Source organism: Papio anubis, chromosome 19 (genome assembly GCF_008728515.1).
Source record: "Papio anubis isolate 15944 chromosome 19, Panubis1.0, whole genome shotgun sequence".
Taxonomy (NCBI): Eukaryota; Metazoa; Chordata; class Mammalia; order Primates; family Cercopithecidae; genus Papio; species Papio anubis.
Genome location: NC_044994.1, coordinates 22,436,138 through 22,508,226, shown reverse-complemented (window position 1 = coordinate 22,508,226; position 72,089 = coordinate 22,436,138).

Below are 72,089 nucleotides of genomic sequence, written 5' to 3'. Positions count from 1 at the left end.
GATAAAAACACATTTTATTTTATTTTCCTTAACATTTCCAGAAAACTAATTAATTACATTGCTCTCTCTCTATATATAGCAATTAATTAGTCATTATTACATTTTTGGTTATATTGTCCCAAATTGGGGATAACAAAAATATCCTCAAACTGATCCTTTTATCCTTTTGATAGGCCTCTATTAGACTTTGAGTACGTTTTTGCTTCTGGCAAAAGCTATCACAACACTAGAATCAGCTATGTTGGAATCAAGGAGACTTGGCCTATTGGTTGAAAATATTATTTTAAAATATAGATTTGGGCCCTTGCAGTTTTTGTTGTACTGAGCTGTCATTGTCCGCAGAGCTGTTTAATGGACAAAGCTAAAAAAGACAAAGGGAAGCCATTTATGTTTTAGAAGAATTATTTGTTTTACATGTGCGAAGTAGATTGGAGCAAAAGAGACAGAACAGGAAACTGAGAGGTAACAAAAGTTGTAAAAACTTATGACCAGTGAAGATGTTAAGAAATACATTTGAAAGATGTGGAGAAAGGAGGTTTAGTAGTTCTTTGTGCTTCACTGGTTATAGACAGTGAAGTTCTGGGATAGTTAAGAATTCTTTCTAAGCTTCTAGCTTGTGAAACCAGGTAAATGGTGTTGTCATTAGTTCAGCATTTTAAGGAAAATGCAAATTGAATTCAAATTAGCTTGGCAGTTCTATGGAGGTAAACACACAAAAAAATTAAATTTCCTAATTAAATTTAGGAAATGTTGTGCCTCAAAAGTCTATTATTATTGAGTCTCACAAATCCTATATTAATGGTTCCCAACTTGCCAGAATAATAGTTTATATAACATAAGTATATTTGTTTACATTGTAGCATTAAAGACTATGCTCATACTTAGTAGGGGTCTATACAAACTTGCTTACTTAGATGGAGAGTGAATAAGCTTTGGTTTTTGGTTTTGGTGTTATAATTTGCATATAAATACTTGGAAAATTTATACTTTTTTTTTTTTTTTTTTTGACGGAGTCTAGCTCTGTTGCCCACCCTGGAATGCAGTGAGTGGCGTGATCTTGACTCACTACAAACTCTGCCTCTGGGTTCAAGCCATTCTCTGCCTCAGCCTCCCGTGTAGCTGGGATTACAGGTGCCCGCCACCACACCCGGCTAATTTTTGCATTTTTAGTAGAGATGGGGTTTCACCATGTCGGTTAGGCTTGTCTCGAACTCCTGACCTTGTGATCCACCCTCCTTGGCCTCCCAAAGTGCTGGTATTACAGGCGTGAGCCGCCGCGCCCAGCACTGTTTTTTCCTAATCAGATATTTCACTGTCAAGAGAAAATTGTTGTTCAGACATACATGATAAAAATCCTTTGTAGAAAAGCTTCGGAAACATGAAGTTTATTTCCAACTATATTCAGTTTACCTTTCTCAGTATTATTATGGTCTTGATATATTTTATTTATAGAAATGATTACTAGTTGATGAAGTAAGATAAACTATATAAATTTTAAAGACTATGAATATTTGTAAGTCACACTGCTACATATGAATTAAAGTGTTGCTACATTATAAAATTTACACAAACACATTTAAAGAAACAAAATAAAATTGTGATTATATCCAAATGCACATGTGCACCTTTCAGATGTGCTCTACTAATGTGAGAAAATGTGAGAAAAGTGTCAAAATAAGTCATTCAAAAAACCCAGAGAAATATCTATTTGAATTAGATTGAGTCATTAGATAAAAACACATTTTAATTTATTTTCCTCAACATTGCCATACAACTGATTAAATCATTTTCTATTATTTACAAACAGGTCAGTGGTTCCCTTGTATTTACCTCACTGACTTAACAGATCTTCTAAAATATCCATTCATTTATCCCTTTATCCCTCAAAAAACCAGAGACACTGAATAACAAGGTGTATAGGACACAGGGAGGACACTTCAAGACATTCATTCTGAAAGAGGAAGACAGATCTTTATAGACCAATCATAACAGTGCTGTGGGGGCACAGAAAGAGGAGCAAGCGGTAGCTTGGTAGAGTCATAAAATACCTATATGTTAGTTATTTAATGATGGATGAAGGTTGGGTGGCTGTGACAGAGATGGATAGTTCTCTCAAGTTCTCAATATCTGTTCTCTCCTTATTTTTCTGTAATACAAGCTTAAGTTTATCACATGGCTGCTCACATAAAGATTAAATATCCAAGAGTTTTGTGCAGCCTTGTGTAATCATATCTTTAGGTTCCGAACAGTAGATATGAGAGAGTTGTTGTGTGCAACCACCAGGCTATGGTCTTACCAGAATTGCTTGTGCCTTCTGTGTCTTTTATCTCTCATCTGTGTGCTGTGATGGTAGAAGCTGGAGAAGCCACTGTGAATTAACTTGTGGAAATCATGAGCTGAAGGTGGTAGAACTTACAGAATAAGTCTGGGTCCCTCACAACATCTAGCTATCACACCAAGGCAAATACAGTATTTGTGTGTGTGAAATAACTGTGTCTCCTTCTTTGGCCCATGATATTTTTAATTCTCTTTCTTATAGGAACCTGCTATGTATGGTAACTCACACAATGGTGGAAAAATACTTTGAAATTGAAAGAAAGATAACAAATTTGGAAGTTATAGTAAATAAAGCTAGTAACTTTACAGTAGCTTAAATCTGTAATATATTAGAAAAGTACCAAATAGAATACAAAAATAAATGCACATAATTGTAATAAAATTTGTGGTTTAACTTACTGAAATTACATTAAAATTCCCAAGAAATAAATATAAAGAAATTCTTAAAAATAATAATCTGGGTAATGACTAGCAGGGGCTCATTAGTTCCTACAGATTATTTCTTAGAACTTGGAAAATAGATGCCATAGGCAAAATTTTAGGACACCGTAGACTGCTTTCAAGACATATGTTAAAAATAGGCTAAAGCATAAAGATTTCAAGCATTACTTCATTCTCTGAAAAACATACGACTTTTAAAAAGTGTTTATGAATCAAGAACACAAAATTTTCTTCCAAAGCCACTTGGTATTCTCTGTGAAATTTGTATTAACATATACAATCTGAATTTGTAGATACAATATATGTAGCTCATGTAAATCAACAATTACTAAAAACAAATCTCATTTGGCTTCTTGTATTTCTCTATAGGACTGAAGTATTTTTTTATAACCCTAATCCGTTGTATTTAATGGTCCTTGAATGATTCACTTTTGTGTGATCAGTCATTCTAGAGCCAACATGTGGTTAATCAATAATAGGAGTTTCCCTTTAAAAATTAAGAATTAATTTCCATGATAAGTAAGCAAGTAGAAAACATCAATATCAATTTTTTTAAAAGGAGCAATAAAAATGATTTCACCACAGATCATGACACCATTCTATTAGAAAGTATAAACTACTGGAGAAAATCTGATGTAGGTTTTCATCAATATTTTACATCAGGTTTGGCCTATACTATTAACATTGTATCAAAGATTCATAGGGCTAGAAGTGATAAAGACATCAATATAAAATCCTTCCCTTTAGATCAGGAATCACGATCCTGAAAGGATAACTGATTAGGCTGAGATCATAGTACTAAAGTACTGAGATTAGAGGGGGCTTTTGAAGTCATTTTGTGTAAATTAACATCCAGGGAGAAAATCCTCTTTCCAACATTTCAGAAGATGCTTGAACACTTTCAGCTATTAGAATTTTAAAGTACTTGGGCGCAGAATAGATTGTTCCATAATACATTATTTTCACAAATATTTAACACTTACCATGTACTAGGAACTATGCTAGGCTCTGGCGATATAGAAGCAGTATAAACAATACAGAAGCTAGTCTCTGTTCTTGGAGATTGTAGTCTAGTGCAGAAAACAGATGTAAAGCAATCATATAAACAAATAATTAAAAACCGCCATGAATGTTATAAAGGACAAGTGTAGGATTATAGGAGAGCACGTAACACCATGACCTGATCTTGTGTGACTAATCCCGGGAGACTACCTTGTAGAGGTGTCATGCAATTTGAGATCAGAAGATGAATGGGTGCAAAGCACACTTAAGAGCACTGAAATTAAAGAAATCAATATTTGAAAAGCATTGAGCCAAACAAGAAAATGATCTAAAAAATAGCTAAAATAGGGGAGTTGCTGTGTTGCTTAAGGGCAGAGAGAAGGTAAACGGCTGGTAAAGAAGCTAGAAATCATATAGGGTTGTAGGCCAAGTTAAATATTTCAGTCCTAGTGCTGGCTCCACCACTTGTTAACCAGTATACTAACAAGGAAATAGATTTTTTATACTTCTCATTTCCCAAATTATATAAAAAGAATTCTATGAGTTCATTTTTAAACATTCAGAAGGTTGGTAGTTCAATAGAAACATCCATTCCTGTATTTGCTCAACAGCTGTTTAGTATCCACAGGGCCAGTCACTTCTGTGTTGCAAATATGTGATGGACTAAATGTTATTATCCTGACAGAAATAAAGGTGAGTGCCAGAAAGATCTATAGTGTTTGAAACTCGAAGAGATCGGTTCTTCCAAGAACTCTTGGGGGAAACGGAGATAAATTGTATCCTCAGAAGACTAAATTTGCTTAGAACAGTGAATATACTTTCAGATAAACTCTGAGCCAGGTATTCTAGCATTCAGCATAGTTGCAATGGGTAGTCAAATGATATATGTTTTAGAATCATGAACTTCAAGTGAGCCCTTAATACCTTCTAGAATTCATAAACTCTTCAATTCTTAACTATTAAATAGGTTCCCTTTTCTCACTGTACACCCCAAACCTTCTGTCCCATTCTCATCCTTGGTTGATGACTTAGCTTCCTGTTTTACTCTGAAAATTGAAGCAATCAGAATAGAACTTTGAGATGGACCCCCATTATCACAGCAACCCACCTACCAGCATCTGACTCACATGTTGTATGTATCCACCTAAATGACACATTCACTTTTCATGCTGCTATCTGAAGTCATTCATTTTTTTTTTTTCACTACAAACCACCCTTTTCAGCTCGTTCAAAAGACTTTGACTCATATACAAACTCTCCACTAGTGGCTCTACTCCCTCATAATTTTTCAGTTTTTATTGGGTCATTACCATTAGCACATTAAGAAGTAGTTATGACTTCATATTAACCAACAACAACCACAATCTCAAGATCCCACTGCCTTCACTAAATATTGCTCCATTTATTTGTTCTCTTTTTAATATTTAAACTCTACAGGAAAGCGGTCTACAAGCACTATATCCAGCTTCTCTCCTTTTCTCTCTAAAATTTAATTCAACCAGAATCTCACCATCATTCCCCACCCAAAGTGCCCTAGTTAAGATCATCAATTATTTCTCTGTTCTCAAATTCAGTCCTCAAGGAGCATTCTCAGTCCTCAGTGGCTTTATTAACAGCATTTGGCACAGTTCATCACTCCCTCCTCCTTGGAATTCTTCCTTCACTAGGCTTCCACCAAACTCCCTTGGTTTTTTGTTTTGTTTTTTTTTTTTCCTACTTCATTGGCTGTTTTTGTTCTGTTTTATTTAATGATTTAGTCTTATTTTCTCAAGCACTTAAAGAAAGTATGCCTCCAGGCAAGTCCTAAATTCTTTATTTTCTTTGCTTTAAAACCTAAAATGCTTTCCAGTGATATCATATAGCCTCACATATACAAATATCATTTATATCTCAGCTACTCACACATTTATATCTTCAATCCAAGCCCCTTCACTGGATGTCAGACTCATATATCCATCTGCTTACTTTCTACGTGTGTATGTGTGTGTGGGTGTGTATGTACCTTTTAACTTCCTTTTCTTTTAATTTCCTTTTCATTTATACCTAATATATGACTATATCAGGAAATTCTGTAAGTTCTACTCTCAAATTCATGCAGAATGCAATTATTTATCTCTATATTCACTAATACCAAACCTCCACCATCTCTTCTAGTCCTGCTGCTAAGTCCCCATCATCTTTTCCAGGACTCTAACATTTCTCTCCTAAGTTACTAATCTAACTTTCTACTAGTTCTGTTCCACACACAGTCTATTCTCATCAAAGTCAGAAATAAGTTTTTAAAATAAGGCAAGTCATTTTCCACCTCTGCATAATACTGTTCAACAGTTCTTCATTTCACTTGACATAAAATCTGAAGTTCATTCAACAGTCAAAATGGTTCTGCATAATTGATACTACCTTCCTAATTTGGCCTTCCTCACTCTACTCCAGTCACACTGGCCTTCTTGCTGTTTTCCAAATTCATGGAGCACAATTGTGCTTCAGGGCTTTTCTGTTGCTGATCACTCTTCTCATAGTGAAGGGCTCAGTTCCTCACATGTGTCATGAATTTGCTCTATTATACTTTCTTAATTATGTCTTCTTTCATACTTTTATTAAAAATTGCATTTGAATTGTTCTGGCCCTTTTCCTGCTTTAATTTTCTTCATAATGCTCTTACACTCTAAAACACTGCATTGTTTCACCATGTTAGCCAGGATGATCTCGATCTCCTGACCTCGTGATCCACCCAACTCGGCCTCCCAAAGTTCTGGGATTATAGGCGTGAGCCACTGCGCCTGACAAATCTTTTGTATTTCTGTGATTGGTTGTAATATCTTCTGTTTCATTTCTAATTGAGCTTATGAAAATGTAAACTAGCACAACCGCTATGAAAAACAGCATGGAGATTCCTTAAAGAAATAAAAGTGGAACTACCATTTGATCCAGCAATCCCATTACTGGGTATCTACCCAGAGGAAAAGAAGTAATTACACAAAAAAGATACTTGTATACACATGGTTGTAACAGCACAATTTGCAATTGCAAGAATATGGAACCAGACCAAATGTCTGTCAATCAATAAGTGGATAAAGAAATTTATATATATATATGTGTGTGTGTGTGTGTGTGTGTGTGTGTGTGTATGTATGTGTGTATATATATATACACACACACACACACATATATATACCATGAAATACTATTCAACCATAAAAAGGAACAAAATAATGGCATCTGTAGAAACCTGGATGGAATTGGAGACCGTTATTCTAAGTGAAGTAACTCAGAAATAGAAAACCTAACATCATATGTTCTCACTCATAAGTGGGAGCTAAGTTACTCCCAGTGAGCTAAGTTACTCTTATGCAAAGGCGTAAGAGTGATAAAATGGACTCTGGGGACTTGGGGGAAAACAGTGGGAAGGGATGAGAGATAAAAGACTATAAATGTGATACAGTGTATACTGCTTGGGTGATGGGTGCACCAAAATCTCACAAATCACCACTGAAGAACTTACTCATATAACTAAACACCACCTGTCTCCCAAAAACCTATGGAAATAAAACGTAAAATAAAGTATAAAGAATTACATATTTAAGGTCCAGAAAGTCCATTCTCTAGTCCACAAAACCTAACCAAACATAGAGAGACAAGACAAGAAGTTAAAGGCTTCCTCTTAAATACTAATGGATAATCAAAGATAAAATAACAGTTGAGGAAAGCATACAGAATGCTAAATCAAAACAAACAGAATCATAAGCACAGAGGAAACAGAAATAAAGAAAGGATTTTTAAAATTTCCAAAATTACAATTGTTATTTTTTTTGAAAATTAGAGCATTTTTCCATGGGATAAAATCAATTGGAAAGGAAAAATTGATAGAACAAGAATGATCGCTAGAAATAAAAAAATACAATAGTCACCATATCAGTAAAAATACTGGCATATAAAATTGAGAAAGTATATTAGAGGGGAAAAGGGACAAAGACTACATAAACTGAAGAAAAAATAATTTAAGCTAACTAGTATAATTTCAGAAAAAGTTAAGAAAATAAACAGAGGTTAAAATATCATAAACATAACTACAAACATACCTTATTTTATTGTGTTTCACTTTATTGCACTTCACAAATATTGCATTTTTCACAAATTAAAGGTTTGTAGCAACCCTGCATCAAGCAAGTCTATTATTTCTACTTTCTCAACAATACGTGCTCACTTCGTGTCTCTGGTAATTTTGGAAATTCTCACAATATTTCAAACCTTTTCATTATTGTTATATTTGTAATGGTGATCTGTGATCAGTGGTCTCTGATGTGACTATTGGAATCGTTTCAGGGCCCCACAAACCACACTCTCACAGGATGTCAAGCTTAATTGATCAGCGTTGTGTGTGTTCTAACTGCTGAATTGACTGGCTGTTTCCCCATCTTTGTCCTTCTTATTAGTCCTCTCTGTTGCTGAGACACAGCAATATTGAAATTCTGCCAATCAGTAACTCTAAAATGCCTCTGTGTGTCCAAGTGAAAGGAAGAGTTTCATTTCTTTCATTTAAAGTTGAAAACTAGAAGTTGTTCAGCTTAGGAAGGCATGCCAAAAGCTGACATGGGCCGAAAACTAGGCCTTTGGAGCCAAAGTTAGCCAAGTTGTGAACGCAAAGTAAAAATTCTTGAAGGAAATTAAAAGTGCTACTCCAGTGAATACACAAATGATAAGAAAGAGAAACAGCCTTGTTGCTGCTATAAAAATTTTTTTTACTGATCTGGATAGAACATCAAACCAGCCACAACATTCCTTTAAGCCAAAACCTAATCCATAGTAAGGCCCTAACTCTCTTTTGTTCTATGAAGGCTGAGAAAATACTGATGCTTCAGAAGAAATGTTTGAAGATAGCAAAGGTTGGCCCATGAGGCTTAAGAAAAGAAGCTGTCTCCATAATATCTGTTTGTTGACAATGCACCTAGTTATGCAAGTGCTCTAATGGACGAGTACAAGAAGATGATTGTTGGTTTCATGCCTGCTAACACAACCTCCATTCTGCAGTCCATGGGTCAAAAAATGTTTTTGACTTTCAGTACTTATTATTTAAGAAATACCTTTTGTAAGGCCATACCTGTTGTGGATAGTGAGTAATTCCTCTAATGTGTCTAGGGAAAGTAAATTGAAAACCTCCTGGAAAATATTCACCATTATAAATGTTAAGAACATTTGAGATTCATGGTAGGAGATTAAAATGCCAACATTAAAAATAGTATGGAAGAAGTTTATTCCAACTTCTGTGGATTACTTTGAGGACTTCAGTGGAGGAAATAACTGCAGAATTGCAAGAAAACTAGAATGAGAAGTGGGTGATCCTGAAGATGTGATTGATTTGTTGCAGGCTTATGATAAAAAATTTTAATGAATAAGGAGTTTCTTCTTATAGATGGGCAAAAACGTGGTTTATTGTGACTGAATCTACTGCTGGTGAAGAGTTTGTGCACATTGTTGAAGTTACAACAAAGGATTTAGAATATTGCATAAACTTTGTTGATAAAGCAATAGCAGGGTTTAAGATAATTGGCTCCAATTTTGAAATTTTTACAGTGAATAAAACGCTAACAAACAGCTTCACATGATATTGATAATCTTTAGTGAAAGGAAGAGTCAATTGCAGCAAACTTCATTGTCTTCCTATTTGGAGAAATTGCCACAGCCACCCAAGCATTCAGCAAACATCACCTTGATTAGTTAGCAGCCATCAATATTGAGGCAAGACCCTCCAACTGCAAAAAGATCATGATTCATGGAAGGCTCAGATGATCTTTAACATTTTTTAGCAATAAAGTATTTTTAAGTTAAGATATATACATTGCTTTTTAGAAATAATGCTATTACATACTTAACAGACTACAGTATAGTGTAAACATAACTTTTATGTGCACTGGCAAATGAAAAAAAAATGTTTCTCATCTTATTGCTTATTGCTTTATCGTAGTGGTAGTGGTCTGGAACCAAACCCACAATATCTCCTAGATATGCCACTATTAGAAAATTCCCTAGAACTATAGAATAAGGATCTCTAAATTAATAAGGTACAACCTCTGACCACATCAAAGTACGTATTACAATTTCAGGTGTTAGGAAATAAGTAAGATTTTAAAAATCTTCAAAAGAAAAAACTACAAGGTATTGTATATGTAAGTGGAATGTGAATATTATTTGACTTTTCAAGAATATTGAAAGAAAATGTAAAAGTGCTCCAAAATTTCAGAAGGAAAATGAACCTTGACCTATATTTCTTTATTTGTCAAAAGTATAAACAATAGGAGGGTCAAGATATTTTCAGATGCATGGAGTCTCAATATTTTGCATTCCATATCCCCTTTCTTAGAAACGTGCTTGATAAATCTGCTATCAAAATAAAAGCATAAAGCAATCTAGAAGAAGACATAAGATCCATATGACAAGTGATTCAACTAAGGAAAGAGGTTAAGGGAATCCCCTAAAGAATAGTGGAAGGATGTCGTAGAACATTTGAAATGGTTTTGATCGGCTGTTAGGGCACTTAGGGAAAAAAATCATAGTATTCTATTGGTTTGGCAAAGTATTATTCATAATAATGCGAACAGTGTATGTTATTAATTATTTATAATAAATAAAATTCTGAATATTTACTTAACTAAAAATATATATAAATATATTGAGAAGCTGGTAAGGGGAATTTTGTATGACAATTTTTTTTTTTACCTATAGTAACTGAAAGTCAATAGGTAACACATAAAGTTGACAAGCCAAGAAATGTAATCAGAAGCATATTAGGATATTTTAATCAATCTCAGATGTCACTGATTATAAGATGTACCACATTCTATATTCATACTTTATAAAGAAAAAATGACAATACTTTGTATTATTTTATAATTTTATTTGATGCTTATTTAAAAATCCCTTTTAGACTTATTTAAAAAGAAATATTTTTCATATAGACATTGTAAGTGTATCCTTCAAACTTCTTTATATTCAAAGTCAATTCTGTAAAAACACCTTTTATCTTAGAGTTATTGATTTCTGTATTTATTTTTCACACAATATAAAACTCCATATTATCAAGAACATTAGTGATATAACATTTCTAGAAAAGCACACTCTATTATTGTCTTGGATTTTCTTCCAAGCCATTGAAACTCCTTTCCGCAAATTTCAAAGCTCCTGAATTTAACAAAAGATGTCAACAGAAAACTTTCAAACAACAGTCAGGCTCATCTCTTGTTCAAGTTGTCCTTTAAGTAGTTTTTTTTGCTAAAGCACTCATTGTCTGCAGGTTGTATATTATGCAAACAGCCACAACAATATTCTGATCATCAGATGTAAAGCTAACTTAATTTCAAAGATGTTAAAATATAAAAACAAAACATATATTAGAGTTAGAATAGTATATGAAGTAGAGATATGGTGAAGACATTGCTGAAATAATTGAAAGAGATTGATTCTGGGGAACAGAAACGGGGGTTCATAAGAGAATGAATCAGATTCCTTAGAAGATTCTATAGAAGCAGAGCCCTGGAGGGAGATTCTTGTGTAAGTGACATATTGAGGGAGTGATCACAGAAGAAAGTGGGAGAAAGAGAATAGTGCAGGGGAAGAAATTTAAGTAAAGAGACCAGCTGCAGCCTAATCCCAGGGAGCTCTGGAACAAGAGTTGTAGCCGAATACAGTCTGAGACAGCGACATGACTCTCCATATCAGTGGGTTTTTAGGTGAGGACATAATCTTCAAGGCAGGGCTGTTTTCTTTAGGTTAAGGGCCATTCCACCCATAGCACCTGGAAATGTGTGACCAGTTCAAGTGAAGAGAATATGGGCAGGGCAACAAGAGTTTTTAGGTTGTTTGATGTTTTTACAAAATAACATTTCAATCCATTTTTGCCATTTTGAGCTCTGTACTTAAAATGGTCAAACAAATATTTTTTATATACTATGGGAGTACAGAGGAGGAAATCTGTGAATTTTAGAAGGTTAGAGAAGACTTCATCAACAAGATATTTGAGCTAGGACCAGCAAGCTGTGTCAGCATAATAATTTCCTACATATAGCATATAGTTGTAAGTAGCAAGTGAAATCATGCATAATAAAGTGTTTTATAAATGATAAGAAATAGCTATACTTTGCTATAATGAAGATAACTTCAGAAGAAGTTAGGGAAAAAAAAAATCTTGCTTGTGAAGAATTACATCTTACAGTTAGCCAAGATAACTGCCTTCTGAATTTTCAGATGGATTCTAAGCTAAAGACATTAAGTTTATTATTACTATTATTACCTAAATTTTTATGTCTTTCCTCTGTGTGGAGACAAAGACAGATAGCTGGACAATATAAATTGACAGAGAAACTCAAAAACGCTGAGAAAAAAATTACTGACTTTAAAGAATATTTTCTTTTTTAATCATATAGAGGTATTTTACAAATCTTAAACATATGAGCCTTTTATTTTCAGTGTAAAATGAAGTATAATATTTCAGAAAACATAAGTGTAGCCAAATACCACTGTGCAAAACAATATTTTTAAAAGGTCCTGGCATCATTTTTTCCTTTAAAAATATGAACAATAAAACAAAGCTTTTTTGAGAAAACATTTTTGAATACTATATTGTCTTATCTGGAGTAGAAATTCTCTTTAGTTTGAACCTTCTAGAGTTTGAGTGGTTTCTCTCATGGCTTGCTTTCAAAAATGATTTTAATTCGCACTCATCAATGTAGTAAATAGCGGTGTACTTAACACATCTTCCTTTTGAAATCAAAATACTCCTTTTAGAAAAGTCTTGATCATTTGTAGTTTATTAAAAATTGCCAAAACTGTGAATATTTTGCAAACATTTGAGAGAAAAAATAATATATCACAAAATGCACATTTTTAATTTTTCCTGACAACTATTATTCAATTTTAATGATTTATGATTGCATTTTAAATCACATTGCTAAATGAGCTGTTACATTTATGTTTAGAAATGTAGAAACTCTCCATGATATCTGAACTCATTAGTGCTTACTGTTACTACAATCAAAGAAAGTAACATTTTTAAGACTGTCATTATTTTCAAATAAATATAAAACTATTCAGCAAAACTATAATCTAGACTATGTGAGAAGATGGATTAAAAAGTGCACAACTGTCCACAAAGCTTGATTCATCTGGATTCATTCAAAACCTGAAGATAACTTTCCTTCACTTAAGAATCAGCTGAATATCCACCTCAAGGTCCCTCCTTGACATGTTACAGTTTATATTACCAATGCTTTGACTGGCAACTGTGCATGCTAAAATATTAAAGCCGTCTATCTATAAAAATGACAAATACACAATAAACCGGAAAATATGCTTTTAGATACATACTTTTTTCATATAAAATAAAAGCAGTATTATAAAGTATAAGGAAATAATTAAAACTTAGAGGGCCATGCAGCAAATAGTTAAACCGGCACTGTGGCTACCCCAGGGAGGGTGCAAGTTTCATTCAGTGGCTTTATCCAATCCATAGTCGGAAAAATATATGGGACGCTGTGTTTCACACTGTGGGAATTGGGACTAGGGCAACACGTAAAGTTTTGATCATGAAACTACTACACCATCAATACAAACGAGAGGATCAAAACCTTCTTCCTTTGGCCCAGTGTGTTAAAATTCTATTCAGACCACTTACACGATTTCTGAGTGGAAGAAGAAAGAAGCCTCCAGGATTCCTAACCAGCAGCTTCTCTTCACATTAACCTGAAGTTCAGCTTTCGATTACCCACGTCATCTAGCAACCAACCAACAGGAACGTAGTCCCCACATTTTCATTTCAGAGCTGTTATTATCCCTGACATACCCCCCTAAAAAAATCTTTGGGGCAATACACTGTGAACTCAGACTCTACAGTATTTCAGTTTATCAATGCCCTGCTGTAGGTACGCTCTCTAGTTAATAATACATAAGCTATAAGAAAGCAGTCCACAAGGCTGAGAATCAACAGACACTACCAACACAGAATTATATGCCCAGGAGCCTCAGGTAACAGAACTCTCTCTGATACTGGGTATGAGGCTAAATAAGCAAAACTGTGAGAAAATAACAAGACATTATTAGCCAAATGTGTGGTTTCAAAAAATAACACAATAGATATTCTTGAAATAAAAATGGCATGATTGAAATTAAAATTCTGTGGGAAATTTCAACAGCATATTTGACACAGATAAATAGAGAATTGATGAGCTGGAAAATAGAAAAGCCTATTTAACAAAAATCCACACAGAAAAATAAAGATACAAAGGATTTAGTGTACAACATGGTAACTATACTTAATGATAGTGTATTGTATACTTAAAATTTGCTGAGAGAGTAGGTGTCAAGTGTTCTCAGTACACATACAAACACACACACACACACACGTGTAACTATGTCTGGTGATGCCTATGTTAATTAGCTCAATTGTGGTAATCATTTCACAATGTACATGTAGATCAGAACATCACATTGTACATCTACAATATAAACAATTTTTATTTGTCAATCATATCCCAAAATTGGAAAAAAATCAGATGACAAGGTTCAACAAATAATAACTTTTACAAAAACAGAACACAGAAAATGAAAGAGATAAAATACTCAAAGGTATTATAAATGAGGATTTTTCATATTCATGAATTTCGTAAATAATAGTAAAGCCACACCCAGGCTAGGTATTGAAACTATACAACTACAAAGTTGAAACTATACAACTACAAAGAGACAAAGTTTCTTTAAAATAGCTCTCAAATATAGAAAAATTAAACTGGTTGCAGACTCTGCAATAAGAAAAAATATCATCAAAACATAGAAAAAATATTTTTTATGTAGAACCCTATATTTAAATGATCATTCAAAACTGAAGGTGAAAGAAACACATTTTCAGGGAAACAAATACAATTGTTATTGAAACAATGACCAAAGGAGGTACTTGAGAAAGAAGGAATTGACCTCAGAAGAAAGACGTGAGGTGACAGAACAAATGGTGAGGAAAGACTTTAGCAGACAAGAGAGTGAATTTTGCCATTTAAAAATAAAATTACTTCTTTGAGAATAAATGATTATTTAACTGACAAGCATGTAATCATAATGATTATTTGGTAGAATTAAGTTTAAATAAAAAGTTTTAGGAAAAACTAAAATACTAAAGAAAAACTGTATGTGAGAGAGGGGAAGAAATCAGTTGGCATTAGAGTGTTGTAAATGTCTTAGTCTTGTGAGAATGAAGTGCCAGATATAGTGTGGATTTATTAAATCAAATATGCACATACTCATTAAAATAATTAAAATGTTATGTGTGATAGAAGAAAAATAAATTAGAATGACTACTTCACAAATTTGAGTGATATACTGTTAAGAAGACAAAAGAAGCAAAAATATAAAGAAAACACAAAATTAATTGGTATTCAAACACATCATAAATTTGAAAGCTAAAGCATTTCAGATTGATCAAACATAAAATTTGTTGCCATATTCTGTTTACAGAAGATAAAAGTAAAATTTAATGGCAAAGAAAATTTGACACTAAAGGAATAGAAAACAGATATATTTTTTAAAAAGTGAAAGCTAGTGTGCATGAATTTCAGAAAAATAGACATGAAAGCAGAAAGATAATTAAGAATAAAGGCAAAACATGAGCATAAGTATTTTGAAATCTGCATGCAGTGAAAAAAATGATAGAATTACAGTGAAGAAACACATCCAAGATCACAATGGTAGATTTTAATAACCTCTCACAGTAGTTGATACTTTAGGAAAAAGCAAAAATTACTAAGAACATTGTTGCTGACACTATATTTTGACCATCCCAACCCCTGCCTCTATTCCCCACTATTCGTAATTCCCTTTCACCTATCTTTTTTTAAAAACAGGAGTGGCTGAGTTCTGGTCTCTGAGAAAGTGAAGTTTTGGAGTGGGGCTCTGGGCTCCAGATACACATTCTAAATTACAAGTCTAAGCAAATAGAGCCAATGAATTCTACTGGGACTTTTGGATTATGACTCATTAATTAACCATCAGGGTAGAAAAGAATGTGGACTATATAAGAACAGTGTATGTGGACAAGTTACAGTGGGACTGAGTTTATCAAGAATGGTCACAATAGTGCCAAAGTCTCTAACTTTGATACTGTACTTAGTTCTTCAGTTGTTTTCAAAGCATGAAAGCTATTGTAAAACAGTAGGAATGATGGAGACTACATTTCCTCTAGAGTACATAACATACTGTTAGTTGCAGGAATAAAAAGATGATTTTTTATCACACTGAAGAAACATCCGCCTGTCGTTGGTTAGCTCTTTACTGCCACAGAAGAAAAAATATGGAATAACAAGGTTTCAAGTTGTGTTTGGACACTAATCCATGAAGGGTAATTTTTCTGACTTGTATTTTTCAAATTTACAAAATGGGAAGTGCTCCCAGAATTTAGAACTTTCTAAGTGGTATGGGGGCAAAAAAAATCCACCCAACATGTATCCATAACAAGCAAAAACAAGGCTCATGTAATAATTTTTCAACTTACATAAACATATTTAATATGCTAAGAAGTATATCATTTTAATAGATAAATATAATTTCCTGTGAACAACATGACTTACACATTTAAATGGTTATATTTGTATATTTACCAGTCTTATCTATTTCCATTAATGAGTAAAAGTTAGGAGAACATTTTGTATCTATGATAGAAAAATGCAAAGTTTAATCTTAGAAGAATTTCACTTCATTTATTAGTTTTTTTCTGAGGTAACTGAAATAGAAAATTTCTCTGATCATTTTTTTTTCTCATTTTGATAAGGTAGCCAAGGGTTTGGATTACACAAGACTTTTTTTGTAACTGGCGCTTATAATCCTATATCTCTGAATATTATTTTTAAAATAGATTTTCTGTTATTTTCAAAAAAGCAAATTAACAAACACTTTTTATCCCTGTTTCCCCTCAACACCTCCCACATTCCAAATTGATTCTCACGAATACTGTGCAAATGGATGGCTTTAAAAACAATTTGTCTTACTCTTTCAGTGGCCTGTTCAATGAAAGCAATCCAGAAATTTAAAAGAAAGTATTAAGAAAGTTTCTTTTCAAAAATGAATCACTATCAATACCTAACAAATGCCAGCATTTCTAATCATAAATTTAAATGTCAGACAGGGAAATACTTACACTATTAAAACAAAACAAAAAATTTTTAAATGATTGATAAAATGTGTGACATGACACAATGTATTAAACCATCACTCATTATTAGAACAGCTTCTGTGCCATGCCAGGCTCGTAAACAGGTCACATGCTCCTGACCCCTGCTGTTAGTTTATGGCGATGAATGTTGTAGCTGTGTACTGGCTTAAAAGATCTTATAAGAATCAAAATACAAAGACCACAATAAAAATAAAGGTTTTACTAATTAGTGACACATTTAATAAGAAATCTTTTAACAGAGGAAACATATTTCATATCCTTAAGCAAAAATAATTCTCATAACGTGTGTGTGTGTGTGTGTGTATAATTTGTTTAATAGTACACTTGAGGGAATTGCACAATATGGTTAAGAGATCTAACATCGGACCCCAGCACTTTGGGAGGCCGAGGCAGGCAGATCATTAGAGGTCAGGAGTTGGAGACCAGCCTGTCCAACATGGTGAAACCCTGTCTCTACTAAAAATACAAAAAAATAGCTGGATATGGTGGCGGGTGCCTATAATCCCAGCTACTCAGGGAGCTGAGGAAGGAAAATCACTTGAACCCGGGAGTTTGAGGTTGCAGCAAGCCCAGATCATGCCATTGCACTCCAGCCTGGGTGACAAGAGCGAGACTGTTTCAAGAAAAAAAAAAGAGAGAGAGAAAGAGAGATCTACCATCAAACAAACTGAAACTTAAGTATAGTTTAGTTCCTCACTATATAATATTGAGCAAGTTATTTGAACTCAGTGAGCCTCAGTTTCCTTCCTGTAAACTGAGGAAGTTTATTATATTCTATGTGGGGTTTATATAAGAACAAAATGAGTTAATGCAAGTAATTTTTCTCAGCATAATATCTGCTCCTAGTTAGAGCTTAGTAACTGCAACTCTAATGAGTTCTGTGTTTTAGCTTAAAATATATTTACAAAAGACAATTAAATATTTAAAATGCTAAATTTTTCAAGTGTCTGGGTTCTATGGCATAGTTTGAAAGCCTTTTTTTTTGTTTTTCTACATAAGCCCATTTTCTAATGTGGTTAAGGTTTAAGATTGAATGTTAACTGTCAATCATAGTAGGCCATGTTTTTGTAGAGGGAACTTAATGACTTAATGCTTTCATCTTGATTGCTTATCCAGCAGACATCCTTGTCACTTTCTTTGTAGCAGAACCTTGTTGCCTTCATTTTAGGTTATAATGACCAGCCCATCTCTGTGCCTGGGGGATTAAACATAATTGTCTAAATCAATCCAGATAATTTTGATTTCATTTTCAGTGATTGGCTTAGTGCTGTAAGGTTATTGAGAGGAAGAGTACTGTGGGTAAGTGGAGAGGGTCTCTCAATGAAAGAAGTTTACATGAGAAGTCCTGTGACTTCCTGTCTGTAGTTGGGGTTATATGTGAGCCTTATGCTTAAAGATGCAAATATAAGGAGAGGCCAAGAGGGACTGACACCATCTAGCTGGTACATTAGCCAGCCTAGAGCCCTCAGTTCTAGACTTGTCCTGTGATACAACGAATTCTTTCACTGTTTAGTAGTAGGCCATTATTAGTTGTGTTTTCTATAACTTGCATTCAAAAGCATTCTAAAAAATATAGCACAATTTCTGAAAGAAATACGTATGTATTTTTGTTTAACCAAACACTTTACCAGTGTTCTATGATAGAAAGAAAGCCAAAAGATGCTACCAGGCTGTGTTAGATACTTTGTCTATGTGTTTACAAACAAGCTATACAGCTTCTCTAGGTTTGGTTTACTAATTCTTCAGAAAGTAGTAACTCCTTCCCTGAATTCCTGTGCCTGGTGATACAAGACCGAATAGTGATATTTGATTTACATATAAAGTTTTAAATGAATTTTAATAAGTTTATTATTAATAAGCTTATATTTACATTAAATTTTTAATAAGCTATCCCATGCTATAGGATAGTAAAGGAAATGTGAATGATTAGATATGAACACATTAGAAAAATAAATAATGCCCAGGAATGGTTTGTTTTCTGTACTCCTGCTACAGTAGAAGTTTGTCATATTGGGAATAAAGCATCCAAACACCTTTCAATTGAAAAAGAATAATAACCTACCGATGAGGTAAAACCTTGGCTCCCTCTACGTTGGACCAAAAGGGTCATCTACTTCCTCTTCCATTTCTTGATATCTTACATGCTTGGGTAGAACAGAGCTTGTATAATTGTATCTATTCATTGGGGCTTAGATTGTTTAAGAGTGAGGCAAGTCGTCGCGGATAGTCAGAGATGACCAGACACAACTGCGGAGCCGGCAAGGTCTGGTGCGCGTGTGGGGAGTGGCGGCAGCAGTCTTGTCCACAGCCAACTGGTCAGGAGCCTCCATCTTGTTTGCAGTTCATAGCTCTAAAAGCTGTGGGATATTCTTCTCATATGCTTCCATTTGCTAAAGTTAACCAAAGGGTTTCTGTCACCTGCAGTCAAGAAGCCTGCCAAGTACATCTACATTAATGCATAATTAATTTAAAAAGTAAGGCAAATTAGAGATTTTATTTGTAAAACCTTCTCCTAGACTATTAACTCTGTGACATCTTTCTATGTCTATTGTTCATAGAAATCATTATGATTATCAAAAAACTGACAATGCGATTCAGGAGAAAATTTTAAAATACGTCTATGAGCATAGTTTCATTAAATTTACATTTAATTTCTCTCATTTAAATAAACCTTTACTAAGGAAATTGGCTACTTTACTAATAATGATGTTACTATTGTAGAAGCTTAGTAAAACTTGTTAGATTAGAAAACAGATTGGAGTTTTTATCAGTTTGGATGAATTTTTCTAAGCTTTTGTGTAAATCTCAAGAAGGAAGGCAGGACATATGAAAAGTTTTCTATAGACCATCCCAACTGGTATTAAAATTTCATGTTCTTTAACATCTTTAAAAAAGAAAAAAAAATAGGAAGAGAAGTAAAAGATTAAAAGTTAAATTTTAAGAATACTTTATAGATAGTTTGGGTGTCGTTGCATTATACAATATTTAATGTATTATTTACTGAGAATGGATGTATTAAGACTCAGTCCCTAGTTCCCAAAGTGTAATCCCAGAGCAGCATCAACAGCATCATGTCAAAACTTGCAACAAATGCAAACTCAGAGCTCAACTCAAACTTACTGGATCAAAAACTCTGACGGCAGTCCCCGGTGACCTCTAACAAAGCAGATACTCCATGGTGTTTTGTTGCATGTTAAAGCTGGAAAGCCACTAGACCAAACAGGCAGAAGAAAACCAAAGTAATGCAAGTAAATCATTCAACTCTACTTCTAATGCTGCCCTTCACTGTCTGTTGTAATTTATTTGATAACAGATCCATCTTCCCTAATTGATTATATTTACATCAGCAGATTCTGTGAATCTGTATCACGTGCTAAAATATATCCACTGATAACAGATGTCAAACTAAACATTTCACATAAAGTGCAAAAAAGAAAATAAACATTGATAGTTGAAGATAAATTTTACATGAGTTGTCCAGGAGATACTGTCATATTTTCCTTCTCACAGTACTTATATTAAGTGAAAAATAAGTTTACCCTTGATCACCTCTCTTTGGATGTGCTGTGTGCCAATACCAGCAGTGCGACTTTAACACTTTATAAAACAAAACTGGCATTATTCACCCATTCACATTTTATGGTAAAGATGTTCTTATCTTTACCTGATTTTGTTTTGTAAAATAAAAAAAAATTACAGCACTATCTCAATCTAACCTTAAATAAGAGTGATGCACTTTCACTAAAATAATTATAAAAAACATTATTCTGTTTTTCTGAAACAACTTGAATTCATACAGAAAAAGTGTATCTGAGTAAGAATGGCAGTGGTGTTTTTACTCTTTCACTTTGTTGTTCATTGTTTGGTTTTATTCTGAGCTAATATTGAACCAAGAGATGGTCATAGCACTGTTACGTATAATAAAGTATTTTTACCCCAAACTTTCAAATTTTTATTATGATAATTAATGGAAAACTAAAAGATATTGACTCTTTCAAGGCACCTGTTTTAGATATAACTTTAAAACACCTCAAATATACCATTTCATATATACATTAAATCACTGTCAATGCATTTTGAAGTCAAATTTAACTGTAGGAAATTTTGAGCATTAATAGTTATGCATGAAAAATTAGGCATGATGTTGTGAGAAACAACATCACATTGAACAAGTAGGATTGTGTTTTGTATCTTATCATAGTATTCCCCTTTCCACAGTTTCAGTTACCAGAGGTCAACCATAGTCCAAAAGTATTAAATGGAAAATTCTAGAAATAAACAGTAAGTGCTAAATTGTGCACTGTTCTGAGCAGTGTGATGAAATTTTGTGCTGTCTGCTCTGTCTTGGTCTGGATGTGAATTGACCCTTTGTCCAGCATCTCCGTCCTGTCTATGGTCCTTGCCACTGAGTCACTTAGCAGCTGTCTCACTTATCACATGGACTGTTGTGGCATCAAACTGCTTGTGTTCAAGTCCCTTTTCTTTGACTTTATGATGGCCCCCAAAAGCAAGAGTAGTGATGCTGGTATATTGACACAATTGTTCTGTTGTATTATTACTCATTGTTGTTAATCTCTCACGGTGTCTCATTTATAAATTGAACTTCTTCTTAGGTATGTATGTATAGGATAAAAACATAGTGTATGTAGGGCTCAGAGCTCTCCAACATTTCAGGCAACTACTGAAGTTCTTGGAACATATTCCCTTTGGATAACAGGAGGCTACTATAATTTGTAACAAAAAGTAATGTACCTGCCATTTTAGTAAATGTGTTGTACATTTATAAATTTTATTAGTAAAATGTAGAGATTAAAGTTAATCATTAGAAACTATTACTTTGAGGGACAGACTCCCAGGCATAGTTTGCGATCAAGGCCAATGCCTCTGATTATAATCATGACGTTTATATTTGGTTGAAGTTCAAAATAATAAATAGCTATGGGGACCTCATATATAAGGTAAGCATAAATTATTAAGCTTTACCAATAGTCTTTAAAATAATTTATTTTTGCTAAATGTGGGTCCATATATTCTTCAAAAAACACTTTTACCGAATTACACTATGAATAATTGTTTTAAAGAAAAATCGAAACACATTATAATGCACAAAAATACAAAATAAATCTGTATCTTATGTCTTGCTGTATAAATTCTAATTTTATCTGTACATATATGTTTGTACATATTTTTCAGAAAACATTTAACCAATATAAATTTGCAACAACTCTTCTCTGGGAAAAATGTGACAGTAACATTGTTCCTTGTGTTATAATCACACATCTACATCATTTTAATTATTATGGATACATGTTGTACATATTCATGAGCTATATGTACTGTTTTGACACAGGCATGCTATGTCAGGGTAATTTGGGTATCCATTACCTCAAGCATTGACCATTTCTTTGTGTTAGGACCATTCTAATTCCATTCATTTAGTTACATATAAAAATATTACAGTGGCTCATGCCTGTAATCCTAGCACTTTGGGAAGCCAAGATAGGAGGATCACTTGGACCAGGAGTATACCAGCGTGGGCAACATAGTGAGACCCTATCTCTACAAAACAGAAAACAGAAAATTAGCTGGGCACAGTGGGGCACACCTGTAATCCCAGTTACTCAGGAGGCTGAGGCAGAAGGATTGCTTTAACCCAAGAGTTGGAAGCTTCTGTGAGCTATGATTATACCACTGCACTCCAGCCTGAGTGATGCCATGAGACTTTGTCTCAGAATAAAATAAATAAGATAAAATAAAAATTATTGTTAACTGTAGTAGTTATCCTATTATACATCATTATTTTAATGGCTGGATCGTGTTTCATCAAGGTGTTATATAATAATTTGCTTAATAAATTTTAAGCTGATAAATAGTAAGTGGCGTCTTTTCTAATTTTTGCTATTTTAAATTATGCTTCCACATACATTTTTATACATATAGCTATGCGAACTTATTTCCTTATTATACATTCCTATATGTGTAATATAAGAATGGAAAGAGAAATGTTTGCATTCCTTAAATAGAATTTTAAGTGTTATTTTTAAATATCTCTAGAAATCTTACATCAATTTGCATTCTAGCCAATAGTGTATGCCAATTGTCCTACAATTGCCAACAGAGAATATTTTAAGTCTTTCTCATCTTTTTCCAGTAAGATATGCTGTAGAAAAACTGTCTGGTTGGATTTCATCTTTCTGTCTGGAGAGGCTGAACAATTTTCAGTTCTTTCTTGCATTCATTATCCATTTTTATTTTCACTTTTTTGGCTCAAAACTTTGTATCTTTTTGGTTATTGTCATCTTTCCTTATTTGTTTTTCAAAGCCATCAATATTTACCATATTAACTCTTTGTAATGTTGAAAATTCTTAGCTTGTCTTTTATTATTGTCACAGGTTTTAATATCAGAAAGTTTGACTTTGCTTCTTATGTAGTCATATGTATCAAATTTTTATATAGTTTTTCCCCTGGAGTCATATTTAATTTTTTATTTGCAACTTTAATGTTTTATATTTTTTTCTATATTTTCTTCAAGACATTATATAATTTATCTTGTATTGTTTCACCTTTAATCCATCTAGAGTTTATTTTGGTGTTATTTCAAGGTAAGAACTAAACTTATTTTGTTCCCTTCACTTCCTGGTAATGATCATAACAGTATATATAAATCTGTTCACACATGCTCATATTTATTTAGATATTTATAACCACAGACATGCATTCAAAGTTAAACAAGTATTGGAAGTCTTACAAAAGAGACACAGCTCAATAAGTTAAAGCTTATATTTACTCAGAGAAGCTTTACTTTAATTTTAGTTAATCTGAAACATTTGATGCAAATTGAAGGAAAAGAACAATCACTGGCAAAATGTAACAAGAACACAACAAGTTTGAGTTCTGCTTAGGAACATGAAGTGACTGATGAAGGAGGATAACTTTGGTTTATTTACTATTACAGGACAGGTTTTGCACTGAGTACTTCTCATTTGCTACTTAATCTTCAAAATAATGAAATAGGGATTTTTATTCCCACTGTACACATCAGGAAGACTCATCTTGTATAAAGACACCCAATAGAATTAATAGGCTAAAACACACTCTGAGGAAGCCCCAGAATTCCTCAGCAAGCTACAGCTGATTGCAATTAGCTGGTATCTTTATCCTACCTATGATCAAATCACATGGAATGTCATCTCCAGTGCACAGAGTGTGTTTCAGTTTCCTTATTTAAACACTAGACAGAAACACATCCTTATGAATCTCTTGTTTGTTTTTGTTATGTTCTTACTGCATGCTCCCATTGTCCCCAAGAAAAATAGTCCTTTTATTAAAAAAATGCTATATTTTGAGAAATAAATCCAATGTATACAATGTAGGTGATTGAAAAATGAATTGGAATTTTAGATGATACATATAATATAGAAAGTGGCTATAGCTGCACTGTTAGAAACTTTAACATCATTTAGCAAGAAAATCCTTCCACTCCATTTCTTATGTTATTTGTAAATATATACAACATAAGAAAATCACAGTGTGGTGAGGATGACTTCTGTTAATAACTTGGAAGTGATTTCAGAAGCAGGGAGCTGAGTTTTCTTAAGCAGCAATCAAATGGCAAATAAAATCTAATGTCTTGGGGAACTAGTGATTATTGTGAGATTCCCAATGAATAAAAGAAGTATTTCTAAAATCATTGCTTACTATCACAGTGCAAGATAAAATACATTGATACTTAGGAAAGGAAATATTCATGTGCAAAATTTTCAATACACAATTGGAATTATTTCATGACAGTAGCTGATTTCCCATGATTGAAAAACCTTATTTCATTGACCTATAAGATCGAGAATTATTCTGAGTCATCATGAGATAAAATTTCTTCAATATTCCCAAAAATTTAATACAAAACTATCAATATTTACTAATTTAGGAGTTTAAACTCTCCTTTAAAAAATGAGCGTAAACTATAGAAACATAGTTTCCTATGATCCTCTTATATCAAGAAAGTTTTAAGGGACAAGGGTGTGGAGAATGAGTAGATCAGGATTGAATATGGAAAATTGCTTTTTAGAGGCAAAGAAAGTTTCCCCTTTGCTTGGGGATAAAATACTGAACATCATAATCTGGAAGGTATCCTGAGGTAATAACTAGGAAAGTAATAACCTGTGGTTCTTCAAGAACAATATTAAACACCCGAAATGAGGAAGGTAAATATGTCTAGACAGTCATATTTAAAGAGAAGCAAAATGAGCTTGCTATAGGATATGGTTACATTCCAGACCTGTGAGAAGACCTGTGACAGCTTTTTAAAAATGTATTGTATGAAAAATTTGTGAAGATTGAACAAGCATATTTAAAAGAGCTAGCATGCGATAAAGCTGTAGCACATATATTTTCATTTCAAAAGTTCTATTTTCGATAGGTATCTTAGGATTACTCTATCAGCTATTTACTGATTTATTGACAACATATAGCAAATGACAACAATGAAAACAGTCAAGCAAATTAGAAATTAAGGATTAACCGATGAACCTCTGTTCAAAAATGAACTTTATAATTAGCTGGTTGTGTGATCTTTACTACTATACTGTATTTTATCACTAATTTTTCTCATCTGTAAAATAAAAATGATCAGAGCAGGTATATCACTGAGTTGGTATAAGGATTAAATGAGATAATGTGTCCAGGAAAAGGACTAAGCAATACTAGGATTTGAAACAGAAATTCGTAGAATAGAACAAGTCCTCTTGGCATCCTTTGGAGATGTGTGTATGGTCTAGGACACAGCTAGCCACACAGTGAAACAGATTTTTCCAGAATGATTCCAGCAGAGAAAAGTCACTCCTCATTGTTGATTTGTTTGGTTTTTAATAAAGAAAGTACAGGAGTGAACTTGTGGGACTCAGGGGCAAGCAGACTGCTATGGCAACAAAAAAATTGGAGACAAACTGTTCAGGACAGGCTAGGGGAGCTGACTGAAATACCTGGAAATTTTGAAGAACTGAGACATTTTTTCCTTCCAAGCTGAGGTCAGGAAAGCTTCTCTTCCTGGAAAGGGGAGTTCTATTTTTCCCACTCAGCAAGTTCATGCCAGGCAACCCAGACAGTGCTCCTGAGGTCATTACTAGACAACACTGCTTGTATACAAAATTCACAGGGTGCCGTTTGTAATGGGATATGGACTTAACAAATGACAACTCTTTTAACTATAAGCAGCACATTGATGTGAGGCTCCTCAGTGAAGCAAAATGGGATAAATCCCTTCTAGGAACTCATGTCTGGGTTTGTGGCTCATTTATAAATGGCTGAAGTAGCTACAAATCTGATTATTATCTTTAGTACAATAATTTTGTCTGTTATTAGGCAAATAGAAAATGTGGTTTATAGATTTGAATATTAATGATGCCAAACCTAACTGGCCTGAAAAACGTAATATTGCTTTAAGAGCTCAACAACTGTCTCACAGCTTCAAATTACCCCTATAATAATAATAATTATTATTCACGTACCTAAGAATGTCAATACTGAATAAAGCATAGGTGAGAGAAATAAATGAAAATGATCCTAATCCATAAGTGGCCCCATGAGAAGAATGAAAGGTACTACCAAACTGTGGAGTTTCTGCACCAATATTATTTTTATTTCATTTTTGAATATCATATGAAAGGTATATAGTGCAGTTTCTCTCATTCTGTTTCCAATCCCACCACTTACCTTCTCCAGAAGCAACAACTTTTAGTGGGCCTTTCTGTATTCAGTTTAAGGGATATTCTATAAAAATACAAGCATATTTATAAATATATTTCCCTTTTAAAAAAAATAGTACAATAATATACATGGTGTTCTATATATAACTTTTTATTAACAATAATGAAATTTTCTCCTTAAAAGTCATAAATGCATTTTTTTTTGGTAAAGGTGAATCACTTAAGTATGGCAGGTTGTGTAATTTGATTATTATATTGCCTGTTTGTCTCTCTCTTTATCAACAGTGTTTTATCAAACTTTTAATAATCTGATATTTTGGTATAATTTTAAATTATAAGTGAGTTTGAACATTGTGTACATACTTAAGAGAAACGTTACTGGTGGAAGGTAACCAGGTTCTTGTCATTTTGAACAAATAATTGTACAAAATGCACAAACAAAGCAATGAAAGAAAAGCACAGATTTATTAAAATAAAAGCCCATTCCACAGAGTGTGAGCTGGCTCAAGAAAGCGGCCCAAGAGCACAGGTTACAGAATTGTCTGGGGTTTAAATACCTTCTAAAGGTTTCCCATTGGTTACTTGGTGTAAACTCTGTTTAAATGAAGAGGTTGAAGTGAAGCTACAAAGTTATTTACTTAGTGTACACCCTATGCAAATGAAGAGGATGTTTCTTGGCATAGCTGAAGTGAAGTTATAAAGTTATTTGCTTGGGGTTAGAAGGTTGGGATTTTTCCATTTGATTTAGTTCTAGGAAGTCTTTAGGGTCCCTGCCTCCAGACCCTACTTGCCTGCCTCAGAAATAAGCATTTCCTCTTTTGTGAAGTGCCAGTTCAGATAATGTGTCCACATTCTCAAAATGAGCCTTTTTTCATGTAGATTCGTACAAGCTATTTATATTTTAAGGCAATTAGTTATTTGAGATGTTTGTTGTAACTATTTTTATTTGAAAAAAGTTATCATTTTAATTTGATTTTATTTATATTGATTATTGCATTTACATATTATTAGTATATGAATGTGTATGTGATTTTATGGCTTCTGAGTTTTAATTTCTTAATTATGGATACAAGATAATTATCTTATTTTTTATCTAATTTTTAAAGTATTTCTTTATCTAATTTCTTAACTATGGATACAATATAATTATCTTATTTTTTCTGATACTTACATAGTTTCTTTTTTTCTTTATTTTGGGGGCAGGTGATTCTCGTTGAAGTATTATATTTTACCAGTTCTTCAGCTACTTCCTTTTTGCTTTAAACTCATTATTTTGTACTATGATTAGGGATGCTTTGCCAGCAAATGAAACATGGAGTTTTATTGGAGCTTACGTATAGGGGAGGGAGTCCAGTGGCAGTGGGCTGAACAGGAAGACTGCAACCACTTAAAAAAGGCATGCTGTTTATACAGAACTTTCTTTTAGCACCCTTTTTCCTCCACTCGGCCACCTTCATTCAACTTAAAACACTGGGGAGCTATAAGGCCCATGTTCCACTGCTTGGGCTGGAGGCTCAGATGTCCCTCATAGACAAGGATTGAATCTCTGGATTGGCCATTCCAGAATTCCCCATCTAGAAACACCCATTCAGGTGCCTGTGCCTTATGGGGTCATTCTCAGGGTATGCTGAAGTTATTGCTATCAAGTGTGTTTACTGTACAGCAACATATGAACATTTCTAATAAAAATTGACAAACATGAAAGGAAACTATAAAACTCTTAGACTAGAAGGAAATAAAGTGATTCAGAAAGGCATAACATGGGTTCAACTCTATTAATAATGTTTCACTTAAAAAATACAAAATGATTAACTCTGCATGGTAGCTTTTTTCTCTTTGTGTATACAAAAAAACCCATCACATCAAAGAGTTTTAACAAAATGCTTGGCTACTTTTGCCTAGCCTTTGCATAATCCACTAGCACACTTTGTGGCCTTGCATCAGAAACAGCTATAGAAAAAGTTTTGAAACAACAATTAAAAAATTCATTTCACACGTGAAAAAATATTTCCTTCCTGTTAAGGTCTGATAAGGTGATCAGTTTACAAAATAGTATGTTCTCTAGTGAACAAAAATTGGGTAGCAGAAGATAGATATATTTTCTAGTGTTACTCTACAATACTGGTTTCTTCATGAATTGGCCTTTTCCACTCTGGGGATATTTGTATTTAAGGAACTGGGGTAGTCATCTGAAATCACTTGGTCTCTTTGACATTTTAGTAGAAAGGTGATGAATTATTTTTTCATTTTTTTTCCAGAATTGTGGCTATTTAAATCCCTTTATATTATTACTGATAAACTTCTAAGGATAATAATTAATTATGCTTTTGTACTCTTCTGCCTTTCCCAACAAAACCTTCATAATACCAGGAAGAAATAGGAGAATCAAATATTGTATTCAATGATCAAGCTATCAACCTAATTAATGGTAAGGCTGGACTAAAAAGTATGGGTAGGATAGAAAGTCATCATCAAGCTTCCTCATTTTTACCCAGGCCTAGGCCTTATGATAGCACATATAATGTCAAGTTGGATCTACAGAATGGAGACATTGTGCACTCACTCTGTCACACTGATTGGTGCTTAGAGAACTCAGAGAAAAAGGTGCCCAAACCCCGGACAAGAAGACAGACTTGGACCTGACTCAGGTGACTTTTGCAAGGGGGAGAAAGACCAGGACATAACATACACTTTCTTTAGGAAGAAAAAACCTGAAAGAGAAAAGAATGTGTTAACCACAAATGCTCATCCTTCACCCCAAGCCTATCAATCAGCTGCTCACTCTTCCTTCTGAAACTCTAAAACATCAGTTTGATGGGAAAAGGTAGAAACAACAGAGAGGGAGAAAAGTGTTCATCTTCCACTTATCTTTTTGATGAAAATCTCACTTATGTCATCAAAGCATGGCTAACTGTTTTAAGTTTTCTAGTACTTAACACAGACTGTATGTTGAAATGACTGCTTTCTTTTTTTTTTTTTTTTTTTTTTGAGACGGAGTCTCGCTCTGCCACCCAGGCTGGAGTGCAGTGACCGGATCTCAGCCCACTGCAAGCTCCGCCTCCCGGGTTTCTCCGCCTCACTGCAAGCTCCGCCTCCCTCCGCCCCTCAGCTCACTGCCTCTCCGCCATTCTCCTGCCTCAGCCCTCGGAGTAGCTGGGACTACAGGCGCCCGCCACCTCGCCCGGCTAGTTTTTTGTATTTTTTAGTAGAGACAGCGTTTCACCGTGTTAGCCAGGATGGTCTCGGTCTCCTGACCTCGTGATCTGCCCGTCTCGGCCTCCCAAAGTGCTGGGACTACAGGCTTGAGCCACCGCACCCCGCCTGCTTGCTTGTCACATCTTTGAGGACTAAAAGCTTCATAACTTTTTTGTCATGGAACGTTTCATTGACTGTTTTCCCTTGCAGACTGCGTTTACCAAAGGTATGTACTAAATCTGTTCTCCACTAAACTCCACTACACAAAAATAGTACCTGGATAGAGTAAGTCTTCAGGAAATATTCACTGAATGAATGGTTTTAATCAGTGCGCTTTCTTCCAACGCTATTGTTGAGTGGGCTACTTTGAGTAAGGATCCACGTAAACAGTTTACCACCTATTTATGATATGCAAGCTTTTTAACTAAAATGAAGAGAGAAAAGCTGACTCTCATAAACTCCAAGATTTTGCTTACTATGCCTAAACTGTCTCCTGTCCCAGATCAGTGTACCTCTACTGTGGATGCACGTTGGAATTAACTAGGAAGCTTTTGAAAATTACCCATGCCTGGACCTACCCCAAATTCTGATTTAATTAGTCTGAGATGAGTCCTGGGCATTAGTATTTTTAAGAAACACCCTAGGTAATAGTAGTGTGAAGTCAGAGCTAAAAACTTCTAAGTGTGGGGAAGGTTCTACAAATGTACACGTGGCTTTACTATAATGACAGATGATTTTGTTCTTACATTTTTTATTAAGGGATCTGATGTAGTTACCAGAAAAGTAGTTCTTTTTAGAGCTTTCTAGGATGACTCCAATGTTGTTTTTTTCTCCTTTAGGAAAAACAGAATTAATTTTGAATTAATTTTTTAAATCAATAACCACTTTATTTCCCTTGGACTTAGAAGATTGAATTCATAATTTAATTTTCCTTATTAGACTTAGATTTGCAATTAGTTTCTATACCTTAAACAGTAAATCAGTAAACCATCTTAAATATATTTGTGGCAAATAATAAGATAGAAAAGTTTTTGCATTTTGTGTTTAAGCACTAATTTAATATCAAATATCATGGTACTTGAAATTTTCTGGATATTGTATTCACCATTCCTTACAATTTTAGTTTTGTTGTTATACTTATAAACAATACCCGTGCTTTATGGTATCGATTGGAGTTTTTAACTTGGTAAGATGATAATATCTAAAATATCTAGAAAGTATTTTTAGTATATATTTCAACATCTATATTCATTTGCTATACACACAGGCACAACACACACACAGATTTTTAGAAGTTTCAACTCCAATTGTCGATGTTAAATTTTTTGATTTTTGCTGACCTTCCTAAGTAATTCAAAACGGTTTTCCAACATCTGTTTTGGCATCTTGGTTCAACTTTCAGATTAGGCTACTTTTTTTTGTCTGTGTCCGAAATATTATTTTTTTATTCCTACATCTTTTAATTGACTTCTCTCTTGAATCGTATATTGCACATTTCCATCCGTCATCTTTTTAATAAAGTGTGAATAACAACTCAACTCAGAGCTTGTTTCAACCGGAACAAAAACGTCTTTGGGATTTTCCTATCATAGTAAACAGATATTAGCTACTTTCAACCCTTCTCTTAAAAAATGGAGAAAGTTTGCCTTTGGTGTTACTTAGATGTGCTGTTCAACTTTACCTTTTACATCCAGGCCTTATCTGCCTTTGCAATAGAATGCATGGTTTGAACTATGAGCTCTCTACTCTCTTTCATAAGTTGTCACATGGACATTCATTTATAATATTTATTTAGTAAAAAGCCCATGACTAGGCACTAGTTCCTGGACTCCTTCGGTTTAGTAGAAGCTCAGTTAGTATTCACTATTAACAACTATTTCTTTAAATGAATGGATGATGGGAATGACCCGCAAGATTGAGAAAACTGGGGAAAAAATAGTAGAAACTTAGCAACTGCATCAGAGCCCTATATAAGAAAAAAATGACTGAAAACTTTTCAGGAAGCTACCAAGTAACAAATAGTACTTTATAATATTTTTAAGGACTAAATAATAGTTTATAAATATGAAGTTTCAATATTGTAAAGCCATTAATTGCTCCCAAAGTAAGAAATATTTTTAAAGCATTTATAATGAAAATCCTAAATATTCTTGTTAGAATTAGAGTTTTTAAAAAGTCCATTTAGGCTGGACTATGATGATTCATGCCTGTAAACTCAGAACTTTGTGAGGCTAAGGGCGAAGGATCACTTGAGCCCAGGAGTTTGAGACCAACCTCACAAACTGGTGAGACCTCCATCTCTGCAAAAAATAAAAATAAGTTAGCTAAGCGTAATGTTGTGCACATGCAGTCCTAGGTACCCAACAGGCTGAGATGGGAGGATCCCTTGAGGTCAGGAGTTCCAGGCAGCAGTTAGCTGTGATTCAGTCACTGCACTGTGGCCTATGCAACAAAGTGAGACCTAGTCTGTAAATTAGAGAATAAAATAAATACTTTTTTTAACTCCAGTTGAAAGTGTAAGTTTATGAAAGTAGCCAAACATTTTTGAACACAAAGATCAGAGCCCAGATTAGAGGTTATCAATGCGTACTTTAACAGCAATTAAAACAGAGAGGTATTCTTTTAAAAACTGATAAATATACTTATAAAACAGAATATAGGACTGAATAATAGAACTATATAAACGACATTTTAAATGCAGAGGGAAGGTTTACCCAATATATAATGTTGTTAATACTGGCAAAATGTCTACAAATAAACACATAAATTACCAACTGCAGGAGTTTCCACCTACGTCAAACTTGTCCAATTCATGGCCCTCAGGCCGCATGCAGCCCAGGACAGCTTTGAATGTGACCCAACATGAATCCATAAACTTTCTTAAAACATTATGGGATTTTCATCACATAAACAGAACCAAAGACAAAAACCACATGATTATCTCAATAGATGCAGAAAAGGCCTTTGATAAAATTCAGCATTACTTTATGTTTAAAACTCTCAATAAACTAGGTGTTGATGGAAAATATCTCAAAATAATAAGAGCTATTTATGACAAACCCACAGCCAATATCAAATTGAATGGGCACTAGCTGGAAACATTCTCTTTGAAAGCTGGTAGAAGACAAGGATGCCCTCTCTCACCACTTCTATTCAACATGGTATTGGAAGTTCTTGCCAGGGTAATCAGGCAAGAGAAAGAAGTAAAGGGTATTGAAATAGGAGAAAAGGAAGTCAAATTGTCTCTATTTGTAGATGATATGATTTTATATTTAGAAAACCCCATCATCTCAGCCCAGAAACTCCTTAAACTGATAAGCAACTTCAACAAAGTCTTAAGATATAAAATCAGTGTGAAAAAATCACAAGCATTACTTTATACCAACAATGGACAAGCAGAGTGCCAAATTATGAATGAACTCTCATTTACAATCTCTACAAAGGCAATAAAATACCTAAGAATACAGCTAACAAGAGATGCAAAGGACCTCTTCAAGGAGAACTACAAACCACTGCTCAAGAAAATAAGAGAGGACACAAACAAACAAAAATTCCATCCTCATGGATAGGAAGAACCAATATCGCAAAAATGGCCATACTGCCCAAAGTATAGATTCAATGCTATTCCCATCAAACTGCCATTGACATTATTCACAGAATTATAAAAACAATTAAATAGTTTTTTATGGAATTAAAGAAGACCCCATATAGCCAAGATACTCCAAAGCAGAAAGAACAAACCTAGAGGCATCATGCTACTTGACTTCAAACTATACTACAAGGCTACAGTAACCAAAACAGCATGAAACTGGTACCAAAACAGACATATTGACCAATGGAGTGGAACAGATACATCAGAAATAACACCACACATCTACAATCATGTGATCTTTGACAAACCATACAAAAAAAGCAGTAGGGAAAGGATCTCCTATTCAATAAATGGTGCTGGGAAAACAGGCTAGCCATATGCAGAAAACTGAGACTGAATCCCTTCCTTACACCTTATACAAAAATTAACTCAAGACGGATTAAAGACTTAAATGTAAAAGCCCAAACCATAAAAATTCTAGCAGAAAACTTAGGCAATACCATTCAGGACATACGCATGGTCAAAGACTTCATGAAAAAAATGTCAAAACCAATTGCAACGAAAGTCAAAATTGAAAAATGGGATCTAATTAAACTAAAGAGCTTCTGCCCAGCAAAAGAAACTATCATCAGAGTGAACAGGTAATCTATAGAATGCAAGAAAAGTTTTGCAATCTATTCATCTGACAAAGGTCTAACATCCCAAATTTACAAGGAGCTTAAACAAATTTACAATAAACAAACAACCCCATTAAAAAGTGGGCAAAGGATATGAACAGACTTCTCAAAAGAAGACATTTATATGGCCAACAAACATATGAAAAAAAGCTCATCACTGATCATCAGAGAAATGCAAATCAATATCACAATGAGATACCATCACACACCACTCAGAATGGCGATTATTAAAAAGTCAGGAAACAATAGATGCTGGCAAAACTGTGGAGAAATAGAAATGCTTTTACACTGTTGGTGGGAATATAAATTAGTTCAACCATTGTGGAAGACAGTATGGTGATTTCCCAAGGATCTAGAACCAGAAATACCATTTGACCCACCAATCCCATTACTTAGTATATACCCAAAGAAATGTAAATCATTCTACTATAAAGACACATGCACACATATGTTTACTCCAGCACTATTTACAATAGCAAAGGCATGGAACCAACCCAAATGTCCATCAGTGATAGACTGGATAAAGAAAATGTGTTACATATACACCATGGAATGCTATGCAGCCATAAAAAGAAATGATATCGTGTCCTTTGCAGGGAGATAGATGAAGCTAGAAGACATCATCCACATAAAACTAGCACAGGAACAGAAAATCAAACACTGCATGTTCTTACTCATAAGCAGGAGTTGAACAATGAGAACACATGAACACAGAGAAGGGAACAACACACACCAGGGTTTGTTGGCGGGTTGGGGGCAAGGGGAGGGAACTTAGAGGATGGGTCAATAGTGCAGCAGCACATGTTTATCTGTGTAATAAACATGCATGTTTTGCACATGTATCCAGGTTTTTATATTTTTTTTTTCTTTTTTTTTCTTTTTTTTTTTTTGCTCATCAGCTATGGTTAGTGTTAGCGCATTTTATGTGTGGTCCAAGACAATTCTTCTTCTTCCATTCTGGCCCAGGGAAGCCAAAAGAATGGACACCCCTATGTGATGAAGTGTCAATTTACTCCTCCTCCAAAACATATCTATTGAAAATTATTTTTAAAATAGAGCATTTAAAGAAGGCTCTAAATTATACGAAGGTGGCATATGAAAATATGCTTAATCCTACTATTGATTCAATTAACTCAAACTACTATCTATATATGTCAATAAAATGATAAGCAAAATAAATGTTTTACAGATATATATGTATATGCACATTTTTATTTATTGAAAAAAGACATTTTCATCATTATTATTCACAAGGATCTGGCTCATAACGGAGGAAACATTTGTCAGTGAGTATATTTGTAAATGTTAATAATATGGGAAAGAATGTCCTTAAAAGCCATCTTTCTTTTCAGTTTTTGAGTAATTAGGGAATGTCAACTATGATCTTAGTAATCTCTGGCCACTGAAATAAATAAAATAAAGCTCGCTTTCTTAGTAATACAGTATTCATTGTATGTCATTTATTCAATCAAAAATAGTTGGTAAACACCAGGCACTCCCTACCCTCATAGGCTTTTCAGTTCTCAGGGGAAAAAGATGACAAAGGAAGAGAACTCAGTGTATGGGAGGTTACTGAAAACCTCCCCAAGAAAGGAAAGTGTGAACAAAGACAACCGGTGGATCCTTGACCACCTGAACCTCTGAAGTGAGAGTGTTCTAGGTGGGAGGGAGACCAGTGCGGGACCCGGAGGACAGAGCAGGCCTAGTGCACATGTCTAGAGCAAAGGGAGGAAGGGAGGAACAGATGGAATGAGGTCAGAGATAATTTTAGGGCCCTGGGGGTTACCTGCAAGAACTTTGGCTGTTAGCTGTGTGTGATAAGAAACCACTGGAGAGTTTTAATCTGCCAGAATTTAAAAGGATCAATTTGACTGCTTTGTTGAGAGTTATACTGTAGTGATGAAAGGGTGGAAGCAGGAGTCCAGTTAGGAGGGAACTGCTGGGTGAGTAATTACTTACAGGTAAGTAATCATGCTGCTTGGATTAAAGATGTTGGCAGTAGAGGTGGTGAGAAATATGGTTTGGAATAAATTTGAAGATAGGTCTAGTAGATTTGTTGATGCATTCAATGTAAGCTGTAAGAAAAAGATAATTACAGACACTTCAAAAACGCACCCATAGTAAGATAAATGAAAATTAAAAGTATACCGATATACCATCTCTCACTCGTCCGATGGAAAGTGCAGTGTATGGGCAAGGCTGTGGGTAGACAGGGTTACACAGTTAGTAGGCAAACAAAATAGTTTAATATATGTGGAGGTGGATTTGGAAACATCTAGGAAAACTGCATAGACACACTCAGCAAACTCAATTCTAAGAATTTTCTCATGAAGAAATATCTTCTACAGTACAAAATACATATGTATAAGTTTATTGGTTGTGGAATTATTTTTTATTGCTAAACATTGTAAATAACCTGAATGTAAAACCTAAAATATTGGCAAAGGATGAAGCAATTCAAAAAACAGACTGGCATGTATAAATTGTTATATAATGATTTGTGATTTCCAAAATGTATTGTTAAACTTAAAAAAGGTAGCATGCTGTTATGTATCTATACGTGCATGTGTTTATACATATGTATTCTTCATTTTTGCAACTAAAACATAGAAAGGCAACAAGAAACTATGAAATTTGTTACCAACAGAGGATGATTTTAAATAAGGGAAAAGGAATGGAGAACCATGTAACATTTCTTTGCATGTGCTTGTTTGCAAAGCTTTGACTTGGAAACTTGGCCATTTACATGTTTATAAATAAAATTAAATCAACAAAAATGTAGAAAAAATTAAAATTGAATACAAATAGAAAGCAATAAATCAAACTGTGTTGCCAGTTAGCAACACATCACAAAGAAGTAAAAATGGATAAACACAAGTAACTTTTGAAAACAGTACTTAGACTGTATTCCCTCCCTCTACATGTAAAAAGACCTTTAAGAATATTGATTGCTAATTAGTGTGTTTGTTGTTCACAGTGATAAGGGCGTAGCAATTTTGAAACTGCATTGTGTGGTTTGTGGGATTGAACAAATGAGGAAACGTATTGATGCTGGGAGTCAGAGTTCCCATGTAGCTACTTAGCTGTAGTTACAGAGTGCTCACATAGAAGAAAAAGGTTGATATGGCATGGGAGAAGGCATGAAATAATTCTGCAGTATTGAACTGAAAATAGAACTATCAGTATGAAGGTATGACTTATTTGTGTGTATGTAAAATTTATACATGTATAAATATAGCTAACACATACACCTTAGTTTCTAAATAACTGTCCTCATTAGAAGTAATGACAGCTCCATGCATGTGGAGGCAAAAGTAATTCCATCCTGGGTGCTAATCCACCATTTTGACTTCTGATTAACCTTAGTTCTGGGAATGCTTCTAAAATTTCTATTTTCATGTACTTACAATAAATCCTGCCCTTAGGCAAATTCCTATGTTGTATAAGCCCTGGGTCTGAAGTTAGGATGTAGGGATCCGCTGCCTAATCTCTGGGCTGCCTGAGACATGAATTTGGTTTGTAAGTGCGTATTAAATGTTTCTTTCTGAGAAATTAGATTTGTCAGACTCCTTCTTCAGCCCCTCAGCTTCCTTGGCCTTTTTTATGTAGGTTTACATAAAGCTGCACACCACGGAACAATGGAGAAATGTTTAATTCCAAAGCTGGATTAAGGGAAGTAGAAAGTGAGCGTGAAATATCTTGGGATGTCAGAAAGTAGAGAATTAAAAACTGATGAGTGCATAACAAAAGACCATAAGACCCATTGAAGCAGCTTCCACTAGCCAAATCTGAGATTATTTGAGCACCAAAATAAACACTGACAGTAGTGAAAACTCAAGGAAAAAAAATAAGCATCCATGAGGCCAAGGTTATGATATAAATAAATACAGAAATAAATGAACTGGCTAACCTAGAGGAATTAAGGGAGAGCTCTTCCTTAGAACGGAATGTTAATGAATAAATGTAGAAAAAATGAAATAGTAAGAACACCCTCTTTTGAATAATAATAATTATAATTAATTTATCCAGGAATGATCAATAGATGCTGAAAATATTGGGTGAGAATTTGGACATTCACTAAGTCATTTTTTCTCATATTGCAAATGCAGAATGGTAATGCAGTGATTGAGAAAGCTGCCAAATGCCATCTTGCCAAGCGAGCAAAGTTCACATCTCCAATATTGGATCAAACTGACATGATGTGTCTCCTAACGTGCTAACACCACTCACGTAATGTTCCTGCCGTGAATAACCTGAAAGTAATCAGGAACAAACTCCAGACAACCCCAGTCTATAGAAGAACAAGTCTAATGATCCAAAATAAAAATGTCAAGAAACATAAAGACTTTCCAGATTAAAGGAGACCAAGTATGATAGGTAAATGCAGAGGGGGATTTTGGTTTGAATTCTGGTTTGGAGAAAGAAAACACATAGAGGAAATTATTGAATAATTAGAACAATTTTAATATGGGCTGTCTCTTAGGTAACAAAATGTACACATTTAAAATTTCATTAATTTGATCATCATGTGCCCATAAGTGAATGTTCTTATTTTTAAGAGGTATATACTCCAGTTACTCTCAAATAGTTTAGCCAATACAATAGCACCAATAATAATAATTTATAGATAGAGAAAAAGTGAATGTGGCAAAATGCTAAAAATCCGTGAATATAGATGAAGGGTTTAAAGCAGGTTTTTGTATGATGTTTGGCACTGTCCCATAAATTTGAAATTACTTTGTAATAAACAATGAAAAGTTTAATGAAATAATTGAAACGGTTCTGCACTGTAAGATTCAAGGATCTTGTCACCTAAATATCTGTAGAAACTTGTTAGAATTACATCAGATCTCTTATAACATGACATCCCCTCTAAGTCACTTCAGCATTTGTATTGCTATCTGCAATGCTAATTGACATTTTGCCTTATACTTTGGGTAACTGCATAGGACAATGTTCCCCAAAATGGGGCCAGGGATGATAATTGAAAAAAATATATTAATACCGTATTATCTTGGCTTGAGTAATTTAACATCTTGTTGGGGATACTAACATAAAAACAGATTTGTTTAGTTTATGAAAACTTTAGGAGTCATGGCCAGGTTCAATGGCTCATGTATGCAATCACAGCACTTTGGGATGCCGAGGCAAGAGGACCACTTGAGCCTAGGAATTTGAGACCACCCTGGGCAACGTGTCAAAATCCTGTCTCTACAAAAAAATACAAAAATTAACCAGGCATGGTGGTGTGCACCTGTAGTCCCAGTTACTCAGGAGGCTGAGGTGGTAGAATCACCTGAGCCTGAGAGATCAAGGTTGTTGTGAGCGAAGTTTGCTCCACTGCACTCCAGCCTGAGCAGTGGGAATGAATGAGACTCTATAAAACAAACAAACAAAACAAAGGAATCATACAAAGTATACTATAGGGCACCAAAGAGGAATGTCTAATTTAACTGGATAAAGTTGGAAAGGAGCAAGAAAGGCTTCCAGCAGGAGATGGCCCTGGTGCTGAATCTGAAGGAGGTAGATAGCAAGTAGGTGAAAGTGTGTATTCCTCCACGTGTGAGCGTAAAAACTAAAAATAACCGTGTAGTATGTTGGAAAAACTACAGACAAAAGCACAAACTATAGAAGGAGCAGAGTTGATGGCTCGGTGTACGAGTTCAGGTTTGTGATGAAAGAGGGTCCATTTCAATGTTCAAATGTTTTAATGACCTTTAAATTATGCTCATGGAGATATATTAAATTTTATTCTCTCATTAACATTCAGAAAGACAACTGCTACTTGTATCTTTATCTACAAACAGCATTTTTTCCTACTCAAGGGAAGTGTCATGAATTATTTAAGATCGATCTCCCTGCTAGATTGTAAGCTCAGTGAAGAAGGGGTCAGAGTTTACATGGTCAGTGCTCTTTAGATTTGCCCTCAGATTTAAAATTCTTGTGCACTATTCCTAATTGCAAGCTCTTCCTTCCTTATATCTTCAATTTCCTTCTTTCTTAAATGCATTCTTCAGTATTTCTTCAACAAGGATTTGTTAGTGATAAACCCTATGGGTTATTGTGGGTTCACAATAATAACTATTAAACTTCATTCTTTGTGAGTGTAGTTGACTGTCACTTTCTACTTTTGTTATATTTGTATATTTTTTAGTGTGAAATAAGTTTCTCTCGGCACCTTAAAAATACTCCATTATCATTTGGCTCTTACTGTCATTAGTGAGAAATATGCTGATAGACATTATTTTTCCCAATAAACAGATTAGACAACTGAAGTTCAGGAAGGTTACATATCCCAGAGCTAATAACCAAATGCTCTTTTTAAAGCCAGGATCTTTGTCTTTGGTATTGTTACACAGCCACTCCTCTTGCAAATTCTGCCTCTTTCCCTTATATCACATGTAGGAGAAAGAAAAGGTTTAGGCCAGTGAATCGATCCAGTGGCCCTCACAAAGTTCTAATGTTTCCATTCTTCCTTCTCCCACATAGATAGCACCTCGGAATGATTATACCACAGGCCCTGAAATCATTCCATTCTGTTTGTCTTCCAGTTGCAACTCAACACATTTTACTCCCCGAAAAAAAAAAAAAAAAGAAAGAAAGAAAGAAAGAAAAACCTCTGTCACTCACTTTCCTTATCTATAAAGTGGTGGTAAATGATATTATCCACCTAAGAGATATATGAGTATTAAATAAATTATGAATTAAAACAATTAGCACAAAGTCTGGCACTTAGAGAGTGCTCAAATGTTAGAAATCATTATTTTGAATATAACTTTCTATGTTCCAATTCCTTCTAGGACTGGCTGAATACTCAAATGACCAAACCAAATCTTCCACTCATTTTGATAAACTCTTATGAGTTTGTTTATGCATGTTTAAAACAAAACTCTGTAAGATATATATCACGATAACATAGATGGGCAAAAATTAATTCAACATGTTAAATATAAAATAAATATTTTGACATTCATAGATGAGCATGATGCATAATAATTTTTAATTTCTACATTATTTAGAGAGAAAAATTGAATGCAATTTGTTTGTATTGCTTTTGGCTCAATAAATTCAAAGATATAATCCCTGAGTTAAAAGCATCCAAGAAATACTCATGTGGCAAAGATGGGATCATGAGTGTCCATATATTTTTCTTGTTAAATACATGGAAATATTAGATACAGCCACAATTCACAGCAAAGGTTTGTAAAAGCAAGGCCAATTCTTCAGGTGAAAGTACGTGGTTCCCAGGGACCATTGCTTACAGCATCCATAATTTTTGGTACTCTCTAAATACAGACTTATAAAGTATAACTAATGTCCCACATGTCAGGCTTTCATCACCATGTTTAAAATTTTAAGGGTATTTGATTTGTGATACCTTTATTAGAAATACACCAAGAAGAATAAAGCAGAAATGCATACAACATGGAATATGTTTGCCTTGACAATTTTTGCCTTCAGAAATGTTCAGCCTAGATGTTTTTATTTACTAATGAGATTATATCTTAGTGGCAAATTCTAGTAACTACTGAAAATATAAAAAATGAAGATATTTATTTTAGACTGAACACATATTTTTGACCTTCATAAAACAGACTTATACTTGAAAAATTGTTTAATTATATTAACTTTCACATGCTGTCCATATCTCAGTTCAAGAAGACTTGCCAAATGGTAACAAATTAATGCTCTTGCAAATGAGATCTGTTTCTTTAAAGCCACCACTTAAACAGAGGAAACAAATGCAGGATTATATTGTTTTGTTTTTACTTAGTGTTTTGCCTGTCATCATAAGCAAATTTAATCTGCATTATTAGTAACTGTCAACTGCATACTTTGAACATAAGGCAAATACAGCAGGTGGCTTAAAAAATGGCTGAAAGCAAAAAATGCAAAACAAATGATTGCTAGAAAATGCTAATCTATTTTTGCATAAATTTAAAATAAATTAAAAAGCCTGCAAAGCTCCCAGTGAAGGTTAACACTGGAAAGAAAAGGAAATAAATTAGCCAATTTTTGTTGTTGGATCATTTGTCTACAAGCTAAAGTGTTAAATATTTCACTATACACTAATTGCTTTGATTTTAAAAATATGGTTTACTTACATTTATAAAATATGAGAAAATATAAGTTCAAATTTAAATAACATTTATAACAAATTTGGAAGTTGCGTTTGTCACAACATATTTTTATGACGTGTTTATTTTTAAAGTAACAGCAATTTTAACTAAAAAGTAATTGCAGCACATTTAAATAGGAAATGTGTAATACAATTTTTTTTATTCTGATATAATTATTTATTGAGCCCATTTAAGGTTGTCTTCCTGGTTTAGAGCAAGACCAGGTAAAACACATTATACCAGGTATTCTGCATTTATTAAAATCCTGACGTATAATTATACTGGCAGATAAATAACAATTTAAAAGAGAATTAACTTTGTTTCTCCACCTCGTTTTTTCCCCCCTCATAGGCTGGGGAATCACTGGAGAATATCTTCTGTGCTTGCTCTAGATATCATAGAAACTGTCATTTGGAATCATGCTACCAGATATCTAACAGGTGCTTAGATGATAGAAGCAATTTCATCACTAAGAGAGAATGTCACTCCAGAGAAACATTTACCCACCTGCCAACCTAGATATAGGAATCTCAAAGGGGCTTTTGTTATTTTAATCTTTGGAAAAATTAAAAGGTACGATAAAACAATTGAAACCAGGGACTTTGAAATGGCTAACTTGAAAGTCTTTCAGAGTGGGCCAAGGAAAGAAAATGAAAATACAAATGAAATGTGCTTATAATCATCAATTAAAGTTTAAGTACCCACAGAGTACAGCTCCGAGTGCTGAGAAGTCCTTGAGAGAAAATTGCTGGTTATGCAGCACGGATAGAATTTTCACATTTGTAAGACATTTTATGTCAGATGTATCTATCTCAATTTTCATATGAAATATATGTTTATTTTGAAAGAAATCTCAAAGTTAAAAAAATGACATTTATCAGTTAATTCCTTTAAAAAATTCTATGAAAGTCATTTTTCCCCAAATGCGATGTAAGTTAACATGATAATTATTTTGACCTAATAGCTATCAATGCTGATTTAAACCAACAGCAAACCTATAATGGTCTCTCAATAATGATCAGTGCAAGGATGGGAGATATATTAAAATATACTTCAAGATGTCTTATCCACCTTTCTTTATCCCCAGTCGTCTTTCTCCTTAAACAGAAGCTCCTTAAATAGATGTCATTTTCTACAGAAATGACATCTTACTCCCCCAAATCTCTCCACTCCCAAACAAAACTCTGTTTATCACAGTATGTATGCATTTCTTTCTCTCCTCTCAACTTTTCCTGAAAGCACCATTTTTGCTTCTGTCACCTAATTCAGGCTATTTTAACAGTAAGTCCCTACATGTGCTTTCATCATCTGTGCTTTTCTCTACCGCTTACCCTAATTTTTCATTGCAAAATCTCAGAATTCAAGCAAGAATACAAACAATTCTTATTTTCTTGGTGATATTAGCAGGGAGTGCTATAGTACGAAAAGTTGTGATAATACAATCGTCTCTGATTTTCACTGCTTTCATAATTACGTGCATATTTCAGGAAGAACCAAATGTTCGATGACAGTTTCACCAAATTAAATATGCTACTACTCACTCTCTGGGCATATTTTGGTTATTGTCAAAAATGACCAATCAATGAGCTAGGCACTGAGCTAGATACTAAGAAATTAATGATTATCTGAATAGAAATTATCCCTGCCCTCATGTGGTTTATTGCCTAATAGAAAACAGAGAAAAGGCAACCCCAAATTATTTGGGGATTGTCATATGGGATAAGTACATATGATAGAGTTCACAAAAATTAAAGAAAAAAACTGAACCTATAACATATATATACACATTTATCATTGCTCAGTAAGAATCCAGGACTACAGAGGAAGGGGGAAGGGAATGATGGTGGAAGTGAAGATCTGAGTTGGGAGGCGGTGAAGGGCATTTGAGCTGAAAGTGGTGCTGCAAGTCAATTCTAATCCCAACAAAGATTTTTTTTTTTTTTTTTTTTTTTGTCTGGACAACTCGTGCTAAGTTCTGGAAGTTTGTTTGTTCACTTTAAACTGGGGCCCAGAACACTCTTGGTGTTCTGAGAAACAAGAAGCTAGTTTTTTTTTTTCCCTTCAGTTTTGAAATATAGAACTTTTCAAAGTTAATGTAATTATAAAATAGCTTCTGTTTGAGAACTATGCTAGAAAAAAAATCAACAAAAAATAGAATATTTGAACATTAGCTTTACATTCACTATGAAACCAATTTATGTAAAATAAATATATGTATGACGTGACCCCAAAGAAAGATCTAGCCTGTTATGAGCACTTTGAGAGCAGAAAAATGTAAGATATAGAATATGGGATGTATCCTAATCCGGACTGAAGAGGGGTTAGACTGCACACTGAACACTGAGTTTATGAAGGTTGTTTATAAGAATTTTAATAGACTAGGGCCTGAAGGATAAATAGGTATTAGTTATTCAGAGATACTGTGGGAAAATAACAAGATGGTTTCAGCTAGTAGGAATCACAGATGAGAGGACTCAGTTGAGATCCAGCAAGGTATAGTTAGGAATTAGAAAACGTTTAGAAGGAAAGGCACGTCACATCATATAGTTTGGCCATCATAACAAGAGTAATAGGAAGACAAGGGTAATAGGAAGCCAGTAAAGGGGTTTAGCAGCAGTGTGATGTAATCAGAACTGTATTCAAAAAACATGCATGGAAAAATGGAGAGAAGTAATAAAATTGTGAGACCGTAGAAAGCTTTGGAGTTATAGTTAAAGTCAGTTACTAAATGTGGGGCATTAAATAAGTCACTTGTCTCTTCCATATCTGTTGAATCATCGGTAAAACAAGGATGATATAATTACTACTACATAGTAATCTGCTGTAATTATTAAACAACATTATTCTTATAAACCAACTTTAACGCCCAGCAGTATATGGTAAGCTTTCCATAAGTTTTAGCTATTACTATGACTCCAACTACCACTACTGAATACCTATTGTAACAATTACCTAGGTGCCTGGCAGTGATCCATGTGAGAAAGTTGTTTCTTAAAATACATATATGTATTTTAAGTATTTTAAGTAAAATGTATATTTTAAGTAAAATGATGATCATAAAATATTAATTGAATATATATTTTAAATGTGTCCTTATAAACAGCATATTATTGTTATATAATGCTTATTTTCCCCCAGTCTCCAATCTCTACATTCATACTTTTAATTTATTTATACTGGGTTGGTGCAAAAATAATTGCAGTTTGAATTGCAAAAACCGTGATTACTTTTGCATCTACCTAATATTTACTGTAGTTATTGATATGCTGGGTTTAAATCAACCGTTTTGTTACTTGTTTTCTGGTTGAACCCTCTCGTCTTTTTTCCTTCCCTGCCTTTATTAATTAAATATTTTATATATTTATTCTGTCTTCTTTATTTCCATTTTACTCATAAGTTTTGAAACATATTTTATTGGCTGTTCTAGAGACTATAACATTCATCTTTAATTTATCGCAATCCATCTTGAATTAATATTATAGCACTTCAATTATAATGAATACTAATCAAATCAATACCCTTTGCATCTATTTCTACACTTTGTGCTATTGTCATATATTTTATTTCTGCTTATGGTATTAGCCCCAAGAAGTATTGCTACTATTTTTTTTCTTTAAAAATTTAATTAATTTTCCATGCATTAAAAAAATAAAATATATTTTATAATTACTCACCTGCTTACCATTTATAATTTCTTCTTGTAGATCAAATCTGGTATTATTTTCCTTCTTTCCTTCTTTCTGAAGACATGTGCATTCTCTGAAATTCATAGAAATTTTTGTATATGTCAAAGTGTTCATTTTGTTTTATCAAATTCATAGTATTCATTTGTGTCTTCAAATGGCATATTGGAGAAACATATTCAAACTTTTCAAATATTCTAAACCACTGATCCAGTGTTTAACCTTCTAAAATGAAAATACCAGATACTATCTACAAGAAGAAATTGTATACATGTATATGTATATATAATATATACACACACATATGTGTGTAGTCATATATGTATATATGCTCTTTTTTAGTGAATATTTATTCTTGAAAAATTACAAAATTCGGCCAGACATTTTTTCTATGATGTGTTTATTTTACTTGATACAGTTTTTTGGTGAATATACAATAAGACTAAGAGTGTTTATTTATTTATTTTTTTTTAATTTCACAGTTATTTGGGCTGCTTTTTAAAGCAAATTTGGGTCTGGGCATGGTGGCTCACGCCTGTAATCCCCACATTTTGGGAGGCCGAGGCGTGTGAATTATTTGAGATCAGGAATTCGAGACCAGCCTGGGCAATATGGTGAAACCCCATCTCTACTAAAAAGAAAAAAATTAGCCGGGCGTGGTGGTGGGTGCCTGTAGTCCCAGCTACTCTGCTCGGGAGGCTGAGGCAGGAAAATTGCTTGAACCCAGGAGGTGGAGGTTGCAGTAAGCTGAGATCAAGCCACTGCACTCCAGGCTGGGCGACAGAGAGAGACTCTGAATCAAAAACAAACAAACAAACAAACAAACAAACAACAGCAATAACAAAATAAAGCAAATTTGGAAAATTGTGAAATTACTGAATTATATTCTGTTTTAATGATTTTTATGGACTTCTTTTTAAGTTCCCCAATCTCATATTCTCTTGTGTTCAATCTTTTATTCATCTTATGCAACACATACTTTTTAAAATATTGGTTAATATTTTCTTCTGGCATGCCATTCCATTTCTTTCATTTCTTTTCTTTTCTTTTCATTCCTCTTTGTCCTTCCTTCCATTCCACCTCCTTCAGGATTCCTTCCTTCCTTCCTTCCTTCCCTTCCTTCCTTCCTTCCTTCCTTCCTTCCTTCCTTCCTTCCTCCTCCTTCCTTCCTCCTTCTTTCCTTCCTTCCTTTCCTCCTCCTTCCTTCCTTCCTTCCTTCTTTCCTCCTCCTTCCCTCCCTCCCTCCTCCTTCCTTCCTTCCTTCCTTCCTTCTTCCTTCCTTCCTTCCTCCTCCCTCCCTCCCTCCCTCCCTTCCTTCCCTCCTTCCTTCCTTCCTTCCTTTCTTTCCTCCTCCCTCCCTCCCTCTCCTTCCTTCCTTCCTTCCTTCCTTCCTTCCTTCCTTCCCCTTCCTTCCTTCCTTCCTTCTTTCTTTCTTATTTTTCATGAGAATAAGATTTCCACCACTTTGAGTGGTCTACAACTCTTGACTTCACATGATCAGCCCGCCTCAGCCTCCCAAATGCTGGGGATAACCCAGGCACAGGCTGTCCTTTACAGCCCACCCCCTTTTTTTTTTCACCCAATTTTCATGTCTCTGTTGATATTCTCCTTTACCCAGTATGCTTATTACTTCCTGCATTTCCTTAACATACAGACTGCAGTTCTTTATCTATGTTGTACTGTGAATTTCAACATCCAGGTTATCTGAGTGTCAGTGTCTATTGAATGATTTTTCTTTTGACTGTCATCATGTTTTCTATTTCTTCGCATACCTGGTAAGTTTTTAAACTGTATAATGGACATTATAAATGATAAATTATAGAGACCCTGTTATCTTTCTCTAGAGAGTGTTGTGTTTTGTCGTAGCAAGCAGATAAATTACTGGAATATTGCCTTGATCTTGCAAAGGCTCACTTTTGAATTTCTCTCTCTCTCTCTCTCTCTCTGTATGTGTGTGTGTGTGTGTACATGTGTGTGTGTGTGTGTGAGAGAGAGAGAGAGTCTCCACCATGCACAGAAGACAGAAAACCTGTGCAATAGACTTCAGAAACTAAAATTATTTCTTACTTGCTCAGAACATTTTCAGGAGGATCGCAGGATGAAAACCTCAAAGGCAGGAGGAAAAGCCTGAATGTAGTCAATTGAGGAGTGAATAGTCTTTAGCAAAGTATGTACATGTAGTATAAAAGTCTGTCAAGAGTTTTGGCAGTACATGAGTAGGGACAAGATTATACATTGGATGAGAGCTGAAAGACAAAAGAAGTTCTGTTTGCTTGTCCAATAAAAATATTCAAGAATAAATTTGTATTAATGTAAAAGTAAAACATGTTCTTTATGAGATGCTCAAACAAAACAATAAAGCATTACATTTCTCTCTATCCATGACCTCTTCCAAATCCTAAGTAACTCTTTACAATAGATCTGCTTCAATATTTGTATGAATATATTTTTATAGAAATGGGATCATAATATACCATGATTGCCTTTAACGTAAGCTAAATAATTCCCTGGATGAATGTCTATGAGTGAATTTTCTGAAGAGATAAGCATTCTCTGAAATTGATAGAAGTTTTTGTATATGTGCAAGTGTTCATTTTTCTTTGTCGAATTCACAGTTTTCATTTGTGTCTTCAAATGTCATATTGGAGAAACATATTTAAACTTTTCAAATTTTGTAAACCATTGATCCAGTGTTTAACTTTCTAGCAATTCATTATAATAAGATATATCAGAAATACACATAAAATGTATGTTCAAAACTATTTATTGCAGCAATGTTTAAAATGGCAAGATATTGATACTATAAATGTCAAAATAGTTTATTGCTTTATAAGAAGAGCTATATATTATATTACTATGCTTCTAGAAAGATAATATAGACTATGTTTATTGGTATAGAAAGATTTTTTGGTAAATCAATATATTTTATCTGAAAACAACAATTGTAAAATAGAGTATGTTATAAACAGACATCAATTATATAAATGATATATATTTATATGGTCCTAATAAGTATGTTGGATTGTGTGATTTGGAACTCTAGATATTTTCTTATTATCTTGTTTCTTTTATCCTACAGTAAATATGAATTCTTACAACAAAATTAGAGAAAAAAATCACTAGAAGCATACCTCAGAGATATTGCAAGTTTGTTTCCAAAACACTGCAATGAAGTAAATATTGCAATAAAGGGAGTCACACAAACATTTTTGGTTTCCCAGTGAATATAAAAGTTATGTGTATGCTATACTATAGTCTATTAAGTGTGTAATGGCACCATGTCTAAAAAATGTACATACCATAATTTAAAATACCTACTTGCTAAAAAAAAAAATGCTAACAATCATCTGAGCCTTCAGTGAGTCATAATCTTTTTGTTGTCGAAAGGTTTTGATGACTGCTGATGGATCAGAGTGGTGGTTAACTACTTATTGTGTACTATGTTCACTACCTGATTTCAATATACCCATGCAGCATACTTGTACATGTAGTCTCTGTATCACAAAGAAAAGTTGAGAAAAAAAAATTGAAAGCAGTGCTCTCAAAGGCTGCCACTGCTTTATCAACACAATTTAAGCAACAGTCTACATCCGTTGTTGTCTTCAACAAGGTGCACAGCATCTTCACCAGGAGTAGATTCCATCTCAAGAAACCATTTTATTTGCTCACTTACAAGGAGCAACTCCTCATCCATTAAAGTTTTATCTTGAGATTAAAACAATTCAGTCATATCTTCATGTTTCACTTCTAATTCTAGTTCTCTTGCTGTTTCTACCACTTTTCCAGCTGCTTGCTTTAGTAAAGTCTTGGACTCCTCAGAGTCACACATGAAGGTTGGAATCAGCTTCTTCCAAACCCCTGTTGGTTTTGATGATTTGACTTCCTTCCCTGAACTAACAATGTTCTTGATAGTATCTATAATGGTCAGTCTTTCACAGGTTTTCAATTTACTTTGCCCAGATGCCTCAGGGCAATTACTATTTATGGGAGCTATAATTAGACTTATTAAATATGTTTCTTAAATAATAATGCTTAAAAGTCTTATTATTCTGTGATCTATGGGATATAGAATGGACGTTGTTGTGTTAGCAGGCATGCAAACAACATTAATCTCCATGTACATCTCCATCAGAGCTTTTGGATGACTAGATGCATTGTCAATGAGCAGTAATACTTTGAAAGAAATCTTTATTTTTCTTTTTTCAGAGCAGTAGTCCTCAAAAGTGGGCTGAAAATATTTAGTAAACCATGCTGTAAACAGATATGCTGAAACCCAGGCTTTATTTTTCCATAGAGCACAGGCAGAGTATATTTAGTGTAATTATTAAGGACCCCAGAATTTTAGAAATGGTAAGTGAACACTGGATTTAACTTCAAGTCATCAACTGTATTAGCCCCTAACAAGAGAGTCATGTCCTTTGAAGCCAGGCATTGACTTCTCCTGGGGAGCTATAAAAGTCCTAGACAGTATTTTTTGTTTTTTCAATAAAGGACTGTTTGTCTACATTGGAAATCTGTTGTTTAGTGTTAGCTACCTTCATCCATTATCTTAACTGGATCTTCTCGATAACTTACTGCAGCTTCTATATCAGAACTTGCTACTTTACCTTGTACATTTCTGTTATGAATATCTCTTCTTTCTTTAAACCACATGAACCAGCTTCTGCTAGTAAGCTATACAGAAAAAGTCTTCAGCCTTTTTTTCTGTGCTTCCTCGTCTCTCTTAGTCTTCATAGAATTAAAGAGAATCAGCTCGTTGGTGTGGATTAGGCTAAGGTTTAAGGGAATATTGTGGCTGGTTTGATCTTCTATCTAGACTAATAAAACTTTCTCTTTATTAGCAATAAGGATGTTTCCATCTCCAATAATTTATGTGTTTACTGAAGTTGAATTTTTCATTTTTTTTCAAAAACTTTTCCTTTCAACTCACAACTTCACAAATTATATGGCACAAGAATCCTAGCTTTCATCCTGTATTGGCTTTCAACATATCTTCCCTCGCTAAGCTTAATCATTTCTAGCTTTTAATTTAAAGTGATAGAAATGTTACTGTTCCCTCCATTTGAACACTTAGAGACCATTATAGGGTTATTCATTAGCCCAATTTTAATATTGTTGTGTCTCAGGAAATAAGAAGGCCCAAGGGAAAGGGGAGAGATGGGGAAAGGCTGGTTGGTGGAGCAATCAGAGCATATAGAACATTTTTTTATTAAGTTCGCCATCTTACATAAGTGCAGTTTGTAGAACCCCAAAACAATTACAATAGTAACATCAAATCATTACAACAGACATATTAATAATTAAGAATTTTAAAGTATTGCAAGAATTACCAAAATGTCACCCAGAGACACAAAATGAGCACATGCTCTTGGAAAAATGACTCTCATAGACTTTCTAAATGCAGTGTTGTCACCAGCCTTTCAATTGTAAAAATACAGTATCTGCAAAGTGCAATAAAGCAAAGCTTAATAAACTAACATATACCTGTATAGTTTCTAGGGGTTCTACACATTGTATGCCAAAAGTAGAATGAGGAACATGGAGCTGTTGGAAATGTTGACCATTCTGAAACAGCCTAATGCAGCTTGTGAGGAAAATGGAAGAATCAAAATGGGAAATAAGCAGAGGCATAGAATAATAAAATATTTAATTGCTACCAGTTTGAGAGATTCCTTGCCTAAACAACGTAGACACACACTGGTCTCCACATCTCCTATTTTGTTTTTATTTTACCATTGTTTATTAGATTTGACAAACTTCTCATCTTTCCATCTCCAGTTTTGTGGCCATTTCTACTGATCCAGGTCTCAAGTTTTAATGACTGAAATTTCACTTTTTAATTTCTTTTATAATGAATGTTTACATCATTCATACTTATATACATGGAAAGAAATCTTGGTTAAAAACCACATTTTTAAGATTCTTTTTTTCATGAAATTTCTTTGTGAAAAACTAATTTATCAAATCAAAATGGCCATAAATTTACATCACTAAAAATTTCAAATGTCTTTTCTGAAGGAGATGATAATTATAGGTCTATGTGTGGATTTCTAATTTAGCTTTGACTAATAGTATCTAAATGATAAAAAGCTTTATTTGAGGAATGAAAATCAGCAATAGATATGCCACTTTTGTTCTAATTTAAGCCTCTCATATGCTACTCTAAAGAGTTTTAATTATAATGCTTAGATAGTGCAACTTCCATATCATGTGAATTTCCTAATAATTTAGCTTGAAGTTACTTTTAAATTATTTCTCTATAACATATTTATTTATATACTTACTAAAACCTGTGGCTGAACCAAATATTGTAAGAAAGAGAAACCATTCTAGATGTTTATGAAGACAATTATAACTCCGTCATTGCTTTGAGTTGCCTGGCATTGAGACAGCTGGGCCTAATACCCTCATTTCCAGCTGAAGGGGCTGCAACTTCTGGCGTTGAGATCACTTGTCCCTACTGCAGGAAATGTTCCACAGGTCTAAGGATGATGGAAATCTCCATTTCTAGGCAGTTAGAATCTCCCAACATTCTCTTGTAAAGCAGGCACGTATGATCTGAATGCATGATTTCCTAAACCCCAAAATGTTAATTTATATGGTTACTCTCTCTTTTCTTCCATATGGAGTAAGAACAAGCAGACAGAGTTTCTCTCATGAATCTAGTCTGTAGATGTGTTCATCCATACCTTGGTCCAAATATACCTCTTTGCAGGATGCCAGGAAAATAAATGATTCATTCTCTTACTGTCCCTTTAAATGTTAAGTTCTGACATATGCCAAGTGTTTTTGACTCTAGTTAATTTCCATCATATAAAATTTCATGTGAGAAACAACCAGTTACAAAAACGTTGGAAGGACTAAACCGTGGCTCAATTTGGGGTTAAACCACCATCTCTGTGATCCTGAGGTCAGAAAGCTCCTACTTCTGTGGCTACCACTGGTGCCAACATCACAACTTCCTCACACCCAGAAGACTGGTGATGGATCATTAGACTATCAGAAGTGGTCAACAAAAACACTCCTATTTGTCAGCACTTGTCTAAGAATGGCAAGGGAAGATCCCTTCCTCCTTCTTTTTTTTTTTTTTTTTTTTTTGACAGTCTGGTTTGTTGCCAGGCTGGAGTGCAGTGGCGCGATCTTGGCTCACTGCAACCTCTGCCTCCCAGGTTCAAGCAATTCTCCTGCCTCAGCCTCCTGAGCAGCTGAGACCACAGGCACCCGCCACCACGCCCAGCTAAACTTTGTATTTTTAGTGCAGACAGGGTTTCACCATGTTGGCATGGTGGCAAGAGACTGAGACCAGGATGGTCTCAATCTCTTGACCTCGTAATCTGCCCACCTTGTCGTCCCAAAATGCTGGCCTCCTTTCTAATCATATCATATATAAGTGATACTCTCAAGCAGGAGCTACTTTACTTCAGAGTTATTGCTACAAGGAAATCTGGAAAATGTGGTTCTTCAGTATCTAGACAGTGAGATATAGGAGGAAATATAGAATAGGGTGAGCATAGAAGTCCTTGTTATATAGTCATATTCAGAAGCATGGATTTGTGTGTGGTAACATAAATACTCTAAGTAAGATTGATATATGAATTACATGTTTTCATGTTAAACTAAGAAATATAGATGGGGAAAGAAAATGCCATAATGGTTTGACAGTTCCCTTATTCTAACACCGATTCTTGATTGCTCAATTTTATCTGTACTCATTTTTTCACTTTGCTTCTAATCATAGAGTGTTACTGAAACAGAAATACATTACACATTTATAAAGAGAGAGGTTTTTTCACTATCTTTAACAATTTTAACAGCTAAGGAAAGGAAGATTTTCTCCAAGAGACAACCAACTCCACGGTATAGATGGAGCATGAAAACTTAGTCTCTCTTATCTTTCTCTTGATTTTTGCTACGAGGTATTGGAGTATGTATTCTCTGAGGTATGAATGTCTAGGACTTATCCAAGAAAGAAGTTCTGGAAAGAAGACAGATTCAACTGAAAATCAGAAATTAAATGATAGTACACAATTCAAATGGATGACCTATAAGATTCTTTCAAAGTTTTGGTTTGAAATTCAGAAAAAAAAAATACATTTTCCTATAGGGTTTCATGTTTAAATTATTGACGAAACCACTTGGAACAAAGTAGTTCTGCACACGGCAGTTTATGGAACATTTGTGGGAGGGAGAGGGATTAGCACAGCGGGAGAGCGTTAGGTCTACAACGGAACCTCAAGCCTCATATTCTCAAGGGAAATTGATGAGATGGTATTTAGTGGACTGGAGCCAGTGATGTTTGCCATCTTACAATGTGTCTAGACCCAGCTTTATTTGTCATAAAAAAATTGAGTGATTTTTACTATATATAGAATTTTTCGGTTTTACTACTTCCATACAAAATAAAGGAAGATGTACTTTCTTTTCTTTACAATTTTATTGAGAATTGCTTACTATTTTAGAAAATCCCATTGGTGTCATGAACATTGAGCTTCACACATTACACATTAATTACCAATATTCATTATTGTTTCATGCATAAATGAGATTTCTTTTTTAACATGTTTTCCAGAGCAGTTACTCTAAAATATTTAAATATTAAAATATGTGCAATCTTATTTCAGTAATTTTATTTCTCTTTTAGATAGCTTAAGGACATTATATTATTTTTAAAAATTGTTGGAGTAGGTATATATATATACATATCTTCTATTAATTTTTTATATTAATAATTGAGTTTTTACATGCTATTTACTGTGAAAAGAAACCATTTTATTTCACAGGGTTGGGAACAACCATCACAGGCTAGTTTAACATTTAAATTATAAAACTTCTGTGGTCAGATTTGCATAATTGAAATATCTCTCTTCCAGCATTGAGAATAGACTATTAAAGGTAAAGCAAAGAGAAAACTTAAAACCATATTGCACTTGTGGATGAGAGATGAAAAAGACCTGAAGTAAAATAATGATGGTGGGAAAGAATAACATAGAAGACTTTCTGGAGATAGTAAGACTATAGAATAGAATTGACTTAGAGGACTGAGGTTGATTCTCAAGTTTTTATTTATTTGTTTGTTTATTTGAGATAAACTCTTGTTCTGTCACCCACGGTGGGGTGCAGTAGTGTGATCTCTTCTCATTGCAACCTCTACCTCCAGGGTTCGAGTGATTCTCCTGCCTCAGCCTCCCAAGTAGCTGGGGCTATAGGCGCATGCCACCACACCCTGTTAATGTTTGTATTTTTAGTAGAGACGGGGTTTTGCCATGTTGGCCAGGCTGGTCTGAAACTCCTGGGCTCAAGTGATTCACCTGCCTCAGTCTCCCAAAGTGTTGGGATTACAGGCGTGAGCCACCATGCCTGGCCTCAAGTTTTTATTTAGATAACAATTGGTCTGGAATTGGTTCCTTCCAGTGGGTTCTTGGTCTCACTCACTTCAAGAATGAAGCTGTGGACCCTCATGATGAGTGTTACAGTTCTTAAAGATGATGTGTCCAGAGTTTGTTCCTGCAGCTGTTCGGATGTGTCCTGAGTTTCTTCCTTCCGATGGGTTTGTGGTCTTGCTGACTTCAGGAGTGAAGCTGCAGACCTACACAGTGAGTGTTACAGCTCTTAAAGGTGGTGTGTCTGGAGTTGGTTGTTCCTCCCAGTGGGTTCGTGGTCTGGCTGACTTTAAGAATGAAGTCGCAGGCCCTCACGGTGAGTGTTATGGCTAATAAAGGTAGTGCAGACCCAAGGAGTAAGCAGAAGCAAGTTTTATACTGAAGAATGAAAGAACAAAGCTTCCACACCTCCAAGGGGACCCAAGCACGTTGCTGCTGCTGGCTGGGGTGGCCAACTTTTATTCCTTATTTGTCCCCACCCACGTCCTGCTGATTGGTCCGTTTTACAGAGTGCTGATTGGTCCATTTTACAGAGTGCTTATTGGTGCATTTTTACAGAGTGCTGATGGGTGCATTTATAATCCTTTAGCTAGACATAGAGTGCTGATTGGTGCATTTTTACAGAGTGTTGATTGGTGCATTTACAATCCTTTAGCTAGACACAGAGGGCTGATTGGTGCCTTTTTACGGAGTGCTGACTGGTGAATTTACAATCCTTTAGCTAGACACAGAGTGCTGATTGGTGCGTTTTTACAGAGTGCTGATTGGTGCATTTTTACAGAATGCTGATCGGTGAATTTACAATCCTTTAGCTAGACACAAAAGTTCTCCCAGTCCCCACCTGACCCAGAAGCCCAGCTGGCTTCACCTCTCTCAAGGAGGATAAATGAGGGCATAATTCTGAAATTACAGGATCAGAATAATTTAGGAAAAATAAGCTTGGTTTTCAGTTTCTTTGTATTTAGGTAGAGAGCTCTGCATCAAAGACATTTTTGTAGAAATTTGGAGTATATACTTGTGAGTGCAATCAGTTAGTCAGAGTGTGATCACTGAAAATTTACTGGAAAAGAGAATCAAGAATGGAATGCAGAGGAAAAGCAGTGTCTAGAAGGCGTCTCAAGCCAGAAACGCCTATGAGGGAGACTGAGATAGCCTGAGATATAGGGGAATGAGAAGAAAATGGAGTAAAAGTAGATACAAAAACATTTCAAAGACATAACAATCAACAGCATTCAAAGCTACAAACAGCCAAAATAAATAAAAACTAAAATGCCCACTGGATTTGAGAACCAGAGAAGTTTACAATGACTGCATAATTTCCAGGGCCCAGGGCAAGTGAAAATTCAGGCTCTCTTGTTTTAAAAGTATTAAGAATTTTAAGACAATAAAGCACTAAACCAAATTCAAGAAAGGCCCTTCTGAGCTTTCAGCTGTGTGTGACTATGCATGCCCATGAACCGGCCCAGGGCCAAAGAATGAATAGGGTATGGAAGAACAGATGCAAGCTTAAGACTTAAAAAAAGAAAGAGATAGAACAGTATATTACAAAGATAGAGTTGTGGAGGAAGGGATCTTTTTTATGTAGTAGAAACAAAGAAGATTTTATACATTAAAAAAAATTAGAGTGTAGTGTGACAAGTGAGAAAGGGGTAATTGATAAAGTGAAATACAGAGGAAGTCTGATTCTCAAAATGTGGGGCACATATGATCTGTATTAAAATAACCTGGGGATTATTGTTAAAAATGTTGATTCCTATGTGATTATCCCACTCTTCAGGTGAAGACTCTCTGGAGATGGGGTTGAAAATAGAGAGTTTAAGAATTCGCTCAGTTTATTTTTATGAGCTATTGCAGATTTTGAACTTGGTTGTATGCTGGAATTACCTGGAGAGCTTTAAAAACTCACCGATATCTGTGTCCACACCGAGAGGTTTTTAATAGGTATGGGGTGCAAGACGAATGTTGAAAATTTTTAAAGTTCCCTGTGGGTCAAAACTACTACCTAAGGGATCCTGAGCAGAGTTCAAAAGAATTACCTTCTGAAAGACTATCAACACTTCTAAAATAAGAGGAATAGATAAGGAAATGAGAGAGGGATGACCAGAGGAGACAAAATCCAAACGGTCATTTACAGTGCAAATGTAAAAATGCTTATCACGTGATTCCTCAGCATTTGCTACAAAGTGCTTACCAAACGACTTCACCTTAAGAGTTCTTTTAAAGTGTATAACAATGATTCACCGTAATGTAACATCAGATCAGGAGTAATTCTGGGACCTTTTCCCTTAGCAGGTGTGTATCACTTTCCACTTTGGATGGATGGAGGAGTGAGGGTTAATTTTCTGCAAAACCATTCAAATGTAATAACATAACTTCAGCTGTCAGATTATTTAAAAATCCTGAGGACTTATTTATATGCTTTTCGCTTTGACTAAGATTTTTCTTTTAATTAAAATAACCAGTTAACGGAAATCAACTAAATTCTAAATCAATTTGAGTTATGACAATCAAATGTATTCCTCACCTAGGAAAGTGGCAAGAAAATATCAAAATAATCAATTAATAATCTTTTAAATAAAGTGTCATAGATGTATTTAACACATAATTTTAAATTAAGGAGTTATGTTAGCTGTAGCAACACAGATTTGCCAACTTGCCATTGTAAAAGCTACATAGTTCCAAATATTCAACAAAACTATTGTAAATCAACAGTGTGAAAAGGAAAAGTTGACCGTTTTCATTTTCTGATACCTATGTCTCCAACAGTACAGGGCCAAACATGCGATGAATGATGGCATTGGAAATGGATCATTTTAACTTTCAAATCACATTAATATGAGTGTGTCTAACATATGAACTGAATGAATCAATCTGACCTGTGGGTTTTGCCTCTGATGGGAGCAGATTTCGCTTGGCTCATCTTCTCATGTCGTTTATCTCATTTGTCTAACAGTTTGTGATGTTTCGTATTTGCAGGGATTCAGTGTAAAAATAAACAATTTTACTGCAAAGATCCACTATATCATTGTTGTTTATAATTGTTTCTTTCTTTTTAGAATGTATTTGGGTTTTTGCTGGAGTGACCTATAGATATGTAGGCTTTGCTTTCCATGGGTCACCTTGTCACTAGAATTCACTGGAGGGTTACCATTTACATTCTGTATCATGAGGAGTTCAGTCTTCATGGTTAGTCAACAGCATGGACTGACCATGTGGTTCATTTCTTAAGAAACTAGATAGGAGGAGAAAAGTGAATGTAAATATGTAGCCCCTAGTCTGAGAATCCAAGCAAATATCCATGAAATCTACGTGAAATCTATAGTGTGATTCAGTATTATCATCTCAGCATTATTCTGTACCACTAACTTTTCTGGATGTAAAAGTACCTCCTTCATTCTCACATAAAACTTTCCTTATCAAACATAAACAACCATAATACACACACACACTCCTGATGAACATTTAATAGAAATAGATTATTGGAGGCAGAGTGAGAATTGAGACCCACATATTTGGACTACCTTTGTTATTGTTATCAGTTTCCTAGTTGACATAATTGACCTGGTCATAGAGACTCTAAAATATCATGTACCCACTTACTATAGATACAGGATAAGTAACAGATGGTATAGTTTAAGAAATATGAAGAAGTCATAGTCAATAAATATAGGATTGTTTTTCTTTTAATACATTAATCAAATGGATCATGTAGTGCTCTTCAACCAATTGTCCATTTCTTCTACCAAAATTCTTTATATGCTGGGCCAAATTTCCTATTCAATATAACCAGAATTAAACTTATTTGTAACTTATTCACTTATGAAACAATTTCACATAAGAGTGATGAAGAGAGTTTGATTTATAAGCCTAAACACATAAAAACTAGTCAATGTAAACTATGGGCATGTTCTTTCAAAAAAATTAATCAGTGTTAATTATGGACATGTTATTTCAAAATGGCTCTGCTGTTAATCCGAAATTCTGGGTTTCAGATTAATAACAGAGCTTGAACTTCAGGATCAGGTCAAAGTAAGGTATTCTATATCAAAAAAATTGTTTTGCTAGAGATAATGACTTCTTTAAGAATAAAAACAAAAGTAGTTTTTAATCCTTGCATGTTGAAAGGTGGTCTGTGATGAAATTTCTCGAATAATGTGATAATAAAACCATGTGTCAGTCTCCAAACCATATTGCGACTTAACACTGTGATGGTCTTGTACATGGTACTTTGTCATGCTCAGCTGAAGAAAAAGCCTCAAGGTCTCTCTGACCTCCCCTCAATTCCACGTCTCTCAATCCTCTCTCTCCCAAAGCACAGGATGAAGTTATTCTCTGAAGTTCCCTTATCAACCTAAAATCTGGACCAACCAAAGAACAAAACAATTACCTCTAATCCCTTTACTGAGTTTTCATTAACTGAACTCACATCACAGAAACAAAGACGGACGTCTGTCAACACACCTCGACAGACTTTTGTCACAAACCATCTTCTGCTTTACAGGCCAAACAGACTTTGTCACGGGCCATTGTATGTTCCTCAAGCCAACTGAATTCCCCTAAAAATAATTTACTGCCCCCCTAAAATCACCCACACTTCTTCATCTCCCTTTCCCCTAAGAATATAACTGTACCTCGTTGTGTGTTGGAGCAATCACTTCATGATTTTCCCCTTTACACACTAATACATTCGCATGCCATTTCTCCTACTGATCTCCCTTTTGTAAGTTAATTTTTCAGTGAACCAGAAGGCAAAGGGGAAATTTTACCCTCACTCCTACCACACAAACATTGTTTCATACACAAAATTATTTAAAATATTATATAAAATTACCTTCAGACCTTGCATATAAAGTGTATATGAAGCATAAATAAATGTTATGTTTAGACTTGGTTTCCATCCCCAAGATGTCACATTATGTATTTGCAAATATCCAAAATTTTGAAAAAACATAAAAAATCAGAAACACTTCTGGTCTTGAGGATTTCAAATAAGGGATAGTCAACCTGTATTTGTTAAAAGACCATGTAGAAATTCCTTAACTTACAATTTCAATAACAGAAATTAAGCTATAAGTAGACAGTCTTAATAGCAGATTAGATGTGGTTGAAATGGGAATTAACAAATTGGAAGATAGAGTACACATAAATATTCAGAATGAATCGTGGAGTAGTAGAGTGATTGAAAATACAGAGGAAAGAGGATTAGAAATAATAAACATATTGGGAGTCTGAGGCGGGCAGATCACCTGAAGTCGGGAGTTCGAGACCAGTCTGACCAACACAGAGAAATTCCATCTCTACTAAAAGTACAAAATTAGCCAGGCGTGGTAGCAAATGCCTGTAATTCCAGCTACTTGGGAGGCTAAAGCAGGAGAATTGCTGGAACCTGGGAGATAGAGGTTGCAGTGAGCCAAGATTGTGCCTGGGCAACAGGAGCAAAATTCCATCTCTAAAAAAAAAGAAAGAAAGAAAGAAAAGAAAAAAAAAAAGAAAAGAAAAGAAATATTAAACAGGGAAAAGTTTTATCATACATTTTATTGGAATCTCAGAAGGCAATGACAGAGACAATAGGATAGAAGCAACATTTTTAGGTATAATGGTTAAGAACTATACTAAACTGATGAAAGAACATCACTGATTTAAGTATACAATCAAGATGAATAAAAAGTAATCAGCGCATGAAACGTGATAGCAAAGCAGCTGAAAAACCAGAGATAAAGAAAAAAAAAAAACATTAAAAACAAGCAGAGAAAAAAAGAGATTACTGTCAAGGAGCAATGACTAGATGATTACCTTTCCAGCAGAAACATGCAAGCCAGAAAGCAGTGAAATTTAAAGTTCTGAAAGAAAAATTGTCAATTTAGAATAATGTACTTCAGAAAAAATATTATTCAAATGTGAAAATGAAAGCATTCTTTCCCTTCAGAAATATAAATCTGAGATAATTTGACAACAGAAGAATATTCCTAAAGGAAATATGTACAAGTTTTCTTTAGTCATGAGTAAAATAACTTGATATAGAAGATAGAGATACAGGATGAAATGAGGAGCAAGGAAATAGTTAAAAAGTATAAAAGAAAACATGATACTGAATCTTCCATTTGATTTTTACTATTAACCATTTCCAAAGTCACATTAGTCAAGTAGTCACACTGGAATTGACATAGTAAATGTACTTAGTTGAAATTTCTTTTGTAATTGAACCATTAAACTGGCTTTATTACCGATTTTTGGTACCAGTGAAGTACCACTTAAAAACTTTGTTACGATGTTGCATAATTTTGTGTACTTAGTCTTCACATTTATCACAGATTTAAAACATAAACTGTCAGACAGCATTATTGTAAGTTACTGAAATATAAAATGACATACATGACAAAACAAGAATGCTTAGTTTTAAGAATTTACATTAATAACGTTTATGTATTTGTCACAAACTTAAGGAGGTTTGAGCAATTCCTATAGCTAATACTTACATTAGAAAATATACTTTTTAAAGAATTGACACATTGTAAGTGTATGTGTTATGGGGTACAATTTGATGTTTTAATACATATATATTGCATGCTGATCCAATCAGCATTTTTAGAATATTCATCACTTCATGCATGTATCATTTCTTTCTGGTGAGAACATTCAAAATCCTATCCTGTGTTTGTAATATACAATATTTTTCTGTTAACTATAGCCATCCTACTGAGCAATAGAACACAAGAATGTTTTCTTCATATCTAATATATTTTAATTTTGTACCCAATGACCAACCTCTTTCCATCCTCCCTTTCTCCTCCCTCCCCAGTCTCTGGTAATCATTTTCTAATCTCTGCTTACATGATATCAACTTTTTAAAAAAGTTTCACACATAAATGAGATCATGCAGTATTTGTCTTTCTGTGTCCTGCTTGTTTGACTTAACACAATGTCCTCCAGGTTCATCTATGCTGTCACAAAGACGGAATTTTATTCTTTTAATGGCTGAATAGTATTAAACTGTGTATATGTACTACATTTTCTTTATCCACTCATCTGTTGTAGGACACTTAGGTTGATTCAACATCTTGGCAATTATAAACAGTGCTACAATAAACTTGGGAGTACAGATATTGCTCCAACATACTAATTTCATTATATATATATGTGTGTGTGTGTGTGTGTGTGTGTGTGTGTGTATCCAACTGTGGAATTTCTGGTTCATATATTAGTTCTGTTTTTAATCTTTTGAGAAATCTCCATGCTATTTTCCATAATTGGTGTTCAATTACATTCCTACCAACAGTATACAGGAGTTGTCTTGTCTTCATATCGTCAACACTTGTTTTCTTTTGTCTTTTTAGTAATAGCCATTCTAATTGGAGTGAGGTGGTTTTTCATTATGGTTTAATTTGCAGTTTGCTGATGATTAGTGATGTTATGCATTTTTTCCATATACTTGTTGTGGCCATTTGTATGTCTTCTTTTGAGAAATGTCTATCAGGGTCTTTTGTCCACTCTAAAATCAGATTATTTGGCTTCCATTTCCAGTGAATTGTTTAAATTCCTTATATAGTCTGAATAGCAAATATTTCCTCTCATTATGTAGGTTGTCTCTTTACTCATCCAAATTTGGGAGGAGGAATTCAATTTGTCTCTGTTTGCAGATATCATGATTTTATACACTAAAAACCCTGAAGACTCCACCAAACAAACTGGTAATTTAATAAGCAAATTCAGTAAAGTTGTAGGATACAAAATCATATACAAAAATCATAACATTTCTATATGTTAATAGCGAACTTCTGAAAAAGAAATCAATTAAATAACTTAATGTATAATAGCTACAAAATAAATAAAATACCTAAGAATAAACTTACCCAAGTAGGTGAAAGATTTCTACACTGAAAACTATAAAACACTGATGAAGGAAATTGAAGATGATGCAAATAAATGGAAAGATATACTATGTTCATAGAATGGTAGACAATATTGTCAAAATAGCCATAATATACAAATGATCTAAAGATTTAATGCAATTAATATCAAAGTATCAAAATCATTATTTATAGAAATAGAAAAAAATCCTAAAATTTATATGTAACCACAAAAAGACCTAAACAGCTAAAGCAATCCTGAGCAGAAAGAACACAGGTAGAGATATCACACTACCTGACTTCAAACTATATGACAAAGAAATAGTAACCAAAACAGCATGATACTAGCATAAAAACAGACACACAGACCAATGGAACAGAATAGAGAGCACCAGAATAAATTCATGCACTTTCAGCTATCTGATTTTGGTCAAAGGTGCTAAGACACATGTTGATAACAAGATGATCTCTTCAATAAATGGGTCTAGGAAAATTGAATATCCACACGTAGAAGAATGAGTCCAGACCCCATCTCTCACCGTACATAAAAATCACCTCTTTTGACCTAAATATAAAATCTCAAACTATGAAACTACCAAAGAATTCATACTTTAATGCTTCACAATATTGGCTGAGCAAGGATTTTATAAAGACCTGAAAACACAGACAACAAATGCAACAATAGACAAAAGCGATAACATCAAACTAAAAAGCTCTTTGCATAGCAAAGAAAACTATTAAGAGACGATACACTTTTAAAGTCAGTTATTTATGTTATTGCTAAAAATTACAAAAGAAATTAATTCTTGAATTATAGAATTAGAAATATTGTTCTTTCTTTAAAAAATTTCGCAGAATTATAAGCCATATTATGCTATGTAAGCATGTTTTTAATAAAGTAATTCTTACAATTTCCTCTCCTAAAGAAAAATAACTTGGATTTAAAAGTATTCAAGAGGAAGGCAAAACCGATCTAGGAAAATCAAAGCACTCACTATAATGCTTTCTCAAGTCTGCTTTATTTTATATGAGGTTAGGAGTATATATTACAAGCAAGTCATAATACTTCCTTAAGTTGTTTTAAAACTTACTATTATTTCAATATTTGTCCTTAAATCAGTTAAAATAAATTAAAATATTTTGATTTTTAAATTTGAATGAATTGAATTTTAGTGTTAGTTATGCTATGTTACCAAATTTAGGAGAAATATATACCTGACTTTAAAGATAAGATGCTTCCAGAAATATATTTATGTTAAAGACAATTGACAAATCTATTTGAAAAATTCATTGGGCTAGAAATAGAACTACTGATTACTTTCCTTTGTGTATAACATTTTTATGAAATGATACAAATTTATCTCCATAACTTTTTTTTCTTTTATGATCATTGCTTCTATGTTTTCTATGTTTGGTATTGGCACAAATTTTACAAATAAAAAGACAGGAATGGTAACTATGATCACAGAATATATGTATATGTTTTTTTTATTAAGATCATTAATTATTCATTTTCAAACTAAGCTATTGCTGTATATTTGACTGATGATCAACTGTAAAAGTGAATCTGCTTTACACAATTGTTATTTTTCAAGATAATAGTCAATTATTCTGCTAAAAAAACTTGATTTTTAAATGATTTCTAATTAAATTAAAATACTTTTTGCTATGCTAATTTTGTTTTTATGTTACTATTTCAAAGAATGTCAGAAGAAGAAGTTTTTATATAGGTAACATAAAGCAAGCGCTATGGGCACATGGAAACTAGTAGAATTATGCATTATTTTGAAACATTCCTTCAGTTTTTCTCTTGATGATTTGAGTTACTTTGTTATTTTTCCTATTTAATCCTGTTCCAACATATCCAACATACCCATTTTCCACTTAGTGATCATCAAAGCCAGAATACCAAAAAGCACTCAAATGAATGTTGGGATTATCCTATAGCCACAATTGTTTGTAGGTGGGTTGTAGAGGATAATTTTGATTTCCATGAATCCTTGGGAAAATAATTGGTGTCTTTTCCCCATTTATTCCTTTCTTGTCATTAGCATGGTTTTATGTCTGAAAAGCTGCACAGAAAACTTAAATATCATTCATCCCAACAGGATATCATCTTAATGTCTTCAAGATTTGAAGAATAGGCATAACGACTAAAAAGTATTGAAAATAGTAGTAGGTAAGACAGAGATTAGTTCAATGAAAGCTTGGAAGCATTAGGTAACTGTGTAATTTGAACCCAGATGAAATGTGTGAATCTGTATTCCTTGTGTCAATACCCTTCACATAAAGACCACCAGGAATGCATCTGCAGTTGAAAGTGTTTGGGTTTATTCATTCAGTGCAACAAGGTAGGCCTTGCACCAGGGGAATCATGAGCTGTCTCAAGTAACAAGGCTTTAGAAAGTACTTATGTAGTATTTGGGCTTACATTAGGTGATTGTGGGAGGATTCAAAGAAGTTGAAGTTTGGTGTGGATTGGCAAGCAGTGTGGGTAATTTTATGATTGGGTATCTAAATCATTCTTGTCTAGAAGGCAAAAAGAATAGAGTAACACTAATGGTTGTGATTGGCAAAGGTGAGACACTCATGTTAGTCAGAATAAGGGGGTTTGTGCACTTCATATGGTGACTTCAGTTTTGTTTATGTTTTGGCAAGATTGGGAAGTAGTTTTGTTTTCTTCTACTATCATTGTTGTGGGAATCAGGAGGACCAGAGAGACCTTGGGGTGTATACAGGAGGATCTTTATTGAGTGAACTCAGATCTAGCACACTTAACATACAAAGACTGGGCCCAGGACAAAGACAGCACTTGACTTTTATACACACTTCAAAAAGGGAGTGGGCTAGCCTGAAAAAAGTTTACAGTGGCACGAAAGTGAGGATACAAAGGCAGAAGAAAGACAGTTAATCAAATTGTGACAAGTGCATAACTCAGGATTACACATGACCATTGCTATGTAGCCCAGATGACCATTATCTACGTTTGCCTTAGTGCCCAGCATGGCTTATTCCATGACCTTCCCTATGGCGCCCAGGTGGCTGTAGCTCAGGCATGCTCAGATGGCTTATGACCTTCACTCCACTGCTTACATAAAATACAATACTTGAAGTTACTAGTTACAGAGAATAGGAATCTCTAAACTCATGTCATAAGAGAAAGTAAAATTAGTTTTTCTCCACCCTGTGTTGGTGGAGTGCTGGGAGAGTCTTCAGGGCAAATCAGATAGTATTATCAAGACTTTTCCTGGGTCTAGGCTGTCTCTGGGACAAGTCAGCCTAATACAGAAAAGCTTATTTCACCTTTTTAAAATTTTTTTTTTCTTTCTTTCTTTAATTTCCCACCTCATTATAATCGTCAAAGAGTGACCTTTCCAGGTAGGGGGTTTGTGGGATTTTTTTACATTCAACAAGACACCAAGGCCTAGCTCTGATTGCCAGAGCAGTTTCCAGTTACATGGAGACCTACTTGAGAGTACAAGGCCAGTCCTGATATGAAACCTTGGGTTTCTCTTTTTCCCTTACTATTCTTTTTTTCTTTCAGACAGGATGTCACTCTGTCACCCAGACTGGAGTGCGGTGGCACCATCTTTGCTCACTGCAACTTCTGCCTCCCAGGATCAAGGGATCCTCCCACCTCAGCCTCCCAAGTATCTCAGACCATAAGCATGCAGCACCACACCGGGCTAGTTTTTTATATTTTTTGTAGAAATGGGGTTTCACTATGTTGCCAAGGGTGGTCTCAAACTCCTGAGAAATGCCCACCTCAGCATCCCATAGTACTGGGATAACAGATATGAACCACCATATCTGGCTTCACTCGAACTATCTAAATATATCTTACGATGATTTGAAAATGTTTTTATCAAAAATTCACGTTTCAAACTGAAAAGCTGGTTTAACAAATTTCTATATACATATAGATTCTTTAAAGTCTTTAAAGTCCTGTGAGCCTGGCCAGGAAGTCCTATGATCAGTCATTTAGACAGGTTTATCATTATCATCTTCCCCACCTTCCTAAATATTATTAGGAATTTCAATTTGTTAGGATGTTCATTTTGCTATATAAGTATTATTTACTTGACATATTACATTATTATGCAGTCAGGAATTAAAAGGGCTGATGATACTCCATGGGATATACTCACATAATGTACTAAGGAAAGTGGATGATACAGAGAGCCAGAGAATGAAATGACATGCAAACTTCATAGAGGGCTAAAATTTCCAGGCACAGCAACCAGATTTCATTCTGTCTCTCAAGTTTTGTTTCATCTTCAAATCATGACCACTAAGATACATATAAAATATCAATACCTTTATCCCCAGATATGAGTTTACTAAGGGCTCTTATTACTATATTTATCATGTAGCTGAAACAAGATTGCATGACGAGGTAAATTGGGTGCAGACATCAATCTATACTTTGTCAATAAACAATAAAAGCCAGTTGATAAAGGGAACCTGCTGAGGAATTTCAGACTTTAAACACAAAATTGTAGTCAAGAACATATATTTTACCTTTAGATTGGCTAAAGGGCAGTATCCCAGTTCTAAGCTACTGTGGACCAGCTTCAAACTAATCCTTTGCTTATGCATGTGTGTTTCTTTAACATACTATTTTATTGCTTATGTATATATTCCTTTAGTGTAGAAGGTAAATGTAAATCTTTCCCAATATTGTATCATTGAATCCTTGATATATTGTCTTATCAATTTTAACTGTAATATGTGAAACCAAATTTCCTAATCAACTTCTGGAATGCAACTTAAACACAGGAAGATATTTGTATAAATGTAGCAACAATCATATCGGATTATAACATGCTTACAACATCTCTTTCTAATATGAAAAACTTGTTGCTTCTGTACATAGGGAACATAAGTGGTGGTTTTGGCAGGCTAGCCAGTCCATCCTCGCTGTCCTTTTCCTATGTTGCATAACACATGCATTTTTAAGTTCAGAGTTAACTAAATGTTTTCTACTTTCTGCCTCGGTGAATCATTTCTTGGTTCATGGAGCAATCTTTTTTCATTCAATAAATATATAGAATGCATTCTATATGTGTGCTGCATGTGGTGTCCTGCAGTGAACAAAACAGTAAAATAAAGTTTACATTTTTCTTAAAGAACAAGGCACTATGCAAATAAACATAATAGAATGTTAGGTAAAAATAAGGGCTAGGAGCGAAACAAGAATAAGAAGATATGTATTATTTTTGACTCAGGGATCAAGAATAGCCTTTCTAAGAAATAGGTATTTAAGCAGAGACCTGAATAAAGAATCCATTGAATTCTATCTGTTTTATTTGGCAGAAATAGTTTTTGGATATGTGGGCAATTGTTATCCTTAGTTTCTTCTGCCAAGGTTGTGTACATATTATATATACTTTTGTATGGACATTTTAACCAAATGATGAGTGTATTGAGATATTAGAACTTGAACATAAAGCATTATTTTAACCCAGAGGAATCTGTCTTGTTTATTAATAATGACAATTGTTAAAAAGTTAAAATGATCTGCCTTTCAAAATGACTCTGTGATGTTTATCTCATTAATATTAATTATATATAAAATCAGAAAAAAATTAGAGTAGAAATACACTAATGCTCCAAAAACCCCCAAAACATCTTTTATTTCCTGCATAATCTTTGTAGGTTATTATTTAAATGTTGCCATTGATTTTCCAGGTTGTCTGTATTCTTAATATAATCATTTATTTCTGAATTAATTAGGCAAAATTAATTTGGAAATGAAAGAGTTCTGCATAAACATCATGAATCACTCACTATTCATTTTCCTTGGGAAAACTTGTTAGGATGTGAAGCTGCTGAAAACAAAATCTACCACAGTTTATGTGTGAAAAATCCTTTGTGTTTTAAATTTTGGAAAGCCTATTTCTATTCTGTTGTGGTCAGTCAGATCTATTTAATTTAGATTTTAGGAATACATAAACATTTAGCATCATATGAAAATATTTCTGGCCCTTAAATTCACAATTTTATCTTCTGCCCTAAATCATTTAAGTGTGTTGGTCTTAAAAATTATGAATTATTTAAGTTAATTTAACCCATATCCAATTGTACTTTAAGAAGCATTTAATCTAAAACTATGACCAGCTTGAATTTAAACATCACTCAATATAATTTCATTCTGGAGTAATATTTTGTGTAAATGAAAAAGTGAATATTTAAACTCCTTAAAATATTCCCCAGGGCATCATTAGACTATTTCTAACATCTCTTACATCATGCCGACACCTACATCAGAATAACTAAATAAAGAAAGAAAAGAAAATGTTTTCTAACAAAGATTGAGTAATGGTGAGAACAATATTTATTTTGTTGTTAATTTCCCAAAATTGCTTAGGGTAAAATGTATCTTTAGAATAAGAACTTTTATATTTATCACTGAATATGGTAAATGCTTTTAGGAAAGAAGCATTCAACCATATATATTTATGAAATGTTAACTCTCTGTCCACTGAATTTGAAGGAAGAATAAGTTTATTGATAGAATAAGGAAGCTAAATGAGGTCAGGAGCTTTGGCCAAGGTTTCACCGCAAGTAAATCACAGAGCTTGGGACTCAAGTCTTCTGTCTACCAGCCTAGGGCTTCTACACTGTAACATTCCACCTTGCACAAGTCAAGAACGGTATCAAAATAGGAGCTTGACACAGTATTTACAGTTCATCTCACTTACTAATTTTAGTCATTACTTTGATACGGTTGAATACCTGCACTCTCCCAGCATTTAGCTAATTGTAATCAAGACCTCTTAAAACTTTTTTCAGGAGCTTATTAGAATAATAAATCAACAAACGAATTTATGTTCTTAGGTTTTATATAAGGTAACCTTTTATGATTCTCTAATAAAAATTAAAGTAGTTGTGTTATTTAATTGTGAAATATGTAACCTCATTTTAGCTTTCTGTATCAGGCAAGTATTGAAGCTGACACTTCAATGGAGTTTACCCAAGGGTTCATAAGCTTGGAGAGTTAAATGCAAGCAGCTATCAAAGCACAGGCATCATCACAAACTCCCCATACCTAATTACTACAAGTGAAAAGTTTCCTCCTGAGAGAGACCACTTTCATTCCAAATCTGACAGGTAGAAATTAGTTGCCTAATGGAATGGAATAGTTCTGCAAATTGAAGGAATTAAGTGTGCTTTTTAAATTTAAGCTCTGTCTAAATTAGATTTTAATTTGGATCTAAATGTGAAGAGACTGATGGCATGAAGCAGCTTAGGTTGGCCCAGAGCCAATTATTTTATATTGCCCTGCTCCAGATACAGTGTGGCCCTTTATAGCCATCAGCCATTGTGGGGCAGAAAAACTGCCATGCCTAATCAAGGGGAGATTTCCTGAGAACAGTGTATCACTTGGGGACATTGCTAAGTGGTTTGTTTCTCTCCCTATGTCATTTTACTGTCAGAAGGACATCAAACATTGAACAAAGGATGTGTTTGTATGTGGATGTGCATGCTTGTTTCTAATAAATATTGTTGAAAAAAAGAGTGAGGAATAAAGTATTACCACATCATACTTAATAAGGAGACATAATATTGTCATATGTATTATCATACATAATAAGGAGAAAACAAAAAGAGATCATTGATACATCCCTGGTTCAGTTATATAGTCATCCTTCTCCTGAACAATAAACCAGCCCTTTCAAATAGATCAATACTGAGTTTATTTCTTATAATAAGTGATACTCTAGTAGATCAAAATGACTGGTAGAAGACTCTGAAACACATCTACTTCATTCAATTAACATAAATATACTAAGAGTGTGGTAATGGTCCTCAAAGGGCATCTGTGAATGTTATTGGGTTGTATATGAGTTGAGAAATTCAGTTTTTCACTCAAAATAAATATATAGACTAATTATATTTGAAGACATGTCACATTAAACTCTAGTAGGAACAAGCTTCTCTAACTTTTCTTAAACTTTCAGACGAAAAATTCAGATAGTCATAAAACCAATCAATAAGTCTTTAATATTTCAATATGCATTCAATGATAATGGTGATGGTATTATCTGCCAATATTGGTGTATGGAGTCCAATTTATGAAATAGTGACAGGAAAGGGAGGCTTGCATTAGGGTATAGAAGAACAGGTAAAGGTATTGCACATGTAATGATCACAAAATAATTGCCTTCTGGGGAATAGTGCTGAGAAAACTTTTATCATTCTAACTACAATATATTCTTCATTTCTCACTAAAAGCCAAGCCAGCCTATTACTTCTACTTCACGAATGAACAAGAACTGTATTATTCCTTGGTCATAGATAATATTCAGAACATTCTTTAGGAGGAAAAGAACCTCTTTAATAGCCAGCATTAACATTGGCTTGGTGGAAGACATGGATAATGGGGAAAAGCACAAGATAAAACTGGAAATTCAACAAAAGCACTCTGCTCAAATAAGAGTTTCAACAAAAAACAGATAGATAACTCATATCACTAGCATCCCTTTGGGTAGGAAGTATTTACTCATATCGTTAAAATACCATTTCTTAACTATAATTGAAATGGCAAGATTTAGGGAAAAGTTAACTTTAAAGTCTTGTATATCTATGCACTCCCTTATTTATTCATTCATTTGAATGTTATTATTTATTTTATGAAGATATGTTAAATGTTCTTGGTATCACCAAATGAAATGTAAAAACATGTGATAGAATTATATTTTTAATAATGGTAGGTTGAGTTACTTAGACTAACCCCTTCCCTGAAAACCAAATGCTGAGAAAAACATATTTTCATTAAATATCAAATTAATCACAAGGAAGAGCTGACAAGAATGCGGAGAACTCTCAGACCTAGTGTTGGAATAGGTCTAAATCTAGACAAATAAATACAGTGCCAGACACGTATGTCGCTTTTGCCCTGA